The sequence below is a fragment of the Chiroxiphia lanceolata genome, chromosome 3, assembly GCF_009829145.1.
Source record: "Chiroxiphia lanceolata isolate bChiLan1 chromosome 3, bChiLan1.pri, whole genome shotgun sequence".
Classification (NCBI taxonomy): Eukaryota; Metazoa; Chordata; class Aves; order Passeriformes; family Pipridae; genus Chiroxiphia; species Chiroxiphia lanceolata.
In genome coordinates, this window is record NC_045639.1 from 46205488 (window position 1) to 46277576 (window position 72089).

General features: G+C 40.4%; 1 long non-coding RNA gene across 1 annotated transcript; it reads right to left on the reverse strand.

Moving 5' to 3' along the window:
• Positions 1-24223: 24223 nt before the first annotated feature.
• LOC116784637 lies at positions 24224-52945 on the reverse strand. The gene is made up of 3 exons (XR_004356182.1): positions 52890-52945; positions 48586-48691; positions 24224-24339 (listed from the first exon to the last, which is right to left on the reverse strand). It is a non-coding gene; the product is annotated as an uncharacterized LOC116784637 (long non-coding RNA).
• Positions 52946-72089: the final 19144 nt, after the last annotated feature.

The window sequence follows — 72089 nt, forward strand, 5'->3', positions numbered from 1 at the left end:
CTTTTGAAAGCCTAACTTCTTAACTAATGCATTTATTTCACATATTTATAATTACAAAATTTTATGTACTCATTTTTATAAATTAGAGTTTCAAAAGAAATGTGCTCAGTATAATTCCAATATACTTTTTCATATTTCCTTTTTTTCTCTTTGTCACGTTCACAGAAAGTGCAAAGGAAGAAGATTTCAGCAGTAGCTCAGTGATGGAAATCTAGCAGACGGAGCTCCTGCAAAAACCATTCCCCAGACAGGAAAGGTAGAATGAAATAGAGCAAAATGCTGCATGGAAATGCAGTGCTCCTGAGTGGACTCCAAGGTGCCCAGTCCTCTCTGTTCCCAAGTGCTCTCACTTGGAGCAGCCACTTGGTTCACTGATACACTCAGGTTCTGCTGGATGAACATCATGCATCAATAATGAGCTTCACTGTAAGTATAGCTTCAACACAAAGGGTTTTACTTCAAAGAAAAAATGTTCTTCTCTTCCCCAACACCATCATGGTGAAGATCCAGTTTCCTAATATAGAGAATCTGCAAGGAAGTGGTTGAATTTATCATATCTTGGAGGGGAAAAAACTCAAACAAATAACACTCCGAACAGTCCTCAAAAGAAAAAACAACAACAACAAATATGGAGTACATAAGCATAAAACACAGAACAGAAGGAGTGTTGGAGGAGAGCAAAGAGATGACATCCCTTTAGGAAGGCCTTGATTGGGGAAAACAAAAAAAATTCAATAAATTATTCCTGCAGCTTCACACTGAGTTTTGATTTTGACCAAACTAGAAATGTAGTTACATTTTTTGGTTTGTGAGTGGGACATCTGAGACCCCCTGAGACCACTCTGTCACCTGCAGTGACACTCTTGAGGGCTCAAGCAGCAGAGATCTAGTGACCCACTGTGTGGTCTCTGTCCAAGTTACATGAGCCATTGGTAAGGAGTGGTCTACCCAGACACAGTAAGGCCTAGCAGTCGTGGCCCTTTAACTTGACCTCTCCACAAACAGGGGATTCAGCTCAGCTCATCTAATCTTCCATCTCTGAAGCGCTGTGGTCTCTGATACCGACTCCACCCCAGCAGAGAGGGGCTGCTGCTGTGTTGGCTGGGGCACAGTATATGCCTGCTTTGTGGTGGGCCAAGGCTGCCTATATTTGTATATCATTAGCAGAAAGACTCATAAGCAGCAGGTTTTCCCTTGTTTTTCACAATGTCCTTTAAGGAACTCTTCAGGTTCCTGTGGTAAAAAGATCTCCTCAAAGTCTTATTGAGTTCATTTGAAATTCCAAAACTAATGAGGCTTTTGTCTCCCTCTTAACCTAAGAACTATTGTTACTTCTAAAAATAAAAGAGATAATCTCTTAAAGAGCTAAAAACACTGAACTCTTGACAGCCTTTTCAGACATTTACATAAAAATGATTGACAGGCTTGTACCTTTAATCTTCACAAGGAGAATGGCGAGGCGGGAGCTCCTATGCCCACCTCACAGCAGCTCTTTCACCAGCTGTCTGCCAGTTGTTCTCTCACAGTACAAATCGATCCAGCACAGTCTGGGTAGATGCTTAGTGCTCAGAAGGTGGTATTCATGAAGAAGCTACAAAAATCATCCAAGGATGTTTGGGCAACACTGTTTTCAGGAAAGAGTTATGTGGGGGTTTTTAGCAGGAAAGCAGGGTGTGCTTTCTGATAGGAATGTCAAGAAGTCCAGCTATGTGCCTCCTGCCCAAATCCCCATGACTCCAGGACAAAAAAAAGCTTTCCTGGAACACAGTAGGATCCAGGATGCAGGCTGGAAGAGTCGCTGCATGCTTTGCATTGAAGAGGGTAGTTAAAAAAAGTGGACCTAGCTACCAGTACCAAAAGAGCTCTCCCATTTATCATAAAGAAATCTTGAATAGTCACAGTGCAGTGACTATTCTTTGGGAAAACATCCTTTTCCCAAAGCTTACTGGTCAGAACACAGGCATACATTTGCCTCACTTTCCTAACTGCAAAGTTGTGTTAGGTGTCCACAGAAAGTTGTTGGCAGAGGCAGGACTACAGAGAGGAGTCTGGGAGAAGAGACGAGGACACAGCCAACTCCAACTGGCTCCAACAAACCCACTGCAGGACGGAGATGAGGCCATCAGGTGGTGCCTCTGTGAAAAGGTAACACAGAGAGAATGAGACCACCAGAGGCAGAGGTGCAACTAAAAGGAATGAGAAACAGCAGGGAACATCAAGGTCGGAGGAGTAGCTCCAGGGTGCAGATATTCCTGAAGGAACTACAGCCCATGGAGATCCCACAAAGCAACAGATGTTTCCTGAGGGACTGCAGACAGTGAGGAGAGTCCACATCAAAGCACAGAAAAAGTGTGAGAGCAAAAGGAGGAGGAGAGAGAAATCACTAAACCTCTACATTCTGACTATAGCTGCCCCCCTGCCCCTGCACCACTTGGGGAGCAGGTGAGGGAGTCTGGAGTGAGGGGATGAAGCTGGACCTGGAAGAGAGAAGAAAGGAGGAGAGAGGAAGAGGGAGGGAGAGAAGGGGAGGGAGAGAGAGAGGGAGAGGGAGAGGGAGAGGGAGAAGGGGAGGAAAGGTATATCTTTGTGTCTTACTGCCAGATTCTATTTTAATTGGCAATAAATTAAATTGAGTTTCTCTAGTCAAGTCTGTTTTGTCTACAAGAGTAACTGGTAAGCAATCTCCCTGTCTGTATCTTGACCAGTGGGCTTTCTCATCCTATTTTCTCCCCATGCGCTGCTGAGAGGGGTTATGAGTGAGCAGCTGGATGGAAATTTGGGTGTTTGCCAAAGCTAACCCACCACAATAGTGAACCTGGCACAATGTGTCAAGAACTCAGCAGCACATGGACTATCTCAACCTGGAGCCTCTGCAGTAAGGATATATTTGGTTTCAATCAAAGGAAGCACTAGGAAAGGTAAGGGCTATTTCACAGAGTTCTTCTACAGACACCATAATAAATAACTTTGAAAAAGATTATTCCCTATGGGAAATACCAGCTTCAGCCTTTGCTGATTATTTGGAGGAAGAGGAGACATCTGCATGCTCCCTGAATCCCCAGTCTTTCTGCTCTCCTTTCTCTTAGAAATAACTAGAAGTGGAGGACAATTGAAGATTCTCCAGTAATGACACATTAGAGAGGTTCCTTTTGATGCTAACAATATCCTGTTTACTACACGTTGTGTTCTTTCCACAAAAGGTACAAACCTGCTTTCAAGTCCTGATTTCATTTCAACAGGATATCTAAGGGTATAGCAAGCTTTTCTGGCTCTAAATACTATGGGACATTTTGGTCACTTCTTCCAGCAGATGAGGAATCCTAAACTCTCTTTCTGTGGCCAGATGCATTTAGTTAATTTTAGTCTAAAATCTTTTAAATCTGAACCCATATTTTTCCTGGGTTCTAGGTTCTTTTTGTGGCACATGACGTGTCCTCTGAAGCTCCAAAACACAGGATGTCCTTCACCTTCTCCAACCTCTTTGACAATAGTGAGGCTGTAATGGGGAGGATGGTGAAGGAAGAAACACTCATTCTGTGGAGTGAAGAGAGGCTGAGAGAATATTTCTCCTGTCCAGCAGATTACCTGTGCTGCAGAACTATTTCCACCGCATAGAATTGCCCAAGTCTGTACAAGGTGCCATGAATTAATCTCTAACTCGTTTGTACTCTAGACTGTTTCCATCCATTTAGGCTATCAAGGGATTTGCTGTGCTTCTAATGTGTCATTATAAAGTCCTTTAAAATATTTCAATCCTGCTTTAAACTTAAACTCCTCAAAGAACTTTAACTGTATGGTGTAAATTTATGAAGACCATATGAAAGATGTCAAGCTCATGATAAAAGTCAGAGATAATCCAGAAAAAAAATTAGTTGGAGTACAAATTAATCTTCAGTGTTCCTATCTGTTCCCAGTAGAAGAAATATCTTCAGCATTACCTCCAGGACAGATCTCCTGACAGAAGTCAACCAACCTAGCTCAAGTGTCTGTGTATATTCTGAAGTCCATGGTCACTTCTACAAAATCCTGCATTAAAGCCTCTTCAGCATGATCCTGTCAAGTTTTACAAAATGCACAGGGTGGGAGCTAGTGTTAGACCAAACTGTCTTTGAAAAAGCTGTGTTATTTCTGCAGGTCGTGTTTTAACTGGTGGAGCTCTGCCTTTCCAACCAATGTGAATTCAATGGCAAATCTTGTCTGAGGCTGAGCACTAGAGCTGTACCTTTGTGCGACAGAAATTAAAATCAAGTTTTGTTTATTCACAGTTGACAGAGACTGTTTAGCACTAATGCATGAGTTGTAACATACCAGCTATGACCTCCTGTTTAGACCATATTTTGGGTAGCTATGCTCCAGATGTTAGCGCTCCTTAACATCTCAAATCAACAAAAAAATTCTCTAACCTGGGGACAGGGCTGTGGGGTGTCGAAAGAATTGTTCTGACTATTACCAACCTGGCTACCTGACATACATAAAAGAGAACGTTTATAAATGCTTTGAAATTGCAGGATATTGGTCAGTATATAATTATTTCCAAATCTAATACCAACATTATTATTATTGTGTTAGCAGAATTGTAACAAAGATTAAATCACCTGTTGAAGTTTCACTTTACTAACATTGTATTGTGGGGTTTGTAATCAAAGGGAAAAACATAATTCTGGCTTGCTTCCTGTATTCTTAATCTGACAGTGATTTAGGAAAAATCTTTCATTAGAGAATGAGAATGCATTTTCCCAAACCTGCTATTTCTCTCTGAAAACTTGTTCTCATTCTCATACATGAATCATGAAAATCCCTTTTTTTCCTGAGTCATTCCCTGCGGACTTCTCTCCATTAAAGGAAGGCTAAATGAGGTGGGCAGAATATCTAGAGCACCTCTAAAGCATAGCTATCTAAGCAGGTTTAATTTTGAGGCCCCACTAAACAGCTTGCAATCTTGCAGGGCAGGAGTTTTTTCTCTAGTTCTGTGGTTACTGAACTTTCCATGAACCTGTCCTCTAATGTCAGGTCTATTGTACATGAATTGACCTATGTCCTGTCATGTCACCCTTTACAGCTGTCCTGAATCTTCTAGGACGTTCTTTGCTGGCCTTCATGTCCTCTGCAGACCAATTGTCAGGCTGACATCAGAGGAATGCTGTTCTTTCTCTTCCTCTCTCCAACTTACGATTTTTAAAGCCATTCATTTCTCTTTGCATTTGACATGAAGGCAAGGAAGTACATTTTAAAAATCACCTATTGGAAAAGTAATAAAAGCCTTGAGCCATTAAATTCATACACATTTTTCCTTAGCCTTTGCCAAGTTATATGCAATAAAACAATTTGACTGTTCTTGACCACACTTGATTGCTGACTATCAGTGTCCTAGTTAGAGCAGCCGGGACCAGTTCATCACTGTGTGGGTGTAACCCAGACTGTGTATTCTACACCCTATATGTCATTTCCCAGGAACTGTTAACAGTAGACCACTTGCAGCAGCTGCCCAGAGCACACCTGACCCTTCGGGCTATAAGCTGGGTGTTAGGAAGCCTGTGAGATAGGAGGATGTTCCTATCCTCACACCAACGATTCAGGTGTGATAACTCCCCTCCGGGGAGTCATTAGCACCCTCCACACCCAGCCTGAGGGGTCATGTCTGCTAGTGGACCATCAAGGATTCCAAAAATATCTCAGGACTCACAATCACCCACTGTGGAACTCCTCGTCCTGGAGAAGGGACTGAGCATTCCCACTCGAACCTTAGTGTATATAGTCTTGGTGTCTTGGGACTTCTGGTGCCACTTGTCAGTTCCAGAGGAGGACCAGAACCTCGACCAGACTGCAACCACCACTCTCGACCAGACTGCAACCACCATTCTCACCAACAGGTTGTTCCTTCCCTTTTACTTTGGACTCAGGGGGACCACGTGGGGTTCCGCACGGGGCCAATGAGCACCATTCTGTTCGTGCCCCAGGGTGCTGGGTTATACATCTGGGTTTTGTGGGGTAAAACCAATTGTTTGTCCATATAATTGTATTTATTGTATTATTGTTATTAAATTGTAACTCTGACTTATAATCTCTTTTGAGTTGGGTTCATTTCTCCTGCTAGTTTACTTTTAAACCAGCACACAGAGTAGCATAAGATATCCCTCAGACAGTCTGATTACGTTATACAGTGAGATTATATTAAAGATGTCCTACATTTTTGGCTGGCACAGCGGCTAACCATGAAGATAGTGGAACCTTTGATTGTGAGATGTTTCCTTTCTCCGTCCTATTTAAGAGTAAGATCTTGTGGACATTCTTCATCAGATCTCCTGACAGCTCACATTTATTGTTTTCTTTAGCCAATATTTTTTTGTAGCATATGTGGGCAAGCCTGCCCCACAGTGACCCATGCTCCAAAACAAGTTCTGTTTAAATATCACACTGGCTAAGTGAAACAGAATGATTAGAATAGGCTTCCTCAGTGACAAAAGTTCATTTCACATCTTCACCAGCCCAGGTCTTTTTCATTTAATCACTTAACAGAGTGCAAAGGGCTTATATGATGCACCCCCAGGAAAGGAATGCATACTTATACCCTGCTTGATTTTTATTTTTTAGGTGATTTTATAAAACTAAGCCAACACAGCTGTGACAAAAAGATCTTTCATTTGCCATTCATCATTCATATTTGTTTGTCATTAACTCAGTGACATTGAGCTCAAAAAATAGAGTAAAACTCACCTTAATAACATCTTCAGGAAATTTGTATCCCTACTGTAATGTCTACATTCGTGTTTACCCATGTGAACCAAGCCATAGAAGACACAGACATACTTCTGATTTTTAAAGACAGAAAAATAAAATCATCTTCTCTTGCTCGTGAAAAATTTAGTAAATCCTTTTTTTTGGGGGGGGGGGGGGCTACGACCTTCAGGGAATCTGGGAGTTTTCACTGATAACCAGCAAAAGAAAGACAGAAATTTGAAAAGGTTGAGCCAGGTTCACCCTGGAGTTTTCTGAAGATGTCCTCTGATAAAGGACATCATGGGGAAATTATGATGAAGAGGAGTTTATGAAGGCAAAAAAGTAGCTCTCCTCCTGTCTCTGCCGCACACTCCCCTCAAGTCATACTTACAGACATATAAAAGGGGTAGGACATTCTAGAAAGTGAGCAATGTCAGCTGAAAAGAGGCAGGAACAATGTATACAGCATATCAATTCACACATTCCTCTACAGATTCTTCCCATGAAAGGTTGAAAGCCATTGCTGCTCAGAAGATGTGAGAGAACAATCACCTCTTTGCCTTCCCAGATAATGTCCTAAGTAATCCACTAGTCTCATTTGGACAAGAAATCTTATTGAACGAATTCCCATACTGACAATGTGACCTGACTTACTGGAATGACTGAAAGTTCTTTTGTTGAATCCAGCGTGCACCAAAGTGCCTCCTATCTTCACTGACATATCCCTGTTAACAAATTTTGCAAGCACACTGTTATTTTCATTTTACCAAGGAAGAAGTGAAAGGGAAGTTTAAGGCCCTTTGGTCAAGGTCAAGAGAATTTCATTGCCAGAACTGGATTTTGGAAGCTAGTGACTCTTCATCTCATCCTCAAGCAACCTGAAGCTGTTTTCTCATCAACTTTTCTAAAATCAGTGCAACATTAAAAGCAAAAAATGGTAGGAGGCATCTACATGTTAACAGCATTTGCTTCAGCAATGGTTGTATTGACAACCTCATCATTAAAAAATGGTCTTCTAAGTCCATTCATCTCTGAGGTATCTTGTGTTCTTATCAGGAGCTCAGTCATCATAATAAAAGTAAGTGCAAAAACAAGTAAATAAATAAGTATAACAAATCTGGCACACATGGTTGCTTGGCTGTTCAGTTGTTTGGCTGGAAATGATCAGCCATTAATTCCATAAAGTCTGAGAATCAGTTTCAAAGGTAGGGAAGATTTTCTGCACACTGACCTTGCAGTTTTGGGTTGCTGAGTAGGAGCTGAAACCTGACAGTTCATGCATTCCCACTGCCCAAATTATATGAAGAAAGAAGTTTTCAATAAGAGTGGGGTTGAGACAGGCAAATGTTAAGTATCAAGCACTACACAAAAAGGGCATTAATCTCATAAAATATGTCTGTTGATGAAGTAGCGGACATTTTGTGTATCTGCTCTATGTTTAATGTGCACATTTTAAATGAGAATGTACCGGTTTGAGCACCTTTTTTTCTCTCAAAGACTCATTATTGTCATAATTTGTTCCACAGTAAAATTAAATATTCACTAATGTTTTTCATGTCAGAATGACAGGGGGAAATGCTATTTTAGCACCACAGCAAATTCCATTAAGTAGAAGAAGAGTTTAAAATCTTGTTGTGCTTCTCAAGCTCCCGTTTTTAATTAGATCTCTTTTATCCGTATTTTCCACTGGGTGTGGGAATCCTTCAGAGCCCAACCCATTTGGCAAAAGCACAGACTTACTCAGAGCCCATGGCTTTATTTGATTAATACAGAATTGTTACATATCATCGTGAGCATAATGCAGCATCTGGACAGTTTTTCCATCTCTTTCACTATTGTTTTTCCCTTCAGCTTTAGGAAACAGCATTTTCCTTATTAACTCTTCATCTAAAGTTGTGTATGTCCATACGCCAGCTTCTCCCCCTCCCCAGCTCCCCAAAATGAGGCTGCTTTTGAACTGCAGGCCCAGCACACAGAAGTCTGCAGAGATAATTTTTAATTTTATTTCTCTTCCACTGATGATGGGGCTTGCATTTATCAAAGAAGAAACATACAAGAAACACCTTTCAGATATGACAGAAATTCTGATTACAAAAATAAAAAGAGAGTATTTTTTTGCATTGCAGAAGGAGAATGAAAAGGCTAGGTGTAGTAACTACAGGCAGATTGCAGTGCTGCAGAAGCTTTTATGTAATGGCTTGAATCAGCAATGCTTTTTGTGGCAAAGGCCAAGATACTTAGCATGCCTTTATATTTAGCCATTCTGCTATCCAGCACATCTTTTGAAATTGTGTTTTGAAGAAATATTTAAGCTTAATCCATTCTGCTCAGTAATTTAAAAGAAACAAACCAACCAACCAAACCAAACAAACAAACCGCCAACACAAATAAACATGACTTTCATCAATCCCTTAATTCCAGTCATCATGTGGAATCTGGTAAATCAGCTTGGCCTTTTGGAGATAATAATGCTAAGGACAAAGTGACTAGGTCTTGCACGGTGCAGTGCCAGTACTTCAGTGACCTCGGGACCCAAGCTAAGACAACACAGCAAGTATTACAGTGCCTCAGGAATCACTGCCATCATCATCACTGCATGGAGCAAGCACATTTCTGGACATGGAAAACAATGGAGACTGTAGGGATGAAACACAAGCTAAGCAGGAAACCATCTAAGCTAACAGGCAGCCAGAAACAGCAAAGTAACTGAGAGTCCTGCTTTGCCCACAGTAGAGCCATGGAAAATCATGCTCTTGGTATGAACAGAAGGGAAGGCCAGAATGTTTATGATGGAAACTGGTATTGTATTAGCAGGGTAAGAAGGATCAGCTCTTTTCTTCTGCTGCCCTCAACTGTAGTAGCATCACCAAAACAGTTTCAGAAGGGTTCCCTGGCTCTTTGTTCTTCCCCACTCTTGCCTTCAATCTGTTTCTTTACAACAGAAGGCAGCAGCCCAGGCCACAATCCCTGCTAGAGAGAGATGACAGTTGAGGTTTTCCCAGACAGGAGACCTTGAGCAGTACATAGCCAACTACCTTGGTCCATCACCTTTCAAGTCCTGTTTCTACCAGGGGAGATTTTATATGTCCAGTGTACAGGCCCACATGGAATAGGAGACACAGAATTCTGCTCCTGGAAACCACAGATGTTGGTGATTTTGTGCATGTGGGAATTGGAACTTAATAGCTCGTGTCCTTTGTAGGCATTATCTTGATTGAAACAATTGAGTTAGAAATAGAGTGAGGAAAAAGGTTGAGGAAGACACAAAATATTTGTGCAAAAATTTTTCATAATATAAAAATTATAAAAGTTCCAAATAACTAAGTTCAAGTCCAAGGGAGTAAAAGGATCAGAATCACAACTGTAAGACTTCTGACTGTGAGGAGCTGCTATCCAAACATCCTCTCTTTTCACTGGACATGTATGTTAAGGAGACTGTTGCAGTACTGCAGTCACTTGAGCCTTTCTGTGCTGTACATAGTTACAAACCTATTTGATTTTTTTTCTTATTTTATTATATAGGCTGGCAAAGTGTTATTTTGTGTAATGCAGGGAACCAGGGATGTGTAGCCATTCACACTTACACTAAAGACCTGATCGCCTCAGTCTGCCATATATGAACTTAAATGACTAAAAAGAAATCAGCCTTCAGCTCAAATGCTCCAAATTACAATTTGTTTTGCATTATCAAGGAACATGCTGAGGATCACCTGCAAAGAATAATAATTACCTCACTGTAAGCAGTGTTCTTGGAGCTCTCTACCATGTGGTTATTTTCTCTTATTCGGTATTTTGATCTAAAATAATTTCTAAAAATACAGTCATTGCCTTTGGCTCTCATTCTGTTTAAACTATCACATAATGTTGCACATGGACTGTTTTCTTTCATTATTCCAGGCCACCCTGAGTTAGAGAGCATGCATTAACACTGCACCTCCTATAGAGTAACGCATCTAAGCCAAGGACTAGAACATAGGACCCAGTGTGCCAGCAAGTGAGCTAAATTTGCATTTATATGCTTGGCCAAAGTGATGCTGGGGGACGGGGTAAGCAGAAGCTGTCACTTGACTCAGTCTCCCTAAATAAATTAAGGGAAAAAATACTGGATAAATGCATGATAATCAACAGAACTGTACAGTGAAAGAATTATGGCAGGGAGGGTAAGGAGGAAATAGACAAGTCTATTTGTAAAATGCCATCCTAACAAGGAGAGAGCAAAAGTTATAAGATCACTCACCTAAATACCTCCCAGGGTGTCTTCTCTGATTAAAGATTTGTGAGAGTTATTGAGTTTTGAATTAGATGCACTTTAATAAAACAGTAGAATGTTCTTATCTGATTGCACCTGTATTGATTGTGTTAAAGAGGTCTATCCTCAGATCAAGGTCAACGATTTTACATAAACTGGCTAGCTAGATGGAATCACTAGTGGTACTTAGGACCCATAGTATGTCCACCCTTTAAGTGTATGATACTTAACTGTGAAACCTAAACAAAGAACTCAATGTTCATTACACATTTTCTCTAGCAGTACAGTATTTACTCTAATTAAAGTGTAAAATTAATTTGGAAAAGACCATTCATGTTAGCAAAATCTCTAGCAACTGTCTTACCAGCTAGAAAAGGAAATTCTACACGTATATTTAAACAAGAATATTTCACAGATTTAAAAGTACCTTTGACCATTTTGAAGTGCTGTACTTCATGTTAATATCCTTCTTTACCCAAGTAAAATGGGACATTAGGCTGATTCATTGTTCCATTGGCTTCAGTAAAGCTGATCCAGCTTTCTACTGCGGTGTTATAGTTTGGATAGTTTCTGAGTGATACACTCACAGTTCTCCTCAGTAACTATACATATATATTTTATATATGTATATATGTAACTATATACATACATGTATTTAAAGTATAGTACATATAATTATGAGTATGTATAAACCTTAAAATTACACATACCCACTTTAAAATTACACATACCCACCTATCCACTCTTAGTTAGCTTACCCTGCTTGGGGCCCTGAGTGCAGATCTCAGGAGCCCAGCAAGTAGTGGCTGCCTGCCAATCCAAACAGCTTTATTTAGGAGCAGATAGAGCTTAGCTAGACCTTCAGAGCTTAGCTAGACCAGGGAGCTACCACAGTGAGTGAACATCCTAGCAGGCTGTTCAGGTTAGCAGTAGTGCATGGGCGTGCAGTTGTACCTTACGGGATGACCTCGGCTTCAACATCAGCCATGAGAAGAGATCAGCTTTGCACTTCCAGAGCTGGCAGACAAACCTCCTCCTAGCCACCCTTACTTGCTCCTGACATCATGAACAATGAAGCAGACGAAGAGGACTGTTCAACAGGCTGCTTACTGCTGATGGAGACACAGCAAAGCAGAGGTGATACTGGAGCTGAGGGTGAGAGTCCTTTGTATGGGCATAGTGAGGCTGCACTGTAGCTGAGCAGGGAAAGAGGCAGCCCTAAGCTGCCCATTCAAAACTCAGGCTGAAGATGTACTTGGCTTGTGAGTTTTGAAGATAATTGATATCTTGCTACCAATGAGCAGGTGGGGAGACATCCAGATAAATCTGTAGCTCCTCAAATGTTGCAAGAACATTCTTCACTTCATGGCAAGCAACAGAAGCTGAACATTAACTGCAGGTAGAGAAGGCTCCTGTTACATTTGTAGGCTGGAAATCGGACTGGCCAGGATCCATAATCCGGTTTCTCTTGGTGGAGCTGCTGACAGACTGATGAAGAGAATCTGAAGGGGACAGCTGCAGGGGAAGAGATGGGCTTACTGTTGACAGAGACAAGGGTGTATCAGCAGTACAGGTGTTGAGGTTGCTGGAAGCCCAGATGGCGACAGATTTCCTTAGTAATATTTCCAAACGTCACAACTGAAATACATGAAGGGGAGAGGGGTCCCAATACCCATTAAATGCAAGTTTTGTTTGTGACAACATGAAGTCAGTTGGCAAGGCAAGGAAAAGCTGCCACCACAACTCCAGATAGAAATACATCTTGTCCACATAAAATACAGGTCAAGAGCCTGTTAGGTAACTGCTAGTTTTTCTATGAAAAAATTCAGCCCCAGCCACAGACACAGCAGGAAATCAGGATTTAGGAGATACAAAAGTTTGCCAAGGGCATCTGGAGCTTTCTCTGGAAAGTCTCATGCTTCTGCATGTCCCAAGCTTCAAAGACCACCTGGACAAGATGGTAAAAGAAGGTAAAAAGCAAAACACTCACTTCTAACTTTGAGCCAAAATATTCACATTTACTCTCTATGGCAAAAGACACCAATAGGAATCCTGTCTCCTCTTCAGCTGGCACATTTTCATGAAGGGTGGGATTTTACTTGGATGATACATTGGCTCCCATCTGTTTGCCTAATTTTCCTGGTGCTGCTAAGTGCTGGGGAGGAGTGAGTGTCTTCATTTTTGAGTTTCCTACTCCCTGTGTCAGCCTGTTGGAGTGAAAGCAGAAGAGAATTAGGAGATAGTGCTCCTCAGCCAGTGGTTCAGACTGGACTGTGCCTGAGCACTAACTCATCATGCAAGCTTCTCTGGATTATCTGTTATCACATTTGCCTTAGCAGCTGAATGTTCTCTGTCCATCAGCAGGTAAAACACACAGTGAATTTTTCTCAAAATTGAAGCAAGGATAAAAGACTTATTTCTTATCAGTGATAAGTAGGATCCCTTTTCCTTGCAATTCCACTGAGCTACTAACGTACAAGATACCTAAACATCTTCTTTCATGCACTAGCTTCTTGTTTCATTTCTCACTAATTAACTTAATGCAAGAAAGAATTTGTAGGCTTTTGAACAGGCTCAGCTACTTGTTTCCCTGCTGTAGCACTTACACGGTCTAATAAGGAAGGAGCTTCTGATGCAATTCCAGGAAGCAACATTGCTCTTTTACTGCTGCTCAGCAAGGATTTTGATTTTCTCTCATTTGGCAGGAATAAGCAGAGATCTCCTTCCAACAGACAGGTAGTTTACTGAGAAAGGTTTATGTTCTGGGGCTTGGAGAGAGGGAGGAAAACTAAATGAGCAAGTGAGGCAGTGGCTTCACAGGAGCACAAGCCATCAGATCAATCAATTAAATGAAACAGAGTTAAACAGGTTGCTTCAATGTGATTTATACTGTGGCGATCACAAATTTTAAAGCTTGTAGCATGATGTTTGCTGGTTTTCCTAGGCTTATTTTCACTTTTAGAAGCTGCAGGAATGAGGTACAAAAGCTGAAGACTGACTGTCTTCTCATCCTATGAGGCAAAGACCTGCATTTGTGGGAATCCTCAGCGATTTTGAGAACTTGGCCATGCTGGCTTTAAATGAGGAGGCATGGGTCAATACATCAGAGACCCCCACAGATGCTCAAGCAACATGCAACAGAGGCCAGAGATAAACTTCTGAACTGCTATGCTGTGCCACATGTCCCACTAGAGGAGTTGTGCTGCTGCTGGTACTCATGCTTGAGGATTTTAATCTGACCCACTTTTACCTGTACAAGCTACCTTCATTTTCAGAGCAGTCAAACTCTGCAGTATCTTAAAGGAAAATCGGAGTGGCAGTCCAGGTACGTCAGCCAAGAAAATATGATGCTGAAGACCTGGAGCAGAGTCTTTGATTAAGTTTCTGTAATGACAGAGGCAAGATCTTTAGTGACAGCAGATACTCATATTTGTCCATTGCCCCTGCACTATTCAGACAATGGGACATGATCAGGGCCTTTCTCTACTAGGAACAACATCTAGGCAGCCAGAGAAACTCCTAGGGACTCTGGTGCTTTAGAGTTGCAAATATAAATCAACTTCCCTAGACATTTCCTCTCTGGAAAAGGCTCAAGGAAACTATTCCAGACCTGCTAAACCCAGGGCTCCAGTGGAGTTTGCGTGGATGGACAGAAATAAGAGGGAGGGAGCAGGGAGTGTCAGGTGTAATTTTGCTTTGGAGTTGGAAGAGCTCTGAATTCAGATTATGTCTCCTTCACGGTTTCACTTCTGCACTTTCCTGCTAGTTTAACCCAAGCAATGGCAAGTACTTCTTTTTTGCAGCCTTCCCAGCACAGCTCTGCACACCAGTGTTGTGGGCACTTCAGAGACGGACAGAGAAGTCAAGGTGAATAAATTATGACTTTTTAGAGATCACAGTGACACACTTTCAATCTCACCAAACAGTCTGCATTATGTATTTGTGTCTGTCTTCACAAGTAGTGGGGCTGGAGATATGCCCTTTTTTTTGCTCTTTAAATAAAAGGGAAGACAGAGTTATCTGTCAGGATGTCTGGCTGCAATCAATAGCGATACAGCAGTAAGCACTGTGGTTGCAATGAGCCAGAACTAGAAATAACAAGCCAGCTCAAATCAAATATCTGTCAAGTCTTCCCTAAACTAGGAATGTAAATGTCTCCAGTTTCTATAAGCACACATTGGAAGCAATCACCATATGTGGGGAAAAAAAAAAAGTCTGAAGCCAGGCAAAGAAAGTTCAATTTATGCGCATAAAAGGAAACATCTCAGATCTCTCCTTGAAGAGCTTTCAGGTGTGAAAACATACAGCATGCTTTCACATCCAAAGCACTAAGTTCCCATTCCAAAAATCAGCATCACTCATGTTGTGCTCTAAGCAGCACAGCTGAAGGGGTAAATGAACACAGGTGCCAAGGAGATACTGTGCTGCCTGCCCAAACAATGTCTTGGCTGGCCCCTGACACTGCCACCTATGTTGTCTGCATCAACTGAGCACTTATCTCCTGACAGCTATTAAACAGGCTGGCACCTTTTGTGGACAGAGATGTCAATATGAAAAAATCAAAACACAGTCAAAAAGATAAATAGAGGAAACTGGAAAGCACATTAAACTCCAACTGGGACTACAAAACATAAACCTGGGGTGGAGGAGGAAGAAATAGAAGCTGTTGCTGGCGCTGCTCACTGCAAACACCAGATACTTCCAGGTCCATGTTTTACCTTGTGAGACATCCACCTCTGTTGCAGTAGGCTTGCTTAGGTTCAGGCAGCAAACCTTATAAATAAGTGTTATACACAAAGGTGCATTGTTTGCTATGCCTCTTCTTTGCTTGTATTTTTACACTTTCCTCTCCTCACAGCCCTTGGACATAACTTTACACAATGAGCCACCTCTCCTTCCCTTCTACCTTGTTCTTCGGTGAGTTAGGAGAAAAGAGGAAGAGAAGTGCTTCCAAAGGTTGACTGAAGTCTGGCAAGGATAATCTAACCAGGATTTTCTATAGTTACAAGGGAGAGACAGACATCAACTAAAGCAAGATTTGGAACAGGAGCCCAAGTTGGCTGATTTAAATCAGTTCTCCGTGTTTCAAGCTCTTGCTGCCTTATGGCCTGTGGAAGAAAACCACATTGAGAATGAGACCCCAGCCAGGAGGGGAAGGTAGAGAGCCAGGAGAGAAAGCTATGGAGCCATCAGCACTGGGAGCCTCCAGCTGCTTCTGGAACTTTTTATACATTTTTGACTGAGTTATCAATTTTTGCTAGTGGGCTGCTTCCTCCAGCCTGCAGTGTGGTTTTCTTTGAGCATACGTATTTCCCGGCTTCACTTTACTTTCCCTCTTTTTCTATTTCAACTTTACTTCTCAAGAAACCCATTTTTAGCCCTCCCCAAGCCTCAGCGCCAGCACACTGGCTGCTGCGACCACACCATTTTCTCCCACTGTGAGATCTACGTCTCCTTTCTGCCGTGTGAAACCAGGCCAGCTACATGACTCAGGCTGCAGTGCAGAGGACAGGACATGTCTGCTGGTTGTGCAGCACCTGGTACAGTGGAGCCTGTTCTTGGTAGCTTGTAAGGTATGACTTTAGCAAAGGGATGCCCCAAGAGAGGCACATGCAGAAAGCCACACAGTCTTTCACTTGAAAATATGATAGTGCCAAGTGTCAGAGTCTCAAGGGGATGCCTAGAGAGTCTGGGGAAGGAGACATGAGCATTGAACACCTTTTCAACTCCACTTTGAATGTGTTCACTTTCTGAAAGTCATACATACACCCCCCAACCAATTGTTTTTTTCATGAGACTCGGATAAACACAAGGCAATGCTCCTTTCGGTCAAAAGGAGTGAATAAGAGCAATAACAAAGGCGACAGGGTAAGGAAGCCCACATCAATAAGATGAAAGCATAATTTTTCTATCTTCTGGAGCTTTCTCACTTTATGGCTTGTTTTCATTTTTTCATGTGTGTTAATAATTATAAATCAAGAAACCCAGGCCTAACATGCCCAGTCTTCTTGCCTTTTTAGTGCCTTAGAGGTGTATTTTTTCAAAAAAAACATTGAAGTTATGGTACTGATGCAGAGAGGGAGACATTGTGAACTGCCCTGCATCTGTGGGGTCAAGCAAGGTCAGCATAAACATCCTGGTAATACCACAACTGCATTGTACTAGGGTTCATATACTGCTTTCAGTATACTACTTTCAAGCCTATATTTAAAGCAGTACAAAAACTGCATGTAGGCAAACCTTGGGAATATGTTTTTGCTCTTCAAACAATTGTAATCAAAGGAACAACACTGACCCCACTGTAGTCAGTGGGAGTTTCACTACACATTGTTTTCAGAAGTTCTTTCAGCTCCTAGAAAAATTTCTGTTAAGTCAACAGGCTCTCATAGTGCAAACAGCTTTTCGAGGTTAGATTAAAAAAAAGAGTCAAGAAAAAAACGGAAATAACACAGACTGATCAAAGGCAAATCCATGTTTGTGTCGCCTACATGCACATTAACACCTCATTAACACTATTTGTACCTACAGAAGAAGTCAAGCATGGGATCGGTTCTGTCACAAAGTAAATAAGTCCTAGGCAGAAATACTGCTTTTTTCTTCTGATAATACCAGAAATAGCAGGTCCTTAACTGCTGTAGCTTCGTTCCTGCCATTTATGAGAACAGAAATGAAAAATTCCAACATTCAGTGATAAAGAGTTCCCATATGAGAATTCATAACAATCATGATAAAAACAAAAGCAGCAAATTGAAGATAACAGGATGGGCTTTTTTTAAACATAGTACCAATTTACAGTATGGTAAAAATACTACAATAATCTTTTGGAGAAAAAAGCATCAAAAGAATCATACAACCTCACAAATGTTTCATAGTCCTGAAGGCAAGACAGCATTGGAAATTGGTCGCATCTCAAAATTCTCCATCGATAGTTCTCATTTCTCCTGTGATTTCTGTTTTCACAATATAGTGCCTCACTTCTGCCAAGAAATGGAATTGCTGCTTCCTCCTCTTACCTCCACTGGCTCCCAGCAGTGTTCCATGCCATACCTCCAGCTCAGCCGTCTTTGCAAACCTCTTCAAAACAGTAATCTGCCAGAAAACAAGTGCATTAAAACACTTAGAACAAAACCAAGATGGTTTGCTGCCTCGGTGGCCTGGGGTGCTGCAGCCTGGGCGAGCATAGCTAGCAAGCTCTAAGCTTGCATCGCTTGCTATTCCCAAACCTCCTCCAGTGACCAGTGCAGTCAGGACAAGGATTTGGTTGTGCACAAGTTGCTGTGAAGAGAGTTCTTCCTTCATGCAACCCCCTCTTATCTCCCTTTCTGTACATTTTGTTTCACAGGACTTAAGATTGGCATACGATCTGCTGAGGCTCTGCAGTATCTGGGGTTTTACTAGGATATCCTCTACCTCATCATTAGCAAGCAAAAAGAGAAAGCCTTCCTTGAGCTTATGCTGAATCTGCACCCATTTCACTTCTCTAAAACCAATTTTGTTAAACCAGATCAGATGTTCTTATACTGACTTAGCTAAAATCAATTCTTAATTGATTAAAGCTAACTTGAAATAAAATTGCCTAGGCTATAATAAAGGGTGTCCGTAGCAATTTAACTAACTGGATTTAAAATAACCCCATCAATTAAGCAGCTACAACTGTTGAGCTTTTCATGACCGAGTTTGCTTCCTTTTCTGTGCTCAGGAAGCATTAAGTGCAGGGGGACCTAATCCCAATTAGTGCAGCAGAGTGATGCTGTGGGAGAACAGTAACCAATCCAGAGTGAACTTTATCAGGCAAGGCACTGGGCCGAAGGTCTGAGCTCTCAGCTTTCCCCTTGCATTGCCTCAGGCGTGATATTCTTTCTCCTTGCAGGTTATGAGCAGAGAAGGCAGGAGCTGTCTCATACCTTGCATTTGCAGGGCACTTTGCACCAAGCGGGTGCAGTCTTGTCTTCGTCTTTGGAGTTCTGACATTAACCAAATATCTGTCTTGTGAAACAATGAACATCAGCCTTGCACTTTCTCTACAGTACAGTCAAATATTTTTAAACTTGCATATGTCCATAGATGAGAAACAAAATGAAGCCAAAGGATGTTTTTCTCCCTTTTAAAGGCTTGCGTTCTGCTCTGAAGTCACATCCATGTGGAAAAAAATAAAAACGCAAAAAACTGCTTCAGTCACAAACCTGCTAATGCAAGTGGGCTCATGTGATTTGGTGTGCTAACTACACATTTGGGTATTCTCATAGGAAGAGTCTACAGTACAGCAGGGATTTACCACCACCTTATAAACGAGGATTTGAGGAGGCATATAACACTTGGCTGCTTTCTCTGTTTTTCCTGTGTCCTCTGGAGCCCTTCTTGCCAAGCTGGAACCCACACCAGGTTCAGAACACTCCCAGTTTTTAGGACACAGCTCCATTTTTCTTCTTTGTAAATAGGAGTTGGAAGCACTGAGCACAAAACATCTTCCCTCTGTGACACCAGCACTTTCTGCCTGGTACACAAGTCAGTACTGGGAGTGATGGTGGCTGAACACTAGTGCCTTCAGGGAGATGCATCCATACAGGCCAGCAAAAGTTAAACAAATCATCTCTTTCAGTCCTCTGTGCTGCATATCTTTTCTCTGCCAGCCCACAGGGATCTGAAAAATACCCAAACTGCTTAACTGCTTATTCAGAACAGACATGAGCCAAAGCTGGAATGAGTTATGCAAACGATCCTGAAGGCTGGATTTGCTGGTAAAACAGGATTCAAATCCAGGCCACCCCGCCTTTGTTTCTGCAGAACCAAAAGTTAGACAGTGATTTTCTCCAAAACAACCAGAATGTTTCTAGGTCTACTTCATTTCCATATTTTGATTCCCTGGTTTGCCATCCATCCTACACAACATCCTTTCCTTTCTCCTGTTAATCACTGCTTCATACTTCCAAAACTTATTGATCTTGCGTTAGCCACATAAAGAGGGTTTTCCTTTTTATTATGGTCCCACTCAAACCAGAATCTATATTGAACTCAGTACAGAACAATTATAGGGAACTAATAAACATTTTAAAATTTCTAAAATCTAGCTCGTGGACAATGAAAGAACTTTTCCAAAAAACTGCAATTGATTCCTTTGATTTTTTTTTCCCATCAGTAACATCTTTAGCTACTCAAGAAATTATTTAAAACCTTTTAAAATTTCAATTCTTTTGGGAAATAGAGTCAACACTGGTGAAATTCCAGTCAAAGATGTATGTCACTTATTATTTCCAAGTATTACCAAGTTGCGTGGTTATGTATTGGTATATATACGTTGTGTCTATATGTGTGCACACACATGTGCGTGTGCATTTACACTCTTTGCACGTGGTATTATGTTTGTATTAGAAATAGATTTAAGTTGCACAATTCAGTCTAGATCCAAGTTTGAATCTTCTAAAGTTTCAGAGGTGTTTGGACCTAAGCCTCGTCCAAACATAACATAAAAAAATGGGTCCTATTCAAATATAAGAATCCATTTAAGGCTCAAATGTTTCTCACCAGTAACCTTTCCTGGAGTAGCAATGAAATTTGAGCTTTACAGATGAGACAAGGTCACATGAAAAATACAGGAATGTTATGTCTCTACCAGGATGACATAGCAAGATGGCATTTGAATAAGCAACTAGGATTCTGCCAGTGTAAATAAGCATATCTATACAGAAATCAATATACCATGCAAAGGAACACAACCATTTCAAAATCACGGTTTTGTCCTTTGTTATGAAAGGGAACAACACTAAGTCAGTAAGGCAAAATGACAACTCTTTTAATTTGATTTCTCTAAACATTTGACAAGAATTTCACTTCCTCCTTTGTGTAATCAGTAAACCACATTTGTGTGGGTTTTTCATGCGCTAACAAAGGACTGTGTACATGGATGTGAATAAATTATGAGAAATGCTGATGAAAAAAGTCAGGAAGAGGAAGCTTAGAAATAAGCTTTATAATCAACCATATTCCAAGTTGAAGCTTTCCCTTTCTTATCAGCCTAAATATACATTTCTCCTAGTTGCAATCTCAACACTTTAACACAATAAATAATTATGATTACATGCTAAAACACTAACGTATTAAAATGGCCTGCTGAAGACAATTAAATTCTTGTGAAGGCATGCAGAACAAGACTCTGGAATAATTATTAAAATTTAATACTAATAAATAATTGTAATCAACACAAAATTTGAAGCCGAAATTTTGAATGTGTAGCTACAGGCAGCACGGGCATCTGAACCTTTGAAGAGGAAGTGATGTCTCATTTTCAGAGCAAGGGTGTGACTACAGTCACCACAGGCAATATCCACAGTGTGTTCAGCTTGGGAAGCCATGGTCTCCCCTCCCACTGTTTTCTGCAGGACACATATCCATCCCACAAACCTTCCTTGGGTTGTCTGTAGCTGCCTCCTGGTCCTCCTTGGCTGTATGGGGTCACCATCAAGGAACACACCAAACACCCTGGTTGCACCACTGCCTCCTGGGGTGACACAATGGATAAACTGCACAGTGGCCCTACCCTCACACACACCACTTTGACTTTAATCAATACAAATCTGAAGCCCAAATTTTGAGTGTGTGAAGAAGTTAGCCATAAATATATGCCCACTGCCTTACAAGGATATGTTACCAGCACTGAAGAAAGACAACACCTGTACAGCCAATAATTAGAATTGCTCCACTGTCATTGTTAGACATTTATAGCAAAGACTTTGCCTAATTTAAGGATGCTGGATACTTTTCTCTATCAACTCTAGCCAAGGACTGGGCAGACCTGACCATCAAGCAGGCTGAATTGTTCCTCACACCCCATCTCTTAGGGGCAATACCAGCCATAATACCTGCATTTGGCTGTACAGCCCTTGGTGTGACAGCAGTTATTCTGCTCTATCAGTTTGATTTTCAGGTTACCACAGGGAACTGCAATAGTTTGCACACAATGAATATCCAGGTGTATTTCTTGCTGGGAGAAAAAAAAAAAAAGAGAAAGGGAGAACATGAATAACTGGAAGAGAATTATGCTCCAAACCTTTCCTGATCACGGAATATTAACAGAATAAGAAGTGCTGAACTGTGGGCTATTTGGAGATTTATTTGTCAGTCAGTACACAACTTCCCCAAAGTCTGGACTTTATATTTGGTTAATGTTATTAGAGCTGGGAAAGACTATTAGGAAACTGAGAGATGAAAATTATATCTGAAATTAATATTTCTGATTGTTTTTCCTTCCTCCAGGTTATTTCTACAAATCAGATATTGTGAATTCTTATCTTGTTCCCAAATCAAATAACTCCAGTGAGCGGCAAAGGCAGGGTTTGAAGGAGGAATCTCCAGTGGTTTGTGCCTCAGAGCTGTGGTTTATTCTCTTCCTCCTCAACTTTGAGGCAGCTTCATTAACTTGGACTTAAATTCTAGCTTCAGCTCCTATTGTAGAGAGGAGAAAAGAAAAAAAAAATGGATGAAAGAGAACCCCAACATGATCCAGTCAGACCTTGAAAAATTAGACCCATAGAAGAAAAGAGTACAATCGGAACTTGCAAAGACATTTTTTTTTTTATTGGCCTTGTAATTTCCTCACTAAACACGCTTTTAGCAGCCTATCCCTCTCAGAATCTTAATTATCTGGCAGCCCCTCATAATGGCCCCATTCATGGTTTTGCAGAGCAAAAGCACTGTGATATCGCAAACACAGGAACTCAGAAGTTACAGCATGTTCCTGAGGAAGGGCTGCACACCCACAGATAGTTGGCAGAGGGAATTTGCTACTTGGAGAAATAATACAAATATGTAGATTTTTTTTTTCCTTCTTTCTTTTTTTTTCCTGAAGCAAGGAAGAAGAGATGCTGTGCCTGAGTTCTGTATAAAGGTAAAAAAAAAAAGCCCTCTGATATACAATTCTGAATAAAGCAGAATATTATAGGTTCTCAATCTTTCTCCTCCACCATTTCTGACTGTTCATTGACTACCATAAATTAATATGACGTGATATATTATATAGGCTGGAGACATTTTATGAGCTTCTGAAATCTTTTTCCCAACCGAAAATGTGAAGCATCACTTACTGTTCAGGCTTTTCTGGTTTGGTTTGTTTGCAAATGAACCATACGCTGAAAATATCTTATCTAAATCAAAATGAAGAATAACAAGTTGGTCAGCATCCTTGAGAACTGGACATTTTTAGTGATTCAAGTACATACCTTTACAGACCCTGTCTATGATAAAAGAAAGAAAAAAAATGCTATTCTATCACTAGCTCTGAGAGTCTGTTATTTCTGAAGTCCACACTGATTTATGCTCTCCAGGTACCTTTTGTAATCAGTTTTCCTTTTTAAAGGAAACTTTGTCTAAAAGAAAAAAATTTTTAAATTTTAAAATTAAAAAAAAAAGTAAAAACCTCTACAGAACAGGACCCCCACAAAAAAAACTCAAATCTCTGAACAGAAACTACATTCTATGCAAAATATAGTCCAGAAAAATATATTAAAATACTTATGTTAAATAAAAATCTTCCCAAAGGGCTGTAACTTCTGTAATAAGAAATATAATAATTTTACTAAATTATTCAGTGTTCAGGGAAAATATCAACTCCATATATCCACACTTGTCTTGGGATGACATTTTAATAAACACATTTAATATTCCAATAGAAGTGGTCCCATTTATTTTGGGATCTGCTGTGCCAGGCCTACTCAGTAAAGATTGACTAAGGTCCTAGGGATAACTTTATGAATACCTATTGATTTTTATTTCAGCAGGTGTGCTCCCTCCAGAACTGATGGGCTAGCCAAACACCATGAGCCACATTCCTAGATGCAATGGCAAAATAAAAGCGATCCCAGAACAATGATGAGAATTATGAAAAAAAAAGACAAAAAAAAGTTTATCTAGGACCCTAGTAATATTAAGATAAAGTTTAATTTTGGTCCACTTCATCTCACCTAAAACTTACATTTAGTAATAAACCTATTTTATCTAGTACGTGCAGATGCAATCCAGATCAATTTACATATTAGAAATATCAAGATTAAAAACAAAACAAACAAACAAAAACAAATAAAGAGCCCACCCAACAACAAGAATACACAGAGGCATTTGGATCTGTGAGTATGAGGACTTATAGATAAAACCTCCCTGAAAGCTTCTCTTCAAGCAATAAGGCAAGGAAAAGAACTACAAAATTGAGCTTGGGACATGACTCCTTCCCAGAGTCCTGTTTCTAACCTCCAGAAAGCCCACCTCAGAGAGAAACAGAAGCCAGAGACTCCTCACACATACACAGCAGTCTGTAAGTGAGCTGGGTTAGGAGTCACCTTCAGGCTAGTTGTGCTCCAGGACCCACCGCAACACCACACTGGCACCTTGTAAGAAAGACAAAGGAACATAAGAGAAAGAAATAGCTGTTTTCTTTCATCTGAAAAATGTCTCCTCCAGAAGAGGGTGAGAGGTAGAGTGTGTGCGTGCCAGGCTACCCAACAGGACCTGCTCTAGACTGGTACAGTAGCATCAGTCTCCACATTTCATCAATAATGAATGCCTATGTTAAAGGAAGGGATTGCTAGAGAGAACAGGTTGAAGGAAAGCATAAGTTAAACAGTAAGAAATTAACCTAATACTTGCATCTACCAACTGAAGGCCAGAGTTTTGCATCTCTAGACAGAAAGAACAAATTGACCTCTTCACAGAAGTGGTGCACTAAAGATGTTTAATGAATTGCTTCAGAAGCAGAATCAGTTCTGAGCTTAACACGGGTATCTCAGGGAGGAAAAAGGCACATAAAAGCACTATGCAAACTGCTGACAGCACTAGCTATATTAGAGACAATCAAGGTACTTAACGTTTTAAAACACACATCCTGCATAATAACCAACGCTGTAGAAGCCTCTGTCGCTCTTCCAAGCACTGAATTAAGAGAAGCATCACTGTACTAGGATCATAAAAGATATCCTTTAAACCTCTTGCATAAATGCATGTGTTCTGAGACAGAGAAATGTGAACTTATATTCTTCATGTATTGAAGGGCCATTTCCCCCCTCAGAAGCTGAGGGAAGAGGGGGAAGGGGGCACCACACTGTTGATTTTCTACAAACACACTTAACCTTTAGTAGCTGCTGTCAGCATTTCCAGTGCTAATACCAACAGTGAACAAAGTAGCTAGAGGAGTGCAGAGTATTTGCTTCTGTTAGACACAAGATCAGTGATTATTGGGTCAGAACCACCTTGCGGGGAGAGAGAGTGTGTGTGTGTGTGTGTGTGTGTGTGTCCCTGAAGGGCTGGGTTGAACCTCATGGAGGTGAAGTGGCATTGTCTCCCTCATGGCAGGTCCCTGGAATTCACATGGGGAAGCCCTGGAGTAGCTGTCAGTCATAAATAGCCCAGGAAAACTATAATACACCACACCTCCTGGAGCCCCTCACCCAGCCTCAGATTGGCAGGGACAGTGAGGACACTGCCCCTCACCCTAGCCTGGAACCCCAGAGTAGCTGGTGGGTCAGAGACCTCACCTGGGGAGCCTGTCTATAGGGACCAGAGCAGACAAAACCACAGGCATACGTTTGCCATGCATCACTGCCCTGCCATCTGGACATGTGAGAGCTGGTCTTCCACAAGGTTTCAGTGGTAGCTATCTCTCCCTCTTTCTCCTTCTCTCTTCTTGTTCCCTCTGATTCTCTTTCTTTGCTTCTTGCTTGATGCTTTTGGTGGCTTGGAGTTGGAGGGATTGGCTTTTGACATAAGTGCTGTGGATTGATTACATCTTGATTTAAGTGTTGTGGATTAATAGTATATTCTGAGTTGATATTGTAGTGGAACATGTTGTCTAGCTTATGTAGTGCCCTTTTTGAAGTTTTGCCAAGTTCCCTTATTGTCTCCTCTAAATTAATAAAGAAACCCCTTGGCAACAAGTCTATGGTTTATTCTCTTGACACTATCTCAAGGTATTAAAGAACCCTATACATATATTTTAAAGTAAAACTCCTAGCTGAGCTCGTGAGCCCACAGCTGTGGAGCTGGAGTGTTCATAGGTGAGGATTAGGAAATCAGAGGTTCCTCACAACCCAAGGTGACTCGCTTTAGCAGCTATACCCGAGAGGGTGGCGATGCAGGAGAGAAAGTGAGAGGAGAGAAGGGGAGGTGTCTCCACGAGTTCAGGCAATATTTCCTGCAAAAGTAACAAGATTGTGGTCTGTAATTTCCCTGAGCCATCATGTCTGAATGAACTAACACTTACCATCTAGAAGGTACACATATCTTCTAGCAAACATTTCCTTTGATGAGTGCTTGCAGTAACATAAAAAAAGTGCTCAGGTCGTGGGTGATAGGGGGCAGCTGCTGCCTTGCAGGCCCGGCAAAGGCTGATGGAAGCAGGGCAACAGGAATTTTGCAAGAGGCAGTAGCTGAAATGGTTGGTAATAGCTTCTGTAGCCCTTAGTTTCTGGGTCACTAGGTCGACGCAGAACCATGCAAAAGTCAGCTTCATCTCTCTCACAATCACACAGTGCCTACATGAAGGGAGGCAGTGGCTTCAGCCCAGCCTCTCCAGAGTCACTGTTCACTCCTATCAGGAGCCCAGACTGGCTCCCTCTGGGACAATCTCCCAAGGAAAGCATACCAGCAAATTGGCACATAGCTTGAACTGCTTCCTGACACCTGAAAAGCCTTATTTATGTTAGGCAGGTGATGTGTCCTCATCACAGTAGATCAAAATCATCTTGAACTCTTGACCAACTTACCTACACTCAGCCCACTAATATACCTCTGCTGGGTGTGTACTCCACACACCCCGCTGCTGCAGCAGCTCTCTGTAAAAGTAAACCAAGCAAGCAGAAGCACAAAGTCTTCCCTTGCCCCATTCAAATGCAGACATGCACATGCACCCTTCACAGCAAAGGGGATCAATGTTCAGTCCTGAGGCAACCGCAGGGCTCCACTGTCATAACCCGCAGCTGGGCAAGGGCTGAGCCCCCTGAGCAGTGCACCATCCACAGCACGCGCTCCCCTCCCACTTGGCAGGGGGTGCTGCGCCCTGGTATCATGGAGTTATAACTGAGTTTTCTAAAATGTATACTGGTTGCTATTTTTTGTTGCTATTACCTCCTCTGACACAGTTTGGGCTTGCAATATTAAGACAGCTTGGGTTTACATACAGACGGAATACAAATAGGTTTCCTGCAAAATAAGTGGTGAAAACACAGCATTTGACGGTGCTGCATGGTTCACAGGATTTATGGTCTCTTGTTTGGGATGAACAGCGCAGTTCTCTTGTGCTGTTTCCATTATGAATAATGCGGCAACGCTAAACTCACACTAATAAAACCTGAATGTATCACCGCACTGTTTGGCACTCTGTATAGGAGAAACCCATCCATTAACAAGGCGGGCACTGAAAACTCTTTGTGATAGCAGCATCACAGCGACAGCTTCACAGCAGCTATTCAGAGCCACTTTACAGCTTCCTGAGTAGAGCCTAGGCTGGGCTGCATGCCAGAAGTGCGGAAAATGGCTGGCAGAGACACTGGCCACTGATTTGTACATCATGTGAATCCCCTAGAAAAAAGGAACAGGTACTGACAGCACCTGCTGGAGGGTGCTTATAGAATGTCACTGCCCATCTTTAACATTTGTGTCAGCCCACCTATGCCTTTGGTGACTCCTTTGACAAAGCAAAATGACTAAGACTGTGCAAATGGGCAATCACCACACCACTTCAGCTGCTACACAGCTATTGGTGACCACCAGGGCCTGCTTAGGCATCAGAAAGGTTCCAGCCAAAGAAAAGCAGACAGCCATACCAGGGAGTGGGACAATGTGGTCTGCTGAGGCAGTATGCTCAGAGGGGTGCTCCCTGCTCTCAAGGAAGAAGTGAAGGCACTGCAGACTTCCCGCTGCCACCAGCTGAGTTTTGAGGGCACAGCCAATGACTGCAAAAGGGATGATTGCTTACCCAGAGCACAGGCGAAACTAAAAGCAGTGAGAACTGCAACACTATCTGCTTCATAGTCAACAGTCTCCAGCCTTCCTTGGTAATTATTGACATGTGCTGCTTCCTGGATGTCCCTTGACTAGACTGGCTGGCCTCCCTGTGTCCTGCTCCAAAGCACCTTCGTTTGATGAATGCTTTAACCCTGGAGAATTACCCAAGAATGTATTAACACCATCCCTTACATTTCTTCTGTGTGAAGTTCCTAACAAATGTCTTATTAAGTTGAACTTCCTTTCTTTAAACAAACTCGTGACTTTGCATCTGGATTTCCCTTTCCTCTAAGCAGTGGTATTTAGCCATGCAAAACAGACCTGCAAATTCACCCAATTGCCATGGCACAAAGAGAGCCCTGATGAGAAAGTTTAAATTGAACATCTTTCAGCAGATGACAAACCTTGGCCTGACTGAAGCCTTTGAAAGCTCAAAATGCAATGTAAATTAGAGTTTGAGGAGCCTAGAAGAAAACTATTTTAGCTTTAGGCTTTCAACCAAGCAAAAAAGAGTTAAAATTTTATTTCAAAAAGCAGTTCAATCATTCGCTTCCCCAGTATTAATGAATGCCTTCTGCATGTTTCCCCAGATAAGGCTCTGATTCACGTATATCTTCACATATGCCTCACACAGCAGGCGTATCCCAGAAACTCAAATGGTCAAAAAGATGGCAACAAAGAATTTTGTTAATATTACCTAGAATCCACTCTGTTTCTTTGGCTATTTTAGCATCAGTAAATAACTCTCTACATTTTCTGACCTAAGCAGTTCCATTTGAGAAGCTTCCCAGGCTGAAGGTTTCTAAAATGTTACCAAATGATTAAACACAAATCCTCAAGTGAAGAGAGCAGGTTTTATTAAATATCCCAGAGCAGTGCTGTCTGCCCACACTTATGCCCATGTCTGGCTGCTGGCTGATAAATGCCTTGGCTTTAAGATATTACTTATTAGCATGCCTGTATATTTCCACCTCACACAGTCACCCAAGGGTGATTGCTATCTGTTAATTGAATTCCGTGCCAGTAACTGTGTCTTTGTGTGCCTGCCATTATAATTTTGAGGATTGTGACTTCATTTCCTATTTACAAGTTGAAGTGATAAAAAAGCATATTTATTCATATGTATAAATAAACTCAACATTTTTGTATCTATGTGCCAGGAGGTGGGTGGACATCACATGTGAAATGCACAGATGTGTCCATTTTTTTGCCTTCCTTTTGCTCTTTCTTTTTAAAGACATTCTGCTTCCCACCTGAAATAAGCTGGTGTGTTGGGAGATACGTCCAGTGATGGAAGAGGGGGTCAGGGGAACAAGATTAGAGTCTTAAGTTAGAGAAGAGCAAGCTGAGATCGTAGAATTTCTCGGGTTGAAGCCTTCCAAGTACTGGATTCTATGGTGCAGTCTTTCTGCAGCAATGATTTGCACATCTACCAGATTTTATTCAAGCATTGTGGAGGTGTTTCCCATCACTGCCATTATAAGTGTGGTTTATGGAATGTTTCTCCCATTTTTTTAGATGAGAAAATGTGGTGTGTACATTGTTTGACTCTCCTGAGACCACACCGTGAGACTGAGGTGGGAGTAGGAGAAGAAAGCCAAAAGAAGAGACAGGACCCCAATGATATCGTTGAAGACTGATAGGTCTGATTTCTGGGCCTGCATCTTAGCAGCTGGAACCCATGCCTCAGCTAGCTTTTGCTGGCCTCCAGAAAGAAGCTGAAGCTTTTGAAAAGACATTAGTCCTTTTGAGTTTGGACTAGTCTGCTTGAGCAAACAAAGGAAACTCCTGAGCCACTAACCACAGTTGGCTGCTACTGCAAGAAAACTTGGTCTGTAATCCCTTTCATAAACACACTGAGATCCACTTCATAAGCCCTCCTACTTTCTTGCCCCTCAATATGTCTGTAGGAAATTTGTTCAGAAATCTCAGTTTTTGGAAGATCAGAAGCTGATTTCTCTCTTAAGATCCACAACAAGCAGCTAGGAGAAAATGTAAAAAAGATTGGAAAGGGTTGTGTCCACCTCAGGATAAGGGTTTGTGGAAAACCAGGGAGATCTCTTTTACGCAACCAATTCATGTTTAACAGAAAAAAAGCAAAGCCTACAGCCAAACAAGTCCTTGTTGCAATGTCCTGTAAGAAGGTGGATTTCTTACTACCCAGGTTACACTTCTGAGCACACCTGCTCTGAGCACTCCTGTTTCCAATGTCTCCAGAGAGAGAAACTGAGTAATGAATTGGAGAATCCCAATCCATGATGTCAGAAACTAGCCAAACACTGTTTATTTAGTGAGAAATGCTATGAAAGCATTGCTTTTTAATAAGATTCTTAATATTTCCTGGAACTTGTCTACAAGAGAGTCTCCTTCATCACTGCTCTGCTTTACCTTTTTCCATAGCCAGAATGTGCTAAGATACATGTCGATTAATATAAACAAACATCCCAGGAAGTTATTAGTAAGAATACCCCAGGAAGTTATAAAATGTTTTTTGATCTGGAAATAAAAGACTTGGGATCAGATTCATTTTAGCATCCTGAGAAATCTTTATCCAAATGGTATTACTGTAGTCCAACCCATCTTCACTTTAAGAGAACTTCTGTTTAATCTGGTTTTTATCAGGATATTAGCAATATGCAGGATACATATTGCAATAAATTAGCTTTAGGATATAATTTTTAACTGTAGACAGTTGTATACTTCATATTCTTCAGTGATTCAGCTAATATTAAAAACCTGGCTTCAAATATTGTCTCTTTGTGCTAAAAATTATTTGTAAATGATATTATTTAAGAAATGGAATACAGTTACTGTTTTCAGAAAAATTTCCAAGGACAAATCATTTGCAGTGTAATAGATGGAACAAAGGAGGCCATGTATTATTGAGATCGCTCACTCTTTAAATTTATTTTGGCTGCTTATAACTTGGGAAAACTTTATCCACTTCAATTGATTCTTTTTTTTTTTTTAATTGAGTGTCTTCCTCATAGGAGTTATAAATTTTGCTGAAATTAAGTTTCTGGAATTTGCTTGCTTTCTTAACATATAAGAAAGCACTGTGCATCCACAAAGGCCATTAAGCACACAGTTGTTAAAAACCAAACTTATTGAAGCCTTGTAATAACCAAATCAGTCGATGTCAGAATTAACAGGATTGAAACATTTCAGGAACATTTTGCAGGGGATTTTATAATATTTAACTAATGAATAGTAAATATAAATAATATATGCTCTGAGAACAAAAGAAAAGAAATCAGGCCAACATTGAAACAACTGGCAGCAGGAAAAACTTTCTTCAGATTTTGAATTGCTCACATTTTTTTCTGTCAAAAATATCATCACAAACAAAATGTTCCTACAAAGCATTTCAATTCTGACAAAGCAGCATTTCCTGGTGGAAGATATTCTGGTCAGAAAAACCTTTCAACACAATGTACTTCAGGGTCAGTCTTTGATTATACGAGAACACAGGGCTCTTTCAAATGTCTCAAATGCAAAATTAGTCCTGCTCGGTGTATGGCTCTATCCTGAGAGGTGAATTAGTGCAGGGCATTCTCTTGCTGTAAGCTCTTGCTGTAGGAATGGGAAAATCAGAAACATGCTTGCTGAGCCAGGTCAGTTGCTTAGGTGACCAAATCCAGGAAAAAGTCCTTGCCTGGGAAACTATAAATTTGCCTTGGTCTGATCCCAAGCTTGGCTGGAGCCTTGGCTGGGGCCTCGGCCTGTAACACAGCTTGGGACACATGCACCCATTGCAGCTGAAGGCAGCTAGAGGACAAACAGAGCGTGACTAGTGAAGGCCATGTTATAATGCACATGTGCATAATTACAGGTTGAATTAGGATTCCGCCTTACCTCTGATGCTCCATAAATTTGAGTTCTTGCCTTTTTAATATTAATATTTTTTGAATTTGTAATTTTTGTTGTATAATTGTATATAGTACATAATTACTCATAATTCATTACTGCACATGCGACTCTGCAGACAATGTTTAGACATTAAATCTCAGCTCAGTGATTGAATAGAGGGTACAGTAAAAATAAATATCCATGTATTTTGTAAATATTTGCATAATGAGCTATTTAAATGCAAGAGATTTTAACATATGTAAACAATTGGAAATACTCTATGTGTGTAAGTCTAAAGTGGATGTAAAAATATACACAACCTCTTGTAAAATCATATGATTTAGGAGTCAGACATAGCATATTTTTTAGGGCTTTATGTATGACTATTACAGACTGAAAATACAGTATTAGGAACACATTGCTTGGTACAATTAGTCAGCAAACTGTATGACTGAAAGCTTTGCATGACAAAAACAATGGAGTAAATGGGCATTAATGGCTGTCCAGTTACAGTGAAAGCTCTTTGTGATCTGCAGACTTAAGACATACAAACAGCTACAGGACTCAGTATAATCAATCCCAGTTCACCAACAAGTAACAGAGGAGATAATTTCCCTTTTCTTAGAAAGCTCCCATGTAACATGCTGTGGAACTTCTCCCATAAAAAGTTTGCCCAGCTCAATATGCAGCAGTGCATGCCATGGGAATCGAGAAGCTGCCTCCATCTCCACTGCTTGCTTCTTCTTTTCCTCTCCCAGTCTGAGATTTCTGGATCAGTGTGTCAAATGGTACCTTAAAGAAGCTCAACAACCTCAGCTACAGCATAATGTGGCTCAGCATGGTTTTTGCAAAGGAAATATAGCAGTGGAGGATGGAGAGAACAAAACAACTTTCAAAGTGAAAGCTTTTTTTTGTGTTAATAACCAGCCTGAGCTAGCTGTCAGGGAGAGAAACAATGAGCATTGTACTTGGTAGCTAGTTGTGCCTTCTGATTAATTACTGCCTCTGCTGAAATCAACTTTTGCACTAAAGACCAAGGCAGTTAGATCACATCCACAGTCACACCTCTGTGCTCACAGCTGATTAAAGAAACTGAGTAGTGGATTGTTGCTGCCATCTCCCTCAAGCTTCATGACTCAAAGGGACACTGCTACAAGATGCATCCCGCCTCCTGTAGAGCACTCTATATCTCTGTGGTGGAAGGGTTGAGTAGCAGGTCCCCTGCTTTGGCACATCTGGCCAGCATGTCCAGAAGGAGATGGACAAGGGATCTGCTCCCTTCAGTGGGACTCATTCTCCCAAAATCACCTAGGTGCCAGGCCTGTATTAGAGCAGCCACCAATAGCCCCATGCCCAAAGCAGCCAGAGAGCTCAGGGTGGCAGAGACATTCCAGCCACAACCCCATCCCCAGGTGGTACCCCTGCTGCCTCTGCCATGATTCAGGGTACAGAAAGACCACCATCAGTGTCCTAAACATCTTCTATTGCAACATCCCAGGCCCAGGAGCTTCATGCACATGCTGAATTCCTGGCACCTGACCAGTTAATAAATGTTTGAGTCACTGAGGAGCTAATTTAAGATAGCCCACAATAAATGGGTGTGTCAAGTAATTGGCAGACTGAAGAAATGGAAGATAATTTGAGATGCCTGGGTGTGGTTGTTTATGTGAGACATAGGGAGCAGTTTTTGACTCAGAGGCTAAGTTATCTGGGTCTGATTTAAGGCTACAGAAACTTAAGTATGATTTTTGGGAAAGGAAGAAATTAATTTCATTCTCTTCTATGGGACATTTAATTTCAACATTAAACTCAAACACATTTTCATTAGTAATGCTCCCAGTCACGAGGCAGATCTGAATTTTTAAAACCTCCCTTTCGAACTCCTACATTGCATTTCAAACATGTTGTGTCCAACTCATGACTAGCCCTGCACCAAAAAAATGTTTTCTTCACAGGCATTCCACATGCTCAGAGGAAAAAAAAAAAGCATTTTCTGAAATGTCACACACAAGAAAACCATTTGGGTTGTGGGGGAGAGTCTCTCAGTGTGCAAACCACAATTACAGTCATATTTCTTACACCTTGCAACAATCAACCCACAAAGTGAACACTCCTCAGAAATGCTTTTAAGAGATTTTCTACTCACCTGGAATAAAGATAACATTTACACTGCTGTTTCTCCTTGAGCAGCTTCTTAAAACCAAGTTCTTGACTAACTTATTTCCAAAGGAAACTTGAGCAGCTAAAACCCTTGCCTTCTGCAGACCAAGGGAAAAGGACAGTCAGGTAGTATTCCACCCCTATTGCTGCCTCTTTGATTGATGCCTTCACCATCACCAGTGGGACTTAAAATCATTCAACAAATGTTGTCTCTGGGTGGAGAAGCATTCATCTCCACAGGAAAGACTCAGCAAAGGGTCCCCACTGACATGTCTGAGTTCTGTGGGGCTGGCTTCAAGCAAGTATGTGTCCTCATGTTTTCGAGGACAAGGAAAAGATAGGCTAAAAGCAATCAGACATATAAGCTACTTTTTCAGCAGGTAGGGACTGACAGCTTCCTTGTCATCTCTGAAGAAGGAAAGGTAGTGCATTTTAGAGGCAAATTATCTGAGTCTGAACTAGCAGCCCTTTATAGTCCAGCAATGGAAGGTCTAATTGAGGCTGTATAATTATCTCCTTGCTATATAAAATGAAATGTGCACTCCCTTGGTGGATAACATTGATGAAAAGCCAGTTGGGGAAAAGGTTGAAATACACAGCAGGATCAATTTTACTTGTAATGGGTTTTACCATTTCGTCTGTACATTTAACAGGCTGAAGCAGGGGGAAATAAATATTATGTTAGCAACCGTGTCATAGAATGAGGCTTTGTTTTTGATTAAAAAAATAAAGGGAAAACAACCATCATTTTATGGCTGTCATAATTTGTTTCACACACATTTTTTCAGTACTAAGGTGTACGAAAATATTTAACTGGTAAATAAAAATGCCTATAAACTTGTAAAGAGATCTTTATATCTCCCGGACAAAGACTGAAGAATGTGGTTTTATTCTGTGTTGATTGTCTTGTAATACTTACATGAGTCAATATATAAAAAGATAGGTACATATATACAGTTACACATACAATTATCTCTTTATCTATGAATCACTTCCACATAGCAAAAATGTACTGAAAATATTGATCTCAAACCTTATTATACATTGCTTTGTTTCTTGTTTTATTGATATTAACAATTTTTGCCTCCACATAAATTCTGTTTTGCTGATATTATTACCACATGATGCAAACTGAAATCACAAATCAAGATACAAATTCAGGTTCAAACACCAGTCCTAAATTCTCCCCTTGCAGAGCAGTTTAGATTTCATGCTTAAAGAACCAGAAAGATAAAACCTTAATTAATGCATTTTTTCATTTTAATATATGGAATATATGCATTAAGCTGGAGGCGAGAGAACATAATCCTTTATATGATAGAATATAATTTAATCTCTTAAATATCAGACATCAATACTATTAATGGTGTAAATAAATAAATAAAGCAAGATGAAGTAAAAATCTGACATGCATCATGTCTAGGGGCCTTGGTTTTGTTTTAAACCCATAAACCTGGGATAAGGATCAAGACTTTTCCACTGAGGTTTTTACCCTGTGAATGTTTATTTTTCTGCAATGTAATTTGTTGCTGCTGTTGGTTTTGGCATCAATACATTACAAGTTAAATTTATGTCAGCTCCAACAGATCAACTATCAGATGTTGCTATTAACTTTGACATCAAAATCATTAAGAAATTGCCATCATGTAAATTAATTATCAGAATTGTATTGGCATGAATGCATAATGATATTACTCATGCAAATAATTAAAGAAAATGCACAGTGAAAAATCCATTAGAATAATGGCACAAAATGTCATTATTCTGGCTTCTTGACAAATAGATGCTATTAGTTTTCAGCATAGTGAACTTTAAGGTTAACAGAAAGAGTCATGGAAGTCCAGCACAGGGCTCAAGCCACTCTTATTTATGCCTTTATTTATTCGGTATATAAGACCGTAGGAGTGAAAGCTAACTTTTTTTATCTTGTCAAATAAAGCTTTTTACATCACTCTGGAAGAGATTAAAAAAAACCCCAACAAACTAACAACAACAACAACAACAACAACAACCAAACAAACAAACAAAAAAACAACAAACCCAAAACCCAAAGCCAAAGCAGCAGAACTACTTGTGGTACTGTTGTCCAAATATATATGTTCTTTCATTCTTGCCAATTTCAGGTCTCAAGGGACCTCAGGCATAGCAAAGTTGTTAAATGCTAGGATTTTGCTGAGCACAGGGTAGTAACAATTAACACAAAAATATTTAGGGTATTGCCTTCTGCCCCCTACCCAAAAGGTCATTATTACTGATCAGTGCTCAGGGAGAGAGAGTTGAGAATTATGGTGCATGTGTGTGTTCTCTTAATTTAATGTGTAATGGACTGAGTTAGCTTTTTCGTCTACAGCAATAGATTGTCCACTCCAATAGAATAAACATTACTAACGACTCAGTGGTGCATGCCAGCTTACTCATCAGCTGGACACATTTCTTTTAATGCCTCTCTTCATTCCCTCCCAAGCCAATGGAAGAGCGCTCTCTCTCTCAGTCATGGTTTTGTACTTGATCCAGAAATTATATTAAAGAAATAATGAAAAAAGGCAGTAATTTCTGGGCTTCTTGCCTCCCAGCTCTCATCTTTACTAGACTAAGCACACACCACCATGACCCCAAACCAGAAAGTTCACATCCTAAAAAGAAAATTCAATGTTTTAAACAGTTAAAGCATGGGAGGAAACAGCATTATTCATCTTCCTATGGAAGACCACTCCTAACGATACTCAGAATAAGAGATATATTTCCAGGATGTAAATGGAGGGTTAGGAAACAGTACATCTATGAGCTGTTTGGAGCCCTATCCTTGTTATTCTGCACATAAATGACTTGCCTTAAATTTTTCCCCATTGCCAAAGTGAGAGCAACAGTGTCAACACAAAGAGAATATAAAGAGATGTGGCAAAGGATCCACAGTCAAAAAACCAAAAGCCACTCCATAAATTAAAACTAGTCAAGCTACCTAAGCACCCATAAACACAGAACTCCTAGAAATTTCTCAGAAAATCTGCAGAAGATTCATTTGTGACCTAATGCCCAAAATCTGCAGCTGGATCTGCCATCATAGACTCCTGCATGTCTGAGGAGTCACTTAAAAATCTCTATTTGGAGCCTCATTGTCTTTGCACTCTCTAGTCTTGACATAATGAATCTCAACCCAGAAATGGGACGCGACACTACATGTCACTGGTACCAGAGGTTTTGGTATTGTCTATATCTCCCGGCAGTTCAGTGCTTATTTTCTCTGGTTTGCTCTGGGGAGTGGGGAGAGATACAGATCAAAACATTTTACGGCAGCCAAGGTTTCTGGGAGCAATTTAGATCAGAATTAACATCAGGGCAATGGTAAAAGTAATTTTTTAAAAAATACTTGAAAGTTATTTATGGATTTCTTTAAACTTTATAAGTGGCCTTGGAGACAGCTAGCTTTTCAGGTATGCTTTGACTCTTTATGGTGAAACACAGACATTTTACTTAAACAGTTTGTTTAATGATGCCCTGAGCCTTTTAATTCTGTTTAACAATCCAAGCTTTGCTTCTAATCCATCAAGAGATAGGTCAAACTTGTACCCATAATTTAAAGTTATGTTAATAAGATCTATGACATGTCTTGCAACATTTTATTGATAATATGTAATGTATTATAAGTATCATGAGCTTGCAGAGCTGCTGTCACTCGGGGATTTTGCGCATAAGGTATTACATCTCCAAAGCATGCTGCTGAAGTGAAAAAGGACTTTAAATAAATAGGCTGGCACAATTCTACCTTCAAAGGGACAGTCTATAAATTCACAAAAAAGATTTACTGTGAAACTCAAGCCTGAATCAACACAGGACTTACTCTGTGTAACTAAGAAGGGACACGCCACATGGTAGGGTGTTTATAGTGTAATGCAGAGGTTGTTTTTCAGGCACATTTTTTCCTTCTCTAATTACACTGATTGACACCTCCTATTTACAATCACAGATCCACACTGAGAATAACTGCAGTAATTGCTACATGATAAATTCATGTAAGGAAAATATTGAGTGTCTATTTAGTGCTTTTTAATGTCATTTAGCAACTGGGGAAAAAATATGGCAACAATAGCATCATGTGACTTCATCAATTCTCCATGCAACATGGCAAAGCTGCTTCTACACTACGTCTGTAAGACATCAGAGGTACGGCAGTTGCATCTGGATTAGAATGAACATCTGTCAATGCACTAACTAACTTACAGTTTATGGCTATGCTTACTTGTGTGAGTTTACCATGTCCTGCAGGTGATATTTTTCACTCCCCTGCTGTTTCTTGATGGTATAAAACCTTCCTGGGAAAAGGCAGATGATACATTACTTTGGGAGGAATAAGACCCTGAAGAGACAGTCTTTGCAAGATCATCTGAAGATGTAATTCATTCCAGGAGTTGCTTCTTCTCCACCCAAAAATTTAGCAACACAATCTACTCAGAATCAGCTTTTTTTTTTTCCTATACACAGTAAAAAAGTTAAAATTACAAGTAGTACAGGTTACATTTATCCAGTTAATTCTAGCTTTGCAGGGGTTAGAACCCCTTAAAATACAACCCTCTCCAAAGAGTTAATCCATGTCTCTGTTATGGCATCAACATGTGTTTTTGTTGTTGTATGATCAGCAGAAGTTCTGGCTCAAGTCACCCACCCTCAGAGCTGTCCCTGACTTTCAGAGGTCAGGATCATGTTACCTCTTATCTTCTTCAATACGAGTAAAGGAAATGTGTTCTTTCCAGCTACTTTGGTCTCTGCCTACAGAACTGTTGTTTGACATAAGGGTGTAATAAGAATGTGATCTGCTAACCAAAGATATAGCAAAATCAAATGTTACACTCTGCAATATGAATGCAACTCATCAGTCCTGTTTAAAACCAGAACAGAAACACACAGCCTAGTGTTTAGGCAGGTAGAAGAGAAAGTTCATAGTGTGTCTACCCTTCAGAAATACTTCCTGCACTTTTAGCTAGCGTAACTGGAAGATTTCTGATACGGGGTTGCTTTGGAGAGCAACACTGCACTGGCTTTTCTAAGAGGCAAATTATCATTTGCTACTAACAGAAAAGAAGGGATTACGGACAAGTGCTCAGAGTGGCACCTTAAGAACTGCATGTCCTTAGTCCTGCTGCCTGCTCAGCTCTGCACCTTAAGTCTCTAAGCAAATAATTTTAACCCTTCTTCATCTGAGACTACAAACCTGTGAAGCAGTCAGTCCCACAGGAGTGCTGAATTTAAATACATATTTTTAAAGAGCTTTGAGATTTGCAGGCACACCTTAGTCTTTAACAGCAGATATCTTCTAGCCAAGCTCGTGGGCTGTGAGGTATCAAAAAGAAGAGCTAACACTGAAGAGCTCATGTCTGTAGTGCTGGGAACTTCTACAATCACAGTTTGTTCTTTCATAACCTCTCCGAATACACAGAATGTGTCATGTATCCTCACAGCTGTTCCTGTGCTCATGCTCTCCCAAAGCGACCACTGATCTCAAGTGAGAGCTTGGCTGCCTCAAGTTGACCCAGACAGGCCCAGGGCCTTATGATGTTTCGTGTGAAATGGGGACGGAAGCAACTTGTGGGCTGTTAGAAGCAACTGTTGGATCTGGCGCTCCTTTGGACTTCTTTACCGTGATTTTTCTCTATCCAAACACGCTCTTTCTTCTCATATCATTTTACATGAGTGCTACCCTATTCAAGTAGATTTTGAAGAAGTGCACTTGAAGTGGTAAGTCTGGCTGTGCTGCAGAGCAGCTGGGGTAGATCCTTCCAGCCTCTCTCATCTCCCCCTTATACTGCAGCATGAAAGTGGATTAACAGGCCCCTTATAATGGTGACTTCAACCATCTCACAGCTCCTTGCACCCCAGCCACGATGCTTGTTCCATCCTTCGCCTCAGCTCTCCTCCACATGATTTCATCACAGGAGCAACATCCACCACGTGCATTCAGGAATCCTGGCTGCCTGGTCATGCTGAAGGGATGGGAGAGGATGGGAAACAGGATGCCCAGCAGCAAAGGTCTCCTCATTTTAGACAAAAGGATCCTGATTTACACAATCCGAGACAAAAGCATAATCAGCCCTGCTTTGATTAATTGCAGTTGAAATGGTAAGAAGCTATCGAGGTAGCAGCCAGGAGAGCTTAAAACTAAAAATAACCTGCAGGAGGGGAAGAGAGGATGAGTCTTTGAAAAAACTTTTCTGAAATGAAACAGGAATCTAGGGAAAGCTTTTCTCTCCTCACTCTCCCAGTCTGTGCAGCGAAATGGGAGTTCTTGCTTTCCCTCTCTGAATAAAAGTGCTGCTCGCATCCTTGGCATGAACAGCTGGGACTATCCTGCTATCATCTCCCTGTGCTTCCTCATCACTTCAAAATTAGCATCACTGTGATCAGGCAGCAGCGGAAGAAATGTTCACCCACTGTTTGCCACGGAGTCTGGAGCTGATCATTAAAACAGCAGCTGCCTCCATGAGCTGGGGAGTTTGCAACGCCCCATATCTCCAGCAGCTTGGGGCTGGGACTTGCTGTATGAGCAGAAGGCTTTCACCCACCAGAGAGCTCCTGCCACTGCTGGCACCACATCATGTCTACCAGAGCTGGCTCCCATTCTTGGTGTGAAGCAGTCAGGGAGGCAGAAGTGACTCTATAGTCATAAATAGCAGAGCCAGTCTGAGCTGAGGAAGATGATTCAATGAGTTATTTTGGTCGCATTTTTATGAAGGCAGCAAGACTCTCTAGAGAAGTTATTTTTAGTGGACTGAGACCCATGATACTCATCAGTAGGCACAGACACTGCCAGTGCAGAAAACATGTAGAGTAAAACCATCCTGGGGGTGTATCCTGACTAGGTGGTAACTGCAAGTCAGAAAAGAGCTTCTTGTAAATTCTCAGCTCCAGCAACTTCCCAGAGCAAATTTCACAAAGAGACCTCAGCAACACGAAATGTCCATTCAGCCCTTCCTGGCTCATCCTGATAAATGCTTCGTTTCTGGTTTAACAGCAAATTGAAATTGATTAAGCCAGCATTGATATTGTCCTACAAGGTACAGAGAAGCTAAACTCATTTGGGATAAATCCCAAGAAAGAGCGATGTGTATGTATGCAAACAGACACACCATTTAAAATAGATTCATCTGGGATGCATAAAACCTGAAAAATGTTCATTAGGACTGGAAAAGGGAACACTATTAATCAGCTCTAGGCTTCTTATTATTCAGTGGAAGAAAACTTCAGTCGGATAATTTTTTTTTTAAACACACATAAACCCTTAAAATTCTCATTGGAAGAATTAGCCAGTTAACTTGCTGTAAATATGAGAGGTAAATGAAAGGGGTTGGGGGCTGGATTATTATTTTTTTAGTTTGCATTCAACAGGAGAAAGATTTATGCATGAGATGCAAATTGCTATGTGGTATTTACACATCTGAAGAAAAACAAATCTTGAATGTAAATGCTTAGAGGGCATATTTTTAAATATGAAAGTGGTAAAATTATTAAAATGTTTATAACTCCCACACTGTTTAAAAGAGATTAAATTGGGGAAAAATGCGTCCTTTTATTTAAATTATAGAGTCCTCCCTAAATATTAGGGCAGAAATCAAATACAAAGGTCCATGTATTTCCATTCTTGAGAGTCTTTTAGAGCAACCTTGCAGTTGGTCCTATCCAGAGTATCCCACTGGGTTAGCAACTGCAGAGAACAATGGCCAGTTATAGCCTTTCTGTTTCCATCTCGAAATACTACACATTTCTTCAGACAATTAAGAAACAAAAATACATTTTAAAAACAAGTACACTCCATAAGCAGTCCAGTTTGGATAGTGGGATATATGTAACTTGCAGCTGAACACTCCTGAGAATGAGGTGAAGAGCATTGAAGCCTGCAATGAATGAGCGAACAAAGCTAAAAGACCCAAAAGAAAATGGCAAGAATGTGAAAAAGATGAGATAAGAGCAAGTGATGGCACCTAGAACACACAGCACTGGTTAATTAACCCATATACACTGAAGTGTGCATTTTCCAGTTCTCTTCGGAAAATTTAAAGGACCTCTATTATCCTAGCACTGCTCAATCTTTCATGTATTCACTTCTGGAGGCAAAAAGCTATTATTTATGTTCTTACCAAGAGAAAACAAAGGTAATAAGATCTGGGTTATCAAATCCATTTACATGCTTGACTCTTGTCAGCTTCTAAAACCCTTGATTATCTGCATCGCAGACTCATGTCCTTGCCACTTTTGAAAAAGCAAATTGTCAGGAATGAGGTCGACACAGAATATGAAATTTGGAGAAAAGAACAAGAGTTATACGACCCTCCTGACCATGAGACCTCCGTGTGAAGTTATGGAGAACATTGGACTTAGTTGTTTTTATGGTTCTAAAGCAGAGCTTACTGTTTTATGGTATTTTCCCTGTATTGTATCCTGAAAATTGCTTTATAAAAATTCCCTAGTTCTCTGTACCCTCAAACCCCCCTTTCCTGATTGGTCGACACTTGTTGCATTGCAGTGTTACCTTTTATGGCCATCTTCTCCCTTAAATGGATTGTTACCACTCCTGTTTTCCCTGGTTTGGTTGTATTTTGCATACTTTGCCCTTTTCCCTCCCTTTCTTCCAGCAAGTTCTCTCCCAGATAATATATAAGGCAGAACTCCCCTAATAAAGAGGCCATTATCCTTAACCCTAAACCTGACTGTGGCTTACCCTCTTTCCTACGGGATCACGTCAGCAACTCACAATGCTGTCAACCTGAGAGCCTCAAAAGCTGTAAGACTAGACTCCACAAGCTGAAAAATAACCATGGAATTGCCATTTTAGCTTTCTTTTTGACACTGTGAAATCTGGATGGAGGTTGCTCTTTTCCTTCAGCTGCCCTATAAGAGGTGCATCTTAGAGTCATCTTTCTTTGCTCACAGCACATCTCACCAGTAGGAATGCTAGAGCAAGACCTGAGCACACTAAAACAAGTGTTCTTGTAATACAGGCCAGTGACTGCCTACAGCAATTGCTCTCAGGTAGCTCTGCCCAACACCAGAAAGAAATCAGTGGGAGTCCAGAATGTGTCATGCAGAAGGAGCCTTGTAAGTTCCTGTTTCACAAACAATCAAAACTTTCATATAGAACACCAGAAATTCAGCAGAGGGCTTAGAGATGGAGTGAGGTACATTTCCTACCCATTAAATTAGGCAAGAGAATTTCTAGTCTGATTAAGAATAGTCAAAATGAAAGAAAACCCAACCATTAGTCATAATCACTTACTTTTTGAATGTCAGTTTGTAAACAACTAAAGCCGAGTGAGAAAGCATCCACTTTTGTAGCCAAAGACTTGGAGCAGGTTTATGTGGTTGTAGTTTTTATGGCTAATTCATATCAGGTTCTTGTTGATCTTTTAATATTTATGTCCAGATGCCACTGTAAGCTTCCAGATGTTTTTGCACAGACATCAAAAATGTTTACATAGCAATTACCAAAAGAAAGTTTGAGGCATTTTCAAAGGACTGAGAATGACAAAAGACAAAGTGGTTTTTGTAGTTGAAAGATTTCATTTTCTCATTTTTCTTTCTATATTTTATCTATATTTTATTTTATTATTATTATTATTTCTTTATAGACCATTTGTCAGCCTATTAACCAAAAGTGGAACCAAGTCCATCTAATTGGAGCTTCCTATTTAGGCACTGTCTCTGAAAATTTTAGGTTTCTGATGCCAGATGATGCCTACATTTTCTAGCAAGTACAAATAAGTAGATACCTTCACAGGTCTCCAGAGGGTACTAGCCATATAATTTAATCTCCCCTTCAGTCTCCACTGACCACGGAAGACTCTAGATATTCCTGAGGTTTAAGCCACACATATTTCTCTGCAATAGAGAGAAGATTGCAGGAGCAGGAGCTGTTATATGCCTGCTGCCCTTTTGGGTTCAGTCCTAAAGCAGCGGGGCTCTGCCTTCCTGCCTGGTGTCACAGCACGGTCCTTCAGGAAACTTCACAGACGTCCCTGGGGAAGGAGATGGAAGCAAGCTGCCTATCCATCTCTGCTCCAATGTACCACAGCTCTGGCTCAGAGAAAAATGCCTGTTGCACCAGAGCATCTACTTCCAAGAACAAATATGAAACTAAAAGAGAGCTGTTGTAGTGCATTCAGTCTAATTAGGAAATTACCTAACACTTGCAAGTGTCTGCAGGGAAAGAACTCCAAGGAAGTCAGCTCTGGACTGCAGACAGGCCTTCTAGATGAGATGCAGACAGTCTGAGAGGGAGTTAGGTGAGCTTAAACTCTTCAGGTTATCTGTGTTCTGGCAATCATAAAACAACCTCATGCTTCCCTGTGTTTCTGTATTGTGTTGGGGAAAACAAAAAACACCTAAAAGCAAATATAATCCAAATATGAAGTGTGGAGAAAAAGAAACAAAATGTACCTTACTGTTGATAATGATATCATATGCTAAAACAACAGAGTGAAAAAAGAGCTTTGTTTAGAGTGAGAAGATGACACAGGGAGGTGATTTATTTAGCACCAATATTCAAAGTGATAGTCCAGCTTCAGAGACCAGTTGTTTCTGGGAGAGAAAACAGTCAGTCTTGCTCTTTATGCACTCTGAGTGTTTGCTGCAGTACATATTTTGGTCCCACAAGAATTTTGCCAGTGAGTTCAATGGGGCCAAGATTTTCCTTTGGCTAGAAGCAGGTGGCCAGGCTAGCAGCAGCAGCAGCAGCAGCAGCAGCAGCAGCAGCAGCAGCAGCAGCAGCAGCAGCTTCAGGCAACCACACTGCTCTTGTGAACTGGAGTGTCTCTGGATTTGCTCATAGAGCTCTGCAGAGACAGAGGTGGGTGGCAAACACCCCCATTGCATGACTTATATTTGTATTTAGTCAGCTACAGTTACACCACAAGGTACTTAGGGAGGGATTTTTCACTGAGAAACAAATATTAAAGTGTGAGAGTGTTCGTCAATATTTTCTGTTAATTGACCAAGGATTGGAAGCATATATCTACATCCCAGACAGCATTGTGAAGTAGAGATAGCCAACTGCTTTAAACTGGCTTAGATACCAGAAGAAATACGTCTGCAGCAGCATTATTTCAAACTACCACTCAGTTAGAACTAGTTCAGGCATCTCCCTTGGTTACCTTGTAACCTGCAGTATATTCTGATGCTATGATGTGGAGAGATATTGCAGAGAGCAAACAGCTGGGAAAACATAAGATAAATTTTAAATTATTTTTCAGAAAAATATATCAGAACTTGCTAGAGAAATTATTTCCTAAGCACATCTTACCTAGCCTCAGCTCTACTCTTTAGCACAAAAATTATATTATAAAAAAAAGGGTTACTCTAGTTAGCATCAGGAAATCCACGTAGCCATTATTCAGCATGGCTACTGTCAGATGTCTTCTCAAGTCCATAAAACCAAACACAAAGACCTCTAAATGCAGTCTGCAACCTTCAAAAGGCAAGACAAAACTAAAGAACATCTGAAAACTGTGTGTCAGGTCTTTAGCTGCTGAGAATCACTGTAGTTTCCTTGCTTCCAGTTGAGCAAAGCTTGCACACATCAGCCAGAAAAAGCTGTACTGAGTTGCAATAGTCATTGTGTTCACTGGAATAAAGGAAGCTCCTCGCAAGCCCTCCTGGAATTGGTGATTCACAGGCCAGTCAGGTGGCTTACCTATGTGATCTACTCCCAAATTTATAGACTTCGTCTTACAAACATAGCCACTCCTGGAAGCTGCTAGTAGTAGTATTGTAGTCACTGCCAGCACTGACCATAAAACTCCATTTTATGATTCTCAGCAGCAGAACCACCTATTCACCTTTGATTGCTTGTCATTTGCTAATGATTAATCCAGAGTCTAGAGGACACTTCTTTCCAATAGCACCAGATTGGAGCAAAGTATGTTCTTGTCTCTGTTTACTAGAATTATTTTATCTTCCCTTGAAATATCAGGATTTGATCACTGTCAGGGACTGATTAATGAGCAAGATGGACTTTAGATGTCCTCTGGGCAGGCAATTCTTACGACTCATTTACAGTGGCGACATATGTTTGCATCCTACTTTAAAGGTCCATTTCATCACAGAGTAGTATGGTCCTGGCATGGTCCTGGAAATCTATATTTGTCATATGGGAAGCAAGACAAAACTTAACCTATTCAGACTACCCAAGGAAGTAGTAGAGTTTAATGGTGAACAGGGTGGTAGTGCTAGGTTGACTATTGGAGTAGATGATCTTAAAGGTCTTTTCCAATCTTAACAATGCTATGATTCTATATATGACTACTCTGCCTGCTTTGGTCTTGCCCAGTGCTCCCAATTTGTCATGGCAAATAATTTGACTAAGGCTCAAAAAAAAGAGCATGTGCACTTGCAGGAAGTCTACAAAATCATGGGAATGGTTCATTTAGTGATGTTTTCTTCCTTTGTTTTATAGTATTTCTGATAACAAACAGGGTTTAGCAATGAAAAATAAGTTACATTATAACATCGGTAACTGCAGGACTAAAGTGACTGGAGCTCCTTTAAACAAAGGACACCAAGGAGGTATGGGCTCATTTGTAACTGTGCACCAGGACTACCCCAACTCTTCCTCCCCTTTGACTATGCCAATTCTGGTCGGGCAGGTGGTGATAAAAGAGGCTGAGGCATACATGGTCTGGTGCAATAAAGCTACCTGGAGTGTCACATGATAAAAGGGAGCCACACCTCTAGGCTGCAACTGACAATCAGGTCTCTTTTAGTCAGGAGTTTGTCCAGCTGTATCAAACATTGGAGTCTGTCTTCTGTGCCGTGACCCTCAGGAGTCAGTCATCTGCATGGAGCCCTTGGGGTACGGCTCAGGGGAGGGACCACAGTGAGGTACTGTGCAAATGACAGACGTATAGCCCAGGCCACAGCTGGTCAAGGGGAAAGGGACTGTACAGCCCTCTGTTACAGCCCTATGTGGTTTATCTCTCATTTTCTTACAGGTCCAAAAAAGACATTTTAAAACATTGAAAAAAGAAAAACAAAAAAGGGAGGGGGATAAAAAATAACTTTAATTGCAAATAGTGGCATAAAACCTGTGGCATTCAGTCAGCCTTTTTCTACCAGGTAGTAACTTAACTGGCTGTTTTTAAAAACTATTGCCTTGCGCTGTTAGACTCAATACCTGTCACTTGATTAATGTGCTGGTGTCTTATTAACTGCAGTGTTAGAGGAGCTTCTGTAATCATCACTACCCCCTTCTCTCACCCCTTTTGTAAAAACCTCATGTCGATATTGCTGCTCTGACTGGAAGGTACTGCACTTTCCGGCTAAACATCATAAAGAGCAAAGAATTACCATTTCCATGTAATCCAGCCCATAAATCAACTCTCATGTGTTGTTCTGAGGATGGTGAGGGTCTCTGCAAGTGCTCCCTGCATTCACATTTACAAGACAGGCTGTCTCCAGATAGAAGAAAAGAAAAAAAGGTGGAGGGGAGGGGAATCAGAATGGCTAAATTGTTCCAGCATCTGATTGATCTTATCTGGACCTCCCTTGCTGCAACAATAATTTGAGACTGTTGAAAATTGCCACCTTATCTGATTGGTGGTCTTACCAGCTGCTATTTTATCGGGGCCCAGCTAGATGAGGAAAGCAGGATGTGGCATGACCTTGGTATCTCAGCGCCTGACTTCAATATCTAATCAGTCAGATGTCTCGCTGAGGCCACCTCGGGATGTTGTGCATATCCCCTCCAGCACCAATTCATTCAAAAGATGTTTGCTTCACACTGGTGTTAGCCCCCAGCACACACACACACAGAGCACATCCCAGCACATCACTGCCCTGCCTGACAGTGCTGCAGCACCTGAAGTTAAGATGCTTTTTGTAAAGCTTTGGCAGCCTTTCTCCTGAAAAGCTTAGTTTGCAGGACTGCACACAGTCAGCAACATTTCAGCATCCTGCTGGCGTTGCAGCCAAACCAAGTCCTCCAAACTCATTTCATATAACTCATATAAGCTATACAGTACATATCCATCAGCGTAGTGAATGTTACCAGTAGAGCGGTGCACCACAGACAGTGCCCCATAGATGGTAATAGGAAGAAAATGAGTTTCGTTGCTTCAGACTGGAAGTTGCAGGGCAAGGTTTTTACCCTAGCTCTAATAGCCATTAGCTGCGTATCTGGGGAAAACATTCCACCTCTCTGACTTCAGATACAGACAGCAGATTACACTTTCAAGAACCCCATTGTGGCAGGATTATAGTGTCTGTTAGCTCTGGGGCTTTCCCTTGGTGCTGAATTCTCCTTCTATTCCATTGGAGAAGCAGGGTGCCTGCATAGCACCTGCAATTCTCTGCCCGAGGGAACAGTAAGTGGAACCATGTTCTGACGTTCACCAGTCCTGCTCTTCCTTTTCTCCTTCATGCTGTGTCTGGAGGAGAGTCTCCACACACCCTGAAAAGCTCCTGCAGGAAGATATACTCTTTGGGGCAGGTCCCTGGGACACAGATGCCTCCTTCTCTCTTGACTTTGAGTGGATGTTGCTCAAGGAAGTAACTCTTGGAAGAGCAGTGATTGTCACAGCTCTGTGCTGTCCTGTTCAACAAGTATAGTATGAACAGCATGCTGGGGGAGAAGTCTGGGCTTGACTCACCTGAGATATCAGTAGACCAACAAGGGACAAGTTCGCAAGAAGCGATACCTGAAGTACAGAGAAATTAACCGTCCAAGGAAGATGAGAGTGCTCTAGCATGTCATTTCTGGGGGAAAAAAAATAAAATTGTAGTTTCTGATTCAATTTATGACTCTTAATTCCCTTATGCATGTACATTTATTATATAGATTTTTTAAAAAGGCTGAAATTCAAATCAAAGATTTTGATTCTTTTAAGCCTTTGGTATGACCCTAATTTTCTTTTTTTTTAACCCAACCCTGGAAATTACTGTGGGGTTTTCTGTTTGTTCCTGGTATGTTTAACATAATTTAATGCAGAATTTCTCATAAAACAGCAACTTCCTTCCCAACTAGCTCTGTGCATCACCTCTGCTACATGCAATGACTGCTAACAGAGGTCTCAGACATGCTCTTTGCACACCAGGACCAGGCACAAACCCTAATGTTTCTACACAGAGGAAGTATGAGAAAAAGGTGACAGTTTTATGCCAAAAGAAGTCACTCACAAGCTCTTATTCTGGGGGTAAATTTCCCTGTGCAGTGAGCAGGGGAGCCCATGGGTCCATCAGGCAAAATGATGGACTAGTGCAGTCTCTGGCCAAGTCTTGGTTTGCTGTTGCTGTTCCAAACAGAACATTGAATTGTGAGATGTCCGTGGCCACCTTGGTATTAAAAGTTCAGAGACTTACATAAGTCTTTTCGGGAGGTGCAAAGTTTATTTTCAATGCTGGTATAATTTTCTCCCTTGTTCCTTAAGTAATAATAATAATAATAATAATACTAAAAAGAAGATAAGAATTTCCTATGTGTTTTAGTTCTGTTTGGGCTTTGCTTCTGGTGTGGTTTAGAAGACTCACAGGCTTTGCTGTCTCCTAAAGCCAAATCTAAACACCTTTAAAGTAAGAGAATCATTACATATATTTTGACAAATAAAGAATATTTCATATGTTTGGAGTCATATTGTTTACTAAAATAAACAGTGTGACAATACCTGTGGCTTGGAATAGCAAACTTATCATGAAGGGCTGTCCACTGCCCCCCAGCTGCACAGAACACACCTCTGGACAGCATTCCTGCAACTCATGAGGACATTGCAGCAAATTCCAGTCCAAATAAAGCCACAGAACAGATAAGCAACTCCATCTCAACACACACAGATGTATATGCACAAAAATGTCCTCATATCAGGACCTAGATAATGCAGCTGAGAATGCAGCCAAGTGCATCTTACTTGATTGACAATATGTAACAGATTGCCTTAGCGTATTCTTCAGGAGAAGCAAAACATACAATTAAATAAAACTAGTTATTAAAAGCAACCCCCTCCCCCCTGAAAATAGATGTCAAACCCTGACTAGATAAATGTGGTATTTCAGGTGGAAAATTGAATGGACTTAATAGGAGTAATATGAACAGTTGGTCCTGGAAAAGCTTATAAACTGTAAATATTGCTCACTGCCGATGCTAACACAATGATGAATGTGTCAAAATATTAGTATCAAAAGACTGCTGGAATAGATTTGCAACGTTGTGGAAGGCGTGAAGGGAGGTAGCTGTCCTTCCCGTGGCTTTATATTAATCTCTGGCTACTGGCTGATAGCAGGGGCCATGAGCACTATAATTAGATTTTGGAAATGTATATAGGGAGGAGGAAATGGAATAATTAAGGTAAGCTATCAGATGCCTCTCCTCATCCTTTTTAAACAAGTCAGAAATATACTCTGCACTCGTTCAGCATGCAACCTTCAAGGGGAATGGTGTCAGACACTGTAATTGGTAGAACTTGAATGCTGCTGTACTGGTGTCCCTTTTTTAAGAAAACCTATTTTCCACACCAAAATTGATCCGGAGAGGTTGTTATCTCATAATGCACACCTAGAGAGGTACTGTGAGGCCTGAGGGTAGGGAATAGCAGGGCACTTCACAGCCTCAGTGCTGCATCCTCTCTGGGGGAACTTGCTGCCGAGGCACAGGCTATGTGGTAAAATATATGTGTATGTGTGTGGAGAGTTTGCAGTTTCCTTTAAAATGTATGGGTGAGGCAGTAAAAGTGTGCTAATGGGATGGCATCTGGCAAGGTCTAACGACTGAACCAGGTGAGTATTTGCTTCTCCTTCTGGGGGTGCTGGTAGGTGGGAGAGCCTCTGCCCTCCAACTAATACGACACCCTTGAAGGGCACACTGGCTTTTATTTGATTATCCTGCCCCGCTTAAACAACAAAGAACAGCCAGGAAACCTCAGTAAACACAAAAAAGATATTTTTGGTGTGGAAAATTATTTGACATTATTCTTAAATATTTAAAGGACACTGTGTGCTGGTTTGGAAATCCAGTGAATAATTTAATATTGTTTGACAGAATCTCTTTGGGTCAATTATTCAGTAAGTGGATTAATACATTCTGACTAAAACACAGAACATTGCATTTTGGCGGGCATATCTCATTACATCATATATTCCATGTCACATTGCATTGCAGAGGAGGCCAGTATAATCAAATGGGGCAACTTGAATTAGACAATGCAATCAGAACAATTTCCAAATATTTTTCTAAAGCTTCCTGTTCCTGACTGTTTCTCTACCTGGTCTGTCTATACTTATCTGTTGAAAAAGGAAAATAACCACAGCAACTTATTTAAAAAGAAGTCTTGTTGGAAACTGCCAGCAACTCTTGACCTCATTATAACCCTAAGTGTCTTATCTATACAAAACACTTTAATTTTAGAATAGCATCTTTAAAGCCCCAGGGGAAGAATGAGAGCATCTTTTGATGCTTGACAGTAATTCTCTGACACTGACATGGGTCCAAAACAGATATTCTTATCAAGTCGTTCTGAGGAAAGGAGCTGTAATATAGGATCTCAAGGGCAGTGGGGATACAATACAGGTTAAAAAAGGAAGGATTCTTGGGATTTCAATAAATATGTAGAAGGCTTCAGTGGCAACAGCTGTCTCGCACCAGGAAGGGTTTTATAGGAATGGAGGGTCCTGCTTATGTTTCAAATCATCAAAAGGCACACCTTTCTCTCCTGTCCTTCCACTTTCCATTCTTTCCCAATATGCTCTGTGGAAACAGGTGGGACTTGATTTCCAAAATCCCATAGCTCTAAGTGGGGGTGACAGTCCTTTTAGTAAAGCTAATTAAAATTTGAAATTTCTGGTTTTGTGAGGAATTCTCAGATTCTTCAATATTCCTTCAAGTACAATGGGGAAAAATTAATAATCTCATAACTTTACTGTGAAAGAGAATATTCTAAAAGCAATTCTATGGTTATGTATTTTTTATAATTGTAGTATGAATATTGCAACATGGCATAAAACCCAAAATCATACTGTAGAGGACAAATACTCAGGTTTTTGGGAGTGATCTAACATGATATTTACTTCATTAAAGTGAAATATTTCTGAAAAGGGCTTTCATTTCCTGCAGTCAGCATGTTTTGACCATATCCCTTTACCAACTGAAAATTGTAAAGACAGATATACAAAAATGTATCTAAAGGTCTGAGTGAAATCAGAATAAAAATTGTTACCAAAATAAAAGGTACCTGTTTCTCTGCTCTCACAGTTGTGTTCAGCAAAATCTACTACATAGAAAGGGTAGGATTGCACCTGGCCTTGCCCAGTAGCTGCTTTAGCAAAGCAAAAAGCACATCTAGGAAAAAGGATGAGTTCTCTTCTGAACATTTCCTAAGGGTAACTCAACAGGAATTTTTCTCACTATATGTGCAAATGGGAGCAGGGATGAGGTCAAGATAAAGCCTCAGAGAAGCTTCTAAGAAGAAGTTTGAAGTTGTGTGGAGTCCCTAGATGTTTAATTCAGACCACCACTAAAAAGTCCCCATGCTCATGTGCATCTTTGCCAGACTATCTGAACGATTTCCCCTCCAGAGCATTATGGGAACCTGTATTCTTCTTCAGATCTCCAGCATGAGGTCAGCAGTCCTTCTGCAGTTGCTCAAAATTGCTAAGGCCACAAGCAAATTTGCCTTCTCACACTCTTCAGGATCAGAAAAGAGGGTCAAAGGCAACTCAAGAGAAGGAAAAAAACCCACAAACCAACATTTAAATTCCAAACAAGCTGGGATGGGAAAATGGTTTTTAGACTAGTCAAATTTTCTTACCCCTTTCTTGTGATCCACTTAGGGATCACAGTACGGCCCATGGTGATGCTTCATGCTGGCCATTTTGAATATCCAAAGTAATTTTCCCCATTCTACTAACTGGAAAATGGAGGCAAAGGGAAAGCCATTGATCAAAAAGCTTAGAGGTTAGCAGCACAAACCTACACAGAGGTAGCAGCGTTAGCTGTTAGCAAGGTTTGAGTTTGCAGTGGCTGACCTGGAGCCCTCAGATCTGCACTGACAGATGGCAGTGCTTCCACAAACAAACTTCCACATTCCAGACACCCCCCAAGGAGTTCCTCTGCAGCAAGGTAAGTAGTAGCAAGCCCTGATGTAAAGGTACAGCCTGAGTTCTCCTTCAGACCGCTCAGTAATAAAAATTAATATTGAAAACCCCATAACCTCCTAAAAGTGCATAACATCAAGGCGTCCTGTCCTTGGTTTTTATGCACATAACTTTACTCTGAGTCAACCTCATTAAGCCTAGCTGAGTAATTCAAATTCTCAAGTGTTTGGAGGATTGAGAATTGAATAAACATAGCAGCAAGCTCATAGGTCCTCCTTCCATTTTTAAAACATGTACCTCCAAAGAGATGTTACAAGAAATATTTTAAAGACAATAGTTCAATAGGCTGAGATGAGAAAACACACTACCATGAACCTCTGGCTTGTGTTGCCCAGCCACCTCTTCTGATGTATGAGGAGTATCAAAGTAAAGAAATTCATTACATAGAGGGTTAGAATATACATGCATGCATAGACACACACACACACTGATATACCTTGAAAGGCTCCTGTAGGCAGAGGCAGGAGGTGCTATATGCTCCTCCTGGCTCATGGAAGGTCAGAGGTGGGGAGGTGAGGGTGGTTAAAGGAGATGGGACTGGGGGCTGGAGGGCCCAGGGAGCTTGTTCTGGGTCTGCCGTACTGTCCAGGGGCATTTTCAGCAATGCAGGGAGTAAAAAAGCATTGCCAGTTGCAGCAAAAGAAAACCTGAAATAAATGGTCTGGGCTCTGCCCCAACATGAATGTTTTGACATGGAAAGAAAGGAAAGCATAAACAAGGAGAAAAAAAAGATCTGTGTAGAAATGTTTTCAGAGTTTTTGAGAACCTCACAGGTACTGATTTATTTTAGAAACACAGACACTACCCAACCATTTCACTCAGGCAGTAGAGGTTTTTTGCAAGGGCAGGAGAACCAGAGGGAGAAGGAAGGATCAGAATCAAAAATTAAAAGTGGTCAGGTTAGATGTCCAGATCATGCTGTGCAAATGCCAGCTGTGGCTAATGGCATTACTTTCAAAAATGTGCTTTTTAGGATTTATTACTACTAAAGTGTCTGAAAGTCTGCGCTGGAAGGCACAGAGATGAGCCCAACTGTTTGCATTTCAGTGATGCAGAGAGAGCTAGTGGTGACTATGTCCAGCTTCTTGAATAGCACTAGGAAATGGCCTCCTCAATAATGTGAGCTTCATACTCTCATCTTCTGTTTCAGCTACAGAACATCAGTTAGAAAGAGCTCCAGTCCTGACAAAGGAGATAACAGAAAGTAAGTAGGGATCTACTTTTTCTTTAATAGATCTGATTTTTTTAAATCATTAAATTGTCCTGTTAAAAAAATCAATATTTTATATAAAAGTGAATATTTTCTTTATTCCTGATTCAGCAAGGTATCCGAGTGCTTTCTTAAATAAGGAGTGGATCTGAAGCACACATTGAAGAGTTATTCATAAATGGGGATTTCATTTCTGAACAAGATGACAGGGAGACCAAAACTCTGTGTGGATGAGGTTTAACCCAGCATGATCTACTGAGATCAGGGGATTCACTTACATTTTTCACAGGTACACAAGCAAAATTGGGGCTCCAAGCCTACTGAAAACAAAACAAATGCTCTATTTGAAATGAAGGTTACACAGGGAAAACACTTAGGAAGAAATATTCCAGTAAGGAAATATCTAGGAAAGATCAAAGAAACAGTCATGGTTTAACTGACACCTGTAGCTTTATCTCTTTCTCTAGTTACAGGGGAAGGAGGGTTTCATGAACAGCATGAACAGGGGCATGCTGGCATGCTCCCAGAGGGAGGAAATGTGGCATTTGACAGGTGCAAGAAGCCAATAAATTATAGGATATATGGAACAGAAAGGCCATCTATTTCCTTGAAAATTGCCAAGGTTCAGTCTGTAGAAGATCAGAAAGAGAGACTTAAGATAGAAGTTAAAGATGAAAACACTTTTTTTTTTTTTCAGGAGGATAAGAGAAGGGAGGATATCAGTAAGAAAAGTTGGAACTGTAAATCAAAGTTTGCATTCCAGTGCTATAAAAGTATGGTGGGACATTCTGGCTTCATGTTAATCATGTACCTGAGTTCAGGGCTGAATTCTGCTCTTACAACCAGAAATGTCTATAATATAATATCACACTTGTTCTGAACACTGTGGGCTATCTAGCCTGCTGAAATTTGGCCAAAAAGACCAATTTTTTCATTCGTCTCTAAATTTTATCTTCCACAAGGGACAAAGAAATAGCCATCAGCCTGTGAATGTATGAAACACTGATAGCAACAGCAACGTGCGGCTCAAACATATGATACCAAAGTGTCCAACAGCCAGTGTCACTGTGCAGTGTTAAGGAGCCCTGGCCAGGCTGGAGGCTGCCCTCTGTTCACCCTTGCTCTTGGTTTGAATCTGGTTCCTACTTGTACTTCTCCATTCAAGTGAAGGCTTTTGATGGTATAAGCAGAAATACTTCATTATCTCTTTTGCCGTAGGCAAGTGTGGCTGAGTGCAAGTGTATTCCCATTAAGTCATGTGCATTAACTGTGTGCTACCAGTAGGGAACTAGGAAACAACTACACAGTCTCCAGATTGTTTTATTTCTTTCCTCCCATCCTCCCCTTAGTATGAATGGATTACAAGAGGAGACTCTTCGCTTTTTCCCTTCTAAAAGGGGGGAGAAATGGCAGCTTAAATCTGAGAGCAAGACTTCCCCATAATATAAAACAGTGCACTGTCCCTGATGTGAAAGGAGCTACACTAATTTACATCCACAAAGAATGTGGCTCCCTACCAAACTAAGTATCCTATGCCAGTGCTGCACCAGGTATTCAGCTGAGGTATACAAGTGTCCAGTGCTCACAGCACTGTGGGGAAATGGCTCTTAAAAAAATAAAATAGAAGCAGGAATAGTAATGTCTTGTCTTTCATTATGTGACTCAGTGTAGACAAAACTAACGTTCCGATCAACGTCAACAGGATCAGAATATAGTCCTCGGAGAATATTTCATACTGTTACATCCTTTCATGACTCAAACAAAATTTCATTCCTGGATAACAGCCCCGGTTTATGATAGGAAATAAGTGCTCTGTCACACCCCGATAATTAGTACATCACAGGTAGAATGTAAAACCAGGCAGTAAAATGGCACTAAATTTCTGGCAGAACTTTGAGTCACATATAAACCATAAACAAGACACAGACAAGACATGGTTGTAATCCTTCCTTTCAGAGAGGCTGATAATAAAAAGGTCAACGCCTCAGGATAAAACAAAATACTGAAGATGAGCTCACACTGGAAAGCAGTTATAATGCCATTGCCCCACTTCATATTCACACTGCCAAAATCTCAGCACAGGCAGCTTTGGCCATGTGCCTTTCTTAGTATAAAAGGAATTTCTTAAACACACTATGAGTTGAAGGGATCTCAGTGAGGTGACTATCACTGACCACATGTGATAGAGACGGAGAAGGAAGTCTGCTTGAAATGCTGTGAAATATGCTTTTTTTTTTTTCCTACAGAAATTATCATTTCAGCATTCTGCAAAGATAAATGCAATTTCTTAATCATTGTTCTGAGAAAAAGGAAAGAGAAAAGGGGGGATATATAGTAAGAACAACACCGTGCAGGTAAAAATGCAGACCATAGGCAGCAATGAAAAAGTGGAGACCCAGGTTTCCAACCTTTGCAGCAGAAAACACATTTCTCACACTGTACATCCATGAATCATTATCTAAAAAGAAGACATAAAACTTTAAAAATTAAATTAAAAAACAATTTAAGGACTCCAGATAGATACATTAAACCAAATTGGCACTCATATATTCAGGGTCTTTTAAAAGACTTTCTAAAAAACTGCCATGGAAATTAATTACTCAGTAACAGGAGATGAAACCCACTGCAAACTGCTGATTTGAGTGCAGATTCAAAATGTGCAGAAGGCCAGGGAAAACCTGGCCTCCATTCCTTTCTGCTGAGCAGATGTTGACACCCCAAAAACACCAGTGGGTAAACCAAGGAACAACGAGACTCCGACTCTCCCATGCTGAGGACACTGCTATGACCGTTCACCCCCACAGTAGCTGGAGGGAGGTTCGTTTGCTAACAGGGCCCAGGAGAAAGTTTACAGCAAAAGTACAATAGGAGCAACACACCAATCTGCACTTGTGCGTATAGAGATTCAGTGCACACTGAAGTTCTGTAGTGCACAATGTAGTTCCAATTCAGAAGTTATTGCTAATATTAACTTTTAAGCCAAGTTTCCTAAGGAAATGAGGCTTAGGCAATCATCTTGTCTGGCTGGTTTCCCTAATAATTTTGAGCCTACTGACTGATATCAGCCAAGTGGAATAGAGGGACAGACAATTATGTTGCTGTAAGTTTTACTGAAACAGGTGTCTGGAGAGGGGAAAGAAAGAGCAACCAGAATGTATTCCCTCCTAAAGGAAAGGCTGCAGCATGAGATCATCATTTAGTTACCAGAGGATCCACACATCCTTTGGATGGAAAAGCTTTTCTGTACACTTTTATGACACCAAAAGTTCAGTGGGCACTGACACTTTCAGAGACACCAGAGTCAGTCAGCTGCAGGTGTAAGCCTGCAGGATACCTGGCTTCATTAGTTCCAAAGCCTGCAGAACCACTTGTGCCCCATCTAGGCACAGATTCATGCTGACTCACACTGGAAATTTACCATATGATGCTATATCCTGCAGCACTTCCTATTCTCAGAAACTGTCCTCACTAGAAGTCAAATGTAAAGAATTTCCTTCAGACTTCTGAGACTGAGAGTATCTTCCTTACTTACTAAAAGTTGATAATACTCATGCTTTTCAGCCCACCTTTGACTGCCTCTTTTTATATCAGTCAATAGCTGCAACACATTATAACACTGATACCATCAGCAACACCTCTGTAACAATCCCTTTGAATTTATTATCCACTTAGTGCAGGAATTATAATGACCCATATCTGCTACATCAAATGGATAGTGCATACCTCTGTGTATTCCCTGTGTGTGTAACCCATTGGTATGCCTACATCAGTATATAAACCTCAGAATTAAAAAAAACCACAGTCCTCAGGATCTGTACTGGGTGGTGCCACAATACATCTGGTGGATTCCTTTGAGCTTACTTATACTTTCTCTCCTGAAGAGTTAAAATCCAACACGTGAGGGCAGACTTACAACACCAGTTTAGCAGCCCCCTTTTTCCAGAAAGTGTACTTTCCATTTAAACAAAACAAAGCAAAATAAAACAAAACAACAACAAGGAGAAAAAAAAAAAAAGAAAATAAAAAAAACAAAACCACCTCATCAACATCTTGACTAGCTCCTGCTGAAAAATGCATCTCTTTGAGAAATCCAGGACATTCCTTTTTGCATTAATTGCCAGCTTATTAGTGGAATGAATGTTGCCAGTCTTTTCTCAAGCTGCTTGGAGGTGAAGAGACTCTTTCTTTCCCTTTACCAAAAACAACAACAAAACATGCCAAGAGAGAAGAAAAGAGAAAAAAGGAAAGGGAGCTGCTGAGAGCCAGGCTACTTATTCATCTTCGAACATTGGTTTCCATGGGAATAAGTTTGGTTCTTTGTGGAGGCTGAACCACCCCATGCAGTCTAATGCTTCCAACATTACATTTGTGTGGTCAGCTTTCCTTTGGCCTCCTCTTGTCCTCTTCCTCCTCATCCCTGCTCAGCAACAAGACTGGTGTGACAAAAATGAAGAAATCATTCAATAAATTGGCTGAATTAGGTTTGAATCGAAGCCTGCTGAAGCCATTCTACTGCCACCAGTGAAATTTGGACGAAGGCCTCACAGCATAAAGACAGTGGCTTCCTGTCAGCCTGTCAAAACGGTTACCCAGACTTTGTCTGCCTCAACTTTTCTATTTTGATGGTTTCTGTCTCACTTTTTACATTTCTCTTTGTATTTTTTTTCCTTCTCCAGCTCTTCACTGTTTCTTAGTTTTGACAGATCGTGTTGAACATATAACTCTGGTTGTATTAGTGTTTAAAAGTGAATGATTACCTGTAGACCATGAAGGGCACGGGTTCACCAACAGCTGCAAAAAGGATTAAATAAACTGAAAAGTAGATTTGGGATGAAACCTAACTTAAATAGTTTTTTTCCTACATTAAAATCTTCAGAGGCTCACCTGCTTTACTCTCCTTTAAACCAAGGAGGTGAACAAAAGTAACATGACGTTCCTGTGAGAGAGGGAACTAGATGAAGGCTGAGTGATCTCAGTTAGGATGCAGCAGACGTTACAGAAAAAAACTCATGGACCGTGTATTCTGTTTGTTCTGACTACAGTAATTTCCTAGTCTTCTTGTAATTTATTTTGACATACCTTTTTTTTTTAAAGCAACTGTTTATAAATACATTACTCAGAGGCTGCCGTGCAATACATTTTCATACATTAATCCTCATCATTTTGCTAACTGTCATTATTTTTTTCTATTAAAGGAATAAAGTAAAAGCATGTTATCATAAATCACTAATAAAATATTTAGCACTTCCTATTGCTCCACTTTCAAAACTTCTCCTTCTTAAAAGCTTCTAGAGCCCAAAGTTTTTTTGAAAAAATGAACAAAAGAAAAATATATTAGAAATTCATGAAAGCCATTCACAGGCAAGCTGTCAGGACTACAGGAGTTTTCTTTTGTAAGAATACTTTTTTCTTACAAAAGATTTATTATTTTCAGATTTTGAAATGTATTTTCTTTGCAAGACAGAGACGCTGATGGTTTTTCAATTTCTAAATCTAAGATTAGGTCTAATTGCCTAATTTACTTTACCTATCCCTTAGAAAAGTTAACTGGAACGGCTGCATTTTATACAGTAAATCAAGCTGAAAGAAGCTATTGAAGCACAGAAAAATTGATCAATCATTTGATTGTCAATTCACACATCACTGAAAGGCAGGTAGAGACATTTTAGTCTTATCGTTCCCATAAGAATGTTAACAATTCAGGCCAATGAAGGTCCATTGTGATAATGGAAGTTATAAAGAAAGCTGGAGCTTAGACCATGCACTGGCATTCATGGTAGTACATCTTCTCCCCTAATTCACAATAAGATTAAATGAGAAGGTTATTAGAAACACATGAAAAATAAAGCTACCATAAAAACTACCTTCTGTGGATCCAGGTTTCAATGGTACAAGTGTATTTCTCCTTTTCTCTCTAGTTTCAACTCAGCTAAGGCTTCCTCCCATCTTCCTACTGCATTTCAGTCTAGGGTGGAAGTAAAGCAACCACGTGAGACATGTTTTCTTAAGAGGTTATAGATATGTGTTTCAGGAAATCAAGTACACCAGATTCCCCAAACAAAGAGGAAACACAAAACTAACATTCAGAATTTGCCAGGTTTTACCTAAAACATTTATGACATGCAGTAAAAAGTGGGAGTGCACAGCATTACTCAAGCTAACTATCAAATGTCAGGTGAGTCATTTTAGCCCAATGTGAGCAAGTTTTAGCAAAACATGGAAGAATAGTGCAGTCCGAAAGAGGAGTTCAACTTCTTGCTCTGAAGTCCTCCTGGCATGGTAATATTTGTTGATATGTATCCTTTAAAGCAGGTAGAAGATCAAGTTTTCATCAAATTAAACTTCTAAGATGAGGTGAGTTGATACATTTGAGACATTTTACCAGAAATAATTAGAAGGGCAGAAGGTAACTGGAAATTTGAAAGGCAATTCAAACTTCTGTTATTCCTTGGCATTCAGCACTGTATTGGGTCTGGCTGAGCTGGAGTTCATTTCCAGATAGTAGCCCTCCCAGTGCTGTGCTTTGCATTGGTAGTTAGAAGGGTGTTGAAAACACACCAGTGTTTGGGCTATTGCTGGACACAGCATCAGTACTGTAACATTCCTTCCTCAGTTGAGGGCAAGATCCTGGGAGGGGACCCAAGTAAGCCAGCTGACCCACACTGACCAAAGGGATATTCCAGACCATATGACATCAGCTCAGATAGAAAAGCTAAGGCAAGGAGTAGGAATTGTCTTCAATGGCTGCCTGCTGAGGAACCATTACATGTGCTGAAGCCCTGCTTCTTGGGAGTGGCCGACCACCACTGCTCACGGGAAGTAGAGAATAAACCATGTTATCTTTCGCTTTGCTTTTGCGTGCACAAGCTTCCATTTTGCTTTCTGCTTTAAATAAAGTGCCTTATCCCAACCCAAGAGTTGTTTTTCCACCTTATTCTCTCCCCTGTTCTGCTGGAAAGGGGAGTGATAGAGCAGCTGGGTGGGCACCTGGCATCCAGCCAAGGTCAACCCACTGCAAACACGTAACAATCCAAACCTGAGAAGTACAAACATTTTATAAAGACAGAGACATTAACCCATTAGTGTCAAATCAGCATGGACTCAGTGGAAGATTAGAAGAGGAGTTAATATGGTCCAGTATGGGAAAGCCATAAAAGCTAAAGCAAATCCAGGACCTTCAGAACATGAATTTTGATGAGAAATCATCACTCAAGACTGACCAAAAAGCTAGGAGTCTAATGGAGAACATTTATTGATATTTTGGGGGGGCTATTAAGTTATCTCGAAAATATATGTATAGCAAACACAAGGTCCCTAGTGAAGCAAAACTGTTTTGATAAGTTTCACTTACTTTCTAGACACTTTCAACGAAAAAAAAAAAGAGGTACTTAGTGGAACTGGAGGCAGAACACAACATGTGCCTCTGCTCTGCTTCAAACACAGCCCCCAAACTCCCTGATACAGAAGTTCTTTCAGAAGATCTTGTGGAGTTGGGACCCTCTGCTGAGAAGGATTACAAGGAGGTTGAGCTGTAACCTCCTAAAACAACCTGGATGGAAGAAGGAGCAGGTGAGTGTCCCTGGTTTTAGACACAGATTCCCTTTCCAAAAAGAGCGAAGAAGAGTAGGATGTACTGATACTTGTTCTCTGACTGTCTACTTAGCAGTGCAAGGGTTGGAGTGCTCCCCTGGAAGAGGAGCCCACCACGCAGCTCTCTATTGTGTGGTATTAGACCCTAACTACCAGAACCAACAGAGAGAAAAAAATTACATGATTATTCCTATACTTCTATTGCCTTGTGATCAGGGCATTTACCTGGAAGGCTGAATACTTAGGGTCTAGTCCACAGCCAAATGACAGCTCAGGGTAACCCTGTCACTGTTTCAACATGATAGAAGTGTCCTTTTGCAGTGAATAAATAAGACTATCCATCAATGAGCTTGTTAGGCCTTATTTTTTTCTGTTTTTATAAATTATTCCAGTTTTTAATGTGTCATGTAGAAGTCATAAATTGGGAAGGACAGAATCTCACACTCATTTTATGAAAGGACAAACACTATTCCAAGGATGTAAAATACAGAAGAAACTCTGTAATTGGAAGCTTCTACTGCCTGTGCAAATTTATGTCACAGAGGAAAAGATTTGGACTCTCTACAAGTTAGAGTTAAAATTTTAATACCTAGGGTTTTTACTTTGATGATAGTGTCTTGATTCATCATATTTTCTCTCTGCAAATACTTTGTGAGCTAGAAATTTCTGCAAGCCTGTCAACTTTCTCAAATTAATCTTTTTTTTTTTTTAAATCTTATTGATTTGTTTTCCGGAAGTATTTTCCTTTCTTTCTAATGTTTTATTTATCTAACAGTGTTCACATTTTTATCCCTAGAAACATTTTCATTTACTTTTTGTTTTACTGTTTATTTGGCTTTTTCCTTTAGTGTTTTTCTGCAGAAAAATAACTTGCATTTCAATAGCAATACTTAATACAGCTGAACATCCCAAAGTCCTTTACATTTAATTACACTCATAGCAAAGTGATGTAAGACAAATGTGGCCTTTGGGATCTCCAGAAAAAGGAAAGAAGGCAGGTCTTTCACAATCAGATCATCGTGCACATGCATGTGGTACTTTTCTTGCGAATGAGCACCATTGCAGACTCGTTCTGTGATGCAAAGGACATAGCTGTGAGGAAATGAAAATAAAAAGAAAAGTAGAGTATTTCTTTTCACCCAGAGCAATACAGAGAAAGACATGTAATAAAAAGCATGCATAGATACCTTGTATTTACTTTGTTCAATTTATAGCATGTACTGTTTTATTTCTTTCTTCATCCTTTGTATGTTTTATTTTCTTCTGTGGCAGTTTGCAGAATATTGCTGCTCATTAAATGATCAACAAAGAAACAATCCATAAAATGTTTGCCACATAACAAAACAAAAAGATATTTGGAAATCAAACTGCAGTTTTAATAACAAAATTGTCTAATTTTAGCCTCATATCCCTTACTTAATGAACAAAACTAATGAGGAATGTAACTAAGATGCAGAATCCTTTATGACTACTGCAGAAATTTTCAGTGATTGTGGAGTCAATAAGAGATGTTTTTGGACATACGATGCTTTTAGCAATCAGTTGTTCCACAATTTAAACAAATTATTTTAATTTCTCATGCAAGGACATTCAACAGTTTAGCTTGTGTCAGCCAATTTGTATCAGGTGTGTAATGGAACAGCTTTCATATCTTTGGTCAGGTTTTCTTGACATCTGTTTTTTGAAATAACTGAAAAAGAGAAAAATTTAATCTGAAACTGTTTAATAAATACGAGCAATATTCATGTATTTGTCACAGACATGTATTGTGGGATTATCATTCTCATTTCACAGATAAGAAAGCCCTGGCTAAGTGGGCTGGTTAATTTTTTTCGACAAATTGATGTAGAAAGTTTACAGCTATGCCTAGAATAAAATCCCAGTCCAGTGCTTTATCCATCACATTACTGTTTCTCAATGGCGGATTGCAAATGTTCTTGCAATGCATAACATTGAAATTGTTACATCAGACTAAATGAAATAAAATCTAGCTTCACCATTCCATTATGTTTAAAGGTCACATAGTCACTAGTAACAGTTCAAAACACACATTCACACCAAAAACTTGTAGCCACTACTAACTACCTTAGCTATGGGTTGTGGTTTGGTTTTCATTCTGACTTTTAAATAAAATCAAGGAGACAGGATCACAAAATTGCTTTTCCTGAGACTGAATGTCACTATATTGAACAGAACAACAAAACATTGCATTAGGACCTAGTGTTCTTTCCCACATATTTTGGCCTTTTGGAGAAGGCCAAGAAACAGAAGCTCCTTTCACAGATGCTCTAGACTGAAAATTAACCCGAAGTATCCAACCCACAATATCCCCTAGCTACACTACAATTGTACAGACTTTCAATAACCCCGAGTCACCAAATGCAGCGATGCACAGTCCTGTGCAGCACTTCCCTGAGTGTGATTCTGCACATGTGCTATGGGCTATCTGACGCACGCAACCCAGAAGGCTGGATGCCTGGCACCTGCAACACATGGTGCTGCAGCACCTGCCACCAGCAAGGCCACCTCATTCTCCATCTACTTTCTGTGCATTACCTTGAGATAGCAGAGGTAAAGCCATCTGTGATGGTAAGCATGCCTGGACCAATGTACTATGGACCCTCAGTTGTACTGGATGTTGCCCACGAAGATATATTTCTATATATTTCTAGACTTAGCTCCATGTCACAATACTTCTTACAAACATGTCTTGAGCCTCTGAAAGCTAAGCAAACAAAACAGAGCAGGCAAAGTGCAACAAAAAAAAGTAAAGGCTCTTTTCAAGCTAAAAAGCAACAGTAAAGTGGATTATTTTTTTCACAGCTGATCTCAAGTCTGTTGCCTATTTTTAGTATCACTCTCTGTTGTCAGTGGGTTTTTTTAATATGACAGTCTTTTCACCCGCAATTCATCCTCAAGCCCAATATGTGATGCCGTATGCAACAGCTTTGCAGATGGGCTTCAACATAGTTGATGTCTTCTACCCTTACAGCAACCTGCCAACATTGTACTAAGACAGAAAAAAACAGGTTTATAAGCATAGGAAAGTAGAGTTATTTATATCCCTCCTTCCTTTAAAAAGTTACAGTTTTGACACAAAATATTGTCTAAGAAATCAAACATTACTTCATGAGATACATAGTTCTAAATGCAGCCCACAGCATAACACCAAGACAGATGTAAACCAAGACCCTCACACACCGTGGGTCCTTTGAAAATCTCTGGCTCCTCTCAGTGAGTGGAAACACTGAACAAATTTACACAGAACAAGATGAAAAAGTTGTTATGGGACTCAGACTGATAATCTGCTTTCAATTTTAAAGCTGAACTTGGGCATACTTTTGCATTCAATGTGAATGGTATCCCATCATCAAGGATCATTTCTCAAGGCTATTTTCCATGTTAGGCCACTTCTAAACCAAAACTAAGCCAATCCGTCACTCATGACGGATAACTACAAACTTCCAAGGCCCTGGGAGCCTAAAGTCAATGCCCTAGAGCTGGGAGCAAGGAACTTGGGGCAGCAGCTGTGGGCCATCTCTGAGCAGTAAAGGCCAATTACGGATCTGTAACTCATAACAGTAGTCAGTCAGTGGCTAACTGGACATTTACCACGTACCTGGGTCTCACTATCCATATGATGAGACATTCTTCCTTTTCCTCTTCCACCCTTCTCTGCAGTACTCTCTATCTGTTTCATGCAAGTAGACCCTCTCCTCTGACCTATGGCCCATAGACACAAATTCAACATTTATATCTTTTAATTAGTTTGACCCCACTGTTTTGTATTCTGATAACTGTAATTCCCTCCTTTCTTTCAACATGAACTATAATTTCTGCTTCATTTAATGTCCAATTTATAGCTGCTCTTTTCTTCTTGCAATTTTTCCTCTCTACTCTCCAGTGACAAGTCATATCTGTATATTTGCCCCCTACATACAAACACTATTCAAAAAGAGTTATCCAATTACTTTTTTTCCCTAGTTTTTTTTCTGATCAAGGCACAAAGCCAAAATATTACATTTAACAAACAGAATAATATTTTACTAAGGTTTTACTTATGTACTGGAAGTCAATGCAGCACAAAAATTGCTTTGCTAAATGAATGCTAGACTGAGTTTTCCTGGCTTACTCTAGTATAAGAAAGCTGAAATGAAGAGAAGAAAGATTATATATTCCAAATCATCTCAGCTACCCTCTTTATCATTATTATTGCCTCCATTTTCTCCTGCATTTTAGAATATATTCTAAATGGAATATTAATATTAATTTCTTTCTTCTTCATGAGCATTTAGATAATTTGGGATAATTAAGGGAGAGAGGATAGGAGAATCCATTGTGGGGTTATAAATCTCCATGGAATGTGTTAGTTTTGCATTTTAGTTCTGCTAAAAAATGTAAATGCTTCAATTAGTGTAAAAATCAGAGGCTGCCTCACTCATTAACCACAAAGCCTCTAACCTCTCACCTTGCACATATCTGAATCAGAGGATGCTGAAATGGGAAAGTTGGCCCATTTTCCTAAATACAGAAATTGCTCTAAAATAATTCTGCTAGCCTCCCTCTCTTAAAGAGCTAATTAGTTTCCAGAGGCGGCTTACCTAGAGAAGCTGGTATTCTGTTGCATGTGATGGGGAAGCTGGTGTACTTGTGGATAGCATTACAGCAGACTTGAAGGGAAGATAGCAGGGCTGGGCATCTGCAGTACTAGGATGAATCTCTTCAATCTAAATATTCCATGTTTCATAACAAACCTGTCAATAAGGGACATGAGGGCAGTTTCACTGCTGTGCTGTGCTATCCTACAGCTAACACAGCCTGAAGTCTCCTAAAGGCTGATTGAAATCGATTCATACGCAGGTGGAATGCTACAGATCTCTCTTCTCAGCCTTTATAAAGAGAGATTTAGTGGGAGACTTTTTATTTATTGAGAGATTCGTATTATACCAAATTCAATATTCCTTCAGTCCACAGTTACCCGGAAAGATACACTTAAACAAATGCCTGATGTATTCAGCGTGTACGGGACCAAATAAATCAGGGGGAAAGAACATAGCTACTACTATACACATCCATTCTGCACACATTTATTTCTAAGCTAGGGGCTGGGAGGCAAGGAGAAAAGCACTGCCTGGACTGATGATTACATTTCCTCAGTGAATAAAGCCCACATATGCAAAACAGCAATGCAAAATTACCTGCTCCCTTTGCATAAAGAAAGTTCATCTGTAATGATTTAATTAATTGAAGGGTTAGCCTTCTGCTACCATTTCTGACCTGAGGTTTTTTTGCTAATTTTCCTAGATCTTCTAGGCAGTATGACACAAGTAATTTCATGGCATCGCAGGACTCTGGTATATTTTCAAGACCATCAGTCCTATTCACAACTTCTAATCCTTAATTTCTATACACATTATTCTGGTTAACTTTTACGGGGCTTGAATCAGTTTTTAATACATGAACTGGTTCAGATACAGGGCCCAGTTGTCCAAACGCCTTCAAGATGTTGACCTAGTTTGCATGTAGGAAGTTGAGTTTTCATGAACAAATTGGCATGGAAAAAGGTCATATTATTTCCTCATGTTACCATCCAACCAAAATATTGTTTGGTCACTTTTCAAATTCACTCTAAGTATTGTTACCAAAATTACCTTTCTAATTCATAATTTCCTCTCTTCTGCTTGTTCTTGATACTGCTGCAGTCACTCTATCATATCTTACTGACCTCAGCTGTTCCTCCAGCAATATCTGCCTCAGTCACTCCACCTCCACACTACCCTCTTTTCTGATCTGTGATAAATTCCGTAACAGTTCAGTACTACAAAATATTTTCTTAAACCTCTTCTACCATTTTTCCTTCAAATCAATCCCACTGACACTGGTACAAGTACCTAAGCTGTCTCCTTATTACCCTAAATTCTTTTCATGTCAGGTTTTATAAATACTTTGCATCATATTGCTGAATATTATGCAGGTTCTAGTTCTAAATTTCACAGGAAAAGCACCGTTAAAGAGCAGTGACTCCAACATACTTCAATCAAATATCCTCTCTGGAGCAACAAAGATCAAAAATCCACCGCAATTGGGCTAAACTTTAAAAAATGGAAGTATATGAACATGGGGAAACTTGTTAAAAAATAATTTAAAAGAGGTATCTGAGAGAATTAAAACCTTACAGATAGCACAGGGACTACCAAAGAACATCCTACTAAAAGCAGAGCTTCAGTGCACACTCTCTGTTAGGAAAAATTTGAGAAACAATAAAAAGAAGCAGGTGTGATGGAGCAGTGAGCTAAAGATTTGGGAAGTAAAAGAGTTTATTAGAATTAAGAATGCATCATTCAAAAAGCAGAAGCTGTATCCAAATGAAGAAATAAAAAGGACCATAAACTCTGGCAGATTAAATGTAAAAGTATAATTAGGCAGGCAAGAAAAAAAAAAGAGTTTGAGGAACAGTTGGCTGAAGCAATCAAAAGTAATACTAAATTCCTCTTTCAGCACATCAGAGCAAAAAGCCTGCCAGGAAGTCTGTGTAGCCCACTGACAGGTTGAATACTCAGGGAGAGCAAGGCTGTTGCAGAAAAGCAGGATGAATATTTGTATCACTGTGGCCTTCCAGTACCTGAAAGAAGCCTACAAGAAATACGGAGAGAGACTATTTACAAGAGCATGTAGTGACAGGACAGGGGGAAATGGCTTCAAACTGAACGAGAGCAGGTTTAGATTACATATTATAAAAAAAGTTCTTTACTGTGAGGGTGGTGAGGCACTGGAATAGGTTGCCCAGGGAATAGGGGATGCCCTATTCCTGGAAATGGTCAGGTTGGATTGTGCTCTGAGCAACCTGAACTAGTGAAACATGTTCCTGCCCATGACAGGGGGGTTGGAACAAGATGATCTTTAAAGTTCGTTACAACCCAAATCATTCTATGATTCTAAGGTCTCTGTAGAATAAACTGATAATATTTCCTCACTAGAAGCCTTTATGAAAGGCAATGTTTCAGAGAATCCATCTGAAACATAACTGACTGTGGAGAGGTTATTGTAATGTTAGCACAATTTTAATGAGTTGTCTGAACTGGATGGTGTTTAGCCAAGAGTTCTGAGAAAACCCAAGGAGGTAATAGCTGAATCAGTGATAGGGGTACATGACCTACCATGTTAACCTTATAGGCACTATGGACACTGAAGGTTAGCAAATGTGATGCCATGGAGGATCTGGAGAGCAATAGGCTCGCAAGCTAGTAACTCCAGTGCACAAATTTGTAAAGACTACAATAAAGGACAAATACGTGCCTGAATGCAATTTCTGTGGAAGAACCAATGTCAGTTCGGTAGTAAGACATTATGTTTTGCAAAATCTGTTAGAGTTTTTTGGAGGTAACTAACATATGGGTCAGGTGAGCCAGTCAAAAAAAAACACAACTGGATTCTCAAAATTTTTTGGATGAAGTCTCCCATGAATGATTTTTAAAGAAAGTGAGCAGCCAGAGCATAAATGGGAAGGACCTGGCAGGGACAGATAAAGGGCCAAAAGACATGAAACAGAAGGCCTGTGCTTGCAACAGAACAAATACCCTTCACAGTGAAATAAAATGATGGACTCTGAGCTGACAATTACAAAATTTGGAGTGGGAGCTTCAAGTTATGATAGACTGCTCCATGGAAGCATCAGGTCAGTGCTCAGCAGCAGTCAAAAAACCAACTCAAATGCCAATAACAAAAAGCAAGACAAAAACATAATTATGACTCTGTTCATCTGCAGGTTGAATATTTTTTTCAATAGGGTTTCCTCATCTCAACAAAAGGACATATGGAAGTGGAAAAAGCTCAGAGAAAGATCAACTATGATAAACTATGACATGGTTTATAGAGTTCCAAAATTCATGATGAAGTGGCATGAGTGGATAGGAAATGACTGTTCATTGTCCCTTCACTGCAAGGAGCAGAGAGTGTCAAATGAAGCTGATAAGAGCTAGACATAAGGCAAAAAAAGGAAATAGCCCTTTCATAAGAGGTATGTGTACCACTTATTCAATATCTAAAGTGTCTGTTTTGTAGAGGAAGGACTTCATATTGTTCTGTATCTACCTCTTCAGGTCCAAGTCCTTGAATTGGAATTTCTGGAGCTACTGGTACAAATAAGTAATCATATATATTCAGCCTATCTCATGAGTGGGTTGATTACACATTAAGGAGTCAGTTCATAATAGGGAGATTCACTTGAGCAAAGCACTAGACCACTTCATAGCTTCCTGTTCCCTCTTTGCACAGATTCAAAGTACTCATAATACTACTGGTCTCAGTTTAAACCACGAGTGGCAAGGGTAGAAACAAATGCTAAGAAGATGAGCTATAAGTCTGTGTAAATTCTTATATAACAAGCAATGTGCGCACATCAATGATGGACCTGTGAACATGAAGGAAAAGCACGTGTAGTCAGAGTATTTGTACATTGATTAAGGTAGCTATTTCCAGGGTGCCTGCTTGGAGAGAACCTTCTGCTTTCATCCTGTACAGAGACTACTTTCCTTATGAATTGTTTTTGCATTATCCTCTGCACTCCAATTTCTTTTATCATCTTTCTGAAAGGTGACATGGGAAGTCTCTGCCTGTACTGGTTATGGTCCAAAACAACTGGAAGAGGGAATCCACTCCAGATACAAACCCTACCTAATGGAAATAATTGACTTTTCCTGTCTCAGAACTAACAAGAGAAGTTAAACATTAACAAGTGCCCCATGGGACCGCACTCCTGTTGAAGACTGGGAGAACTCTCAAAAGAAGAAGCAAAATGTCCTCCTAACATCCACTGACCCAGATCCAGAGTCAGGCCACTGATACACCGTGCCAAGATTTGCACTGATGCAGGATTCAGTCTTGGGAGACAGTTCTCATGGATACATCCTCACTGCAAACTGAGTGATGCCTGGGACTGTCAGGAAGTTTTCACAACATTTACACAGGAGAAAATGAGACCAAGATTAGATGACAATTCTGGACAGAAATCTAGTGAGGTACGTAAGCTGAGGCTGGTTTTATCTGCAACACAAGATAGGTCTGTTAAAGAAAAACTAATTTTTATTCTGGTGTTATGGTGAGAACTATCACAGCTGGACCTCATATATCTGAGACAGCATAAAGAAGAGATTTCCCAGCAAGAGTGCTTCCCTGATGAGTGAAAAACAGGTCACTGGTTCATACAGTTGTATTATTTAACACATAAAAAAAATAAATAAATTTTTCATTAATTACGTTGAAAATTGCATTTAATGGATCCCTTCTTTTCTTCCCTGATAATTCAGGTATACAAGCAAGATCAAAAGCTGTAGTCTGACTGAAATGACTGTACCATCTTTTTCAGTTGAATTTCCTATATAATATTACTGAAGATGAATGATTTTTCATTGTTTCAATAAAAAACTTTTCTACATCTCTTTCAGATTTCCCCAGTATCTGAGCTCCATATGAGCACAGGATTTTATTAGGATATGTCAGTTCATTATAACCACTCTACTAAAGAGAGTTTCTTCATAAGAATTTCCAGTTTACAAAGAAAAATAAAATAGCAGGTGTTAACACTGAAAAAGAAAATTGAGACAGAAAATTAAGGTTATTAGGGAAGCTGAGAATTATAAAAGGGCAAACAGGGAGTGATTTCAGAAATCACAGTTTAGCAGCAGAGCAAATAAACAGAGCAGCCGGTGACTGAAGTAATCAAACTAGAAGATATTTTAGCAAAATAATAAAATGAGAGGCTCCAAATGGAGCCTGGTTGCCTGACCACTGTATTCTTTTGCTTTTGGCTCATGATATACAGCCACCCTACTGCCTTGCAGGGCTGAGCTTTGGACAGGAAATCGGAGTTACTCCAGAGGTCTTTAGTTTTTGGGACTGGGTTGAGGCATTGACACAAAACCTGTCTATCTGGCAGCATCTTAGTGTGTTAACTGTGAAGTGTTACTAAGATCTGTTCATGAGTTTTTCCCTTACCTGAAGATGCAGTGGTCGACACTGCAACGTGAGCCAGATTTTCACTTAGTCCTGTTCAACTCCAGGGCAGCCATGCCCGCCTACAGAGCTGGGAAAGGAGACACTTCTACTTTCACCCTTCTCACTGCTGCCTGACACTTTGCAGGCAGGGAATATAATGACCCCAGAAAGATTGCTCTTTCCTCTATCCAGGTACTGGCTGCAGGAGTAATTGGTGAAGGA